The sequence below is a fragment of the Nicotiana tomentosiformis genome, chromosome 6 (genome assembly GCF_000390325.3).
Source record: "Nicotiana tomentosiformis chromosome 6, ASM39032v3, whole genome shotgun sequence".
In the NCBI taxonomy this organism is placed as follows: domain Eukaryota; kingdom Viridiplantae; phylum Streptophyta; class Magnoliopsida; order Solanales; family Solanaceae; genus Nicotiana; species Nicotiana tomentosiformis.
Genome location: NC_090817.1, coordinates 62,684,910 through 62,756,998, shown reverse-complemented (window position 1 = coordinate 62,756,998; position 72,089 = coordinate 62,684,910). Strand labels below are relative to the sequence as shown.

General features: G+C 39.2%; 4 protein-coding genes across 9 annotated transcripts in view; 2 read left to right on the top strand and 2 right to left on the bottom strand.

Moving 5' to 3' along the window:
• Positions 1-5,459, top strand: part of LOC104094846 (plastidial pyruvate kinase 4, chloroplastic) — a 5,864-nt gene extending 405 nt beyond the window's left edge. Inside the window, exons 2-6 of one of the 3 annotated variants that reach the window (XM_018770310.3) lie at positions 701-799; positions 1,040-1,467; positions 1,989-3,638; positions 4,782-4,927; positions 5,148-5,459. In XM_018770310.3, the coding sequence (XP_018625826.1) occupies positions 749-799; positions 1,040-1,467; positions 1,989-3,638; positions 4,782-4,917 (2,265 nt within the window). In that variant the 5' untranslated portion in view covers positions 701-748 and the 3' untranslated portion in view covers positions 4,918-4,927; positions 5,148-5,459. Of the gene's footprint in view, positions 623-700; positions 800-1,039; positions 1,468-1,988; positions 3,639-4,781 lie in introns of all 3 variants that reach the window. The other 2 variants (XM_009600845.4, XM_009600844.4) reach the window with 2 other exon arrangements.
• Positions 5,460-6,945: 1,486 nt separating this feature from the next.
• LOC104094845 (cyclic nucleotide-gated ion channel 1-like) lies at positions 6,946-18,334 on the bottom strand. Its single transcript, XM_009600839.4, has 8 exons — positions 17,826-18,334; positions 17,131-17,282; positions 16,151-16,703; positions 15,654-15,866; positions 15,023-15,306; positions 11,484-11,595; positions 10,782-11,018; positions 6,946-7,847 (listed from the first exon to the last, which is right to left on the bottom strand). Exons 2-8 carry the CDS (start codon positions 17,157-17,159, stop codon positions 7,149-7,151), a joined length of 2,127 nt encoding a protein of 708 aa, XP_009599134.1. The 5' UTR covers positions 17,160-17,282; positions 17,826-18,334; the 3' UTR covers positions 6,946-7,148.
• Positions 18,335-47,807: 29,473 nt separating this feature from the next.
• LOC104107659 (polypyrimidine tract-binding protein homolog 2) lies at positions 47,808-57,915 on the bottom strand. Of its 4 annotated transcripts, none has more exons than XM_009616519.4 (11): positions 57,714-57,912; positions 56,376-56,580; positions 56,071-56,280; positions 53,945-54,007; positions 53,760-53,833; positions 50,161-50,253; positions 49,856-49,913; positions 49,260-49,364; positions 49,076-49,157; positions 48,609-48,721; positions 47,808-48,453 (listed from the first exon to the last, which is right to left on the bottom strand). In XM_009616519.4, the coding sequence occupies exons 2-11, from the start codon at positions 56,559-56,561 to the stop codon at positions 48,103-48,105; spliced, it is 1,335 nt and encodes a 444-aa protein (XP_009614814.1). In that variant the 5' UTR covers positions 56,562-56,580; positions 57,714-57,912; the 3' UTR covers positions 47,808-48,102. The 4 variants fall into 4 exon arrangements, with proteins under 4 accessions (XP_009614814.1, XP_009614815.1, XP_009614816.1 ...); XM_009616522.4 differs by having other exon boundaries at positions 48,311-48,453; positions 48,656-48,721; positions 57,714-57,915; XM_009616520.4 differs by lacking the exons at positions 56,376-56,580; positions 57,714-57,912 and adding an exon at positions 55,868-55,928 and having other exon boundaries at positions 56,071-56,251.
• Positions 57,916-70,165: 12,250 nt separating this feature from the next.
• Positions 70,166-70,720, top strand: LOC138894087 (uncharacterized). Its single transcript, XM_070178765.1, has one exon. It carries the CDS (start codon positions 70,166-70,168, stop codon positions 70,718-70,720), a length of 555 nt encoding a protein of 184 aa, XP_070034866.1.
• The last annotated feature ends 1,369 nt before the right edge of the window (positions 70,721-72,089 follow it).

The window sequence follows — 72,089 nt, the reverse complement described above, 5'->3', positions numbered from 1 at the left end:
TGTGTCTTCATCTAAAGTTTTGGGGTTGTGGGGTGGGTATATGGACTCAAGATTATACTATCTTGGCTATTGAAACTAGAGGAAATTAGGGAAAAGTAATTCTTCTTTTTTACTTCCTCTTTTTGGTTTAACATGTGGGCGGACTTACGTGTAAAGTATTAAGACTTTTATTATTGATTGAGCAGATTTCAAGTTTGTGCTTTTAGAGTGCTATCCTTCATTTCATTTCTTAGAGCCTATTTGGATGAACTAATTTCAAGCCTTTGGAAAGATAGGAAATTATAACAATACAACCCCAGTGACAAAATGTATGATTTTAATTGTAAAAAAATAATTTATAATGCATCTCTAATAGCTGATCGACTAAGAACGGAAGTTTTCAAATGACATCTAAAAATCAAAATTGAAAATGGTCACAAAAATGAGTAGCTGTTGATGTGGAGAGATGCTATTCGTGTTGAGTAGCTGTTGATGTGGAGAGATGCTATTCGTGTTTACTTGAACAGGCTAAATATAATTTGTGTGTGCAAATAGATGGACTTCAATTCATTTGCATTCAAGTGGAGCTTTAAGGCTTTAGTTATTGTGCTATTTTCCGGTTCCTCTATAAGAAAAGAAAAATGTAATGCATTTCTCACATTTAGTTGTTAAATGTACCTGCGAGCTTTCAAGTCTAAAGTGCTCTCCTTGTACTCTGCAGATTCTCATTTGCCTTCTGCCTGTGGACTTTATCGGTGTCTGTCTCTAGATGTTGGGTGGTGTAACTTCTGTTTCCATGTTCACCAATCAAACTGCTAATGTAAGTAATCCTCTTGCGGCAAGGATACTCATATAGCACAATGTTTAGTTCAAGTGTCAGAAATGAACTTGTGTTGGATTTTGTGTACCTTGTGCTAACTACTGCTAGTTAAAGTTTATCACTCTCCTTTGGTATCTGTTAGGCTATGTTCTCCATGGTTCGGTCCCTAATTTTTCATTGTTCTATTCTAGCTTCGCTCTTTTGTAACATTGCTTAACGTTCTTATCTTCTCTTCTGCAGGGCTTTCAAATTGCTTCTTTTTTGTTTGTTAGATCTTCCAACCTGTCCAAGAAGTACTCAATTCCACAACCTTTTTTCAAAATTCCTGGCATTAGGGAACATATTTTCCAATTTGTAGCCAGTAATAATGGAAGCCTTGCCAGAAAGAACATTGTCTTTGCTATTCCAAATGGAAAGGACGATGCTGAAAAAGAAGGTTCAGATTACTATATTGATTATCCAGTTGCCGTTGATCGGAAACAAGATAAGAATTCTTGTGCGCCAGAGATGGAAACAACTTTTTCCTTGTTGCCATGTGGTGAGGGTACTCCTAAAAGTAATGAGATCAATGGTAAGGAAGATGGCTTACTTGCTAAGCTGATTGCTGTTCATTTGCATGTACTGGCAATGGAACAATGGAACGCCTCCAAACTTAAAATGTCCCACAAGTATGTTCTCTTTTAATTTTTTTTATAAATATTTTCCTTTTCAGTGAAGGTGATAAGAAGTATGTCCATTTCTATTGTGAGATAATAAAGGCCTGTTTACCCTCACTTTTTGTCCTCTCTCAGACTCCCAAAGAAGAAATACCAGCAGATAAAGTTATCATTTCTGTGAAATAACAACATAAATTGAAACATGTAGGAAGCGCGTGGTTGAAAGATCTAATGGAAGGCTATTGATATGTGATGAGAACATAGCTAGCATGGAGGATTTAGCCAGTAGAATACAGACACATAATCAATATGTGTTCTTCCTTTTTATTGATGAAGTTTTTTGGTTTACTTAAGTACTTTCATTTACTGTATCTTGAGTGTTTTAAAATAAACTTGAATCATTACGCATAATGATTGAGAGTGGTTACACTGAATACCTGCTCTGTATCAGCTTTTCCACCAGCAATTCTACTGCGATTTTCCCTGCTTGATCATATATTCTTGCAACTAACTTGAGATTCCATGAATGACAGAAATTACTTGGTCAGTGCGACAAACCTAATTCATTATTTGGCATTGAAAAGCCTTGACGTAGAGCAGCTTGAAGAAGAACTTTCTTCCATTGGTCTCCTGAATTTAGACACAATTAATCAACATGTTCTTGCAAGTCTTTCTGCAGGCATCCGGCTGTTAGATAACTTGAAATATGATTCTTCAAGTCGTACTGTCTCATATAGTGAAGGAATCTCTTCAACCAAAAGTCTGGACAAACAAATCAACGGGGAATTTTCTATTAGTACACTAAGGAGGAGGGCATCCCATACTGGAGACCTGTTATTGGGCAGATTGCCAGAGAAGAGAAAAACTCATATCATGGTAACAGTGGGCCAAGAAGCTATAGAAAGTGAAACACTAGTGAAAGATCTTCTAAATGCTGGAACTACAATTGTTCGTATCAACTGTGCCCATGGAAGCCCTGAAATTTGGAGTGAGATCATCAGAAGGGTGAAAAGAAGCTCTCAAATCCTTGAAAAGCCTTGTCTAGTTCTCATGGACTTAGCTGGGCCCAAGCTTCGAACTGGAACGCTGCAGCCCGGTCCATGTGTCTTGAAAATATCTCCCAAGAAGAATGCTTATGGTCAAGTGATATGTCCTGCCCTAGTTTGGCTCTCAAGCCCAGGAGCTGGTTCTCCACCTGCCCATGTATCCCCTGATGCTGTTCTACATGTGGACGGTGAAGAACTTCTTAGTAAGCTGGAGCCGAATGATGTTGTGACATTATCTGATGCTCGTGGAAAACAAAGGACACTGAAGATCTTAAGCAAGTATCCTGTTTTCTCCGGCATTGGATTTATGGCTGAATGCAGCAAGACTGCTTATGTCAAGTCAGGTGCAAAATTGTTTATCAAGGACAAGAGAAAGAAATTTTCAGCTGGACATGTAGTAAACATTCCTCCTCTCAAGCAATTTATCAGATTAAGGGTTGGTGACTTGCTGTCTATATCACGAGATAGTCAAAATGAAGAAAACAAGTTGAAGTATTCTTCCACTGGTGCTCACAGGATAACCTGCTCATCTGGATATGTTTTTGATTCAGTGAAGCCCGGGGAACCAATTTCTTTTGATGATGGGAAGATATGGGGTATTATTAAAGCAACTAGCACTTCCGAAATTGTTGTATCAATCACCCATGCAAGTCCTACAGGTAGTAAACTTGGGTCAGAGAAGTCCATAAATATTCCACGGAGCAATATTCGGTATGAAGGCCTCACTTTAAAGGACCTTATAGATCTCGACTTTGTGGCCGACCATGCAAACATGGTGGGGGTATCATTTGTCCGAGATGTCAGTGACATTCTACTGTTGTGCCAAGAACTTGAGAAGCGGAAAAGAGGGGACTTGGGGGTTGTTTTAAAGATTGAGACAAAAGGAGGATTTGAGAGATTGCCGCTCCTACTACTGGAGGCAATGAAAATGCCAAATCCTTTAGGCATCATGATTGCCAGAGGAGATCTTGCTGTAGAGTGTGGATGGGAAAACATGGCATATATACAGGAGGAGATAATCTCCGTCTGCAAAGCTGCTCATGTTCCTGTCATTTGGGCAACACAGGTCCTGGAGTCGCTCGTCAAGTATGGGGTGCCCACTAGAGCTGAGCTTACTGATGTGGCAGACGGAATGAGGTCAGTAGTCTCTTTGCCTCTGTGTGTGTGTGCGTGTGTGAGTGCATTTTGATTCCCATCTTTCCTTTTTGGGTTTTGAGGAGTTGAGTCGGGAGTCGAGGAGGTTATAGTCTGGCTGCTTCTTTATTTTCTCTATATACTTAAATGGAGTTTAACAAGTGCTGGAACTTCTAACATTAAAACGTGACATAACTTATCAAGTGAAAAACTTGAATGCACTTTTCTTGATCAGTTATTTCTCAAAGAAGTGAAATTCGCTCAGCACATATGCATAAGTTTTAACTAGTTTTGAGGCGTGGAAACTTGTGAATGCGCGGATATACTTGTCAATAGTAGGTGGAGTGTACATGGAGAAAGATAAAACGCATCTTCTACTGGAAATATACTTGAGGCTGAGATTATATACAATATTAAAAGCTATAAAGGAACCAAGTACAGAGAGAAATAGTTGTCCCAATAACTCATGTATAGCCCAAAAATTGTATGCTTATAACTAATCTTTGAAACGGAGTTATTTAGAAATTGATGCCAAATAATCGGCAAAGATCTTGAATGTTTTAAAAATCAACTGTGATCACATTTATTCCTAGTTAATAAGCATCTCTGTGTGTGTGTTGGGGGGGGGGGGGGGGGGGGCTTGAGGTGGGTAACAAGGAGTCCCTTCTTCATTTGAGGAACCATCTATAATATGTCAATTAAAAGTCAAAGAATGAGTATTAATTGGATGATGGAAATAACCATGGAGATATATGGGGCTGGTATGTCTAACTTTGTAAGAGTAAATTTGCTTTTTGTTGATCTTGGACCCCTTTTGCTTAAAACTGGTATTTGGAAGGACCAGTTTGTGGACTGAGATATTGGACTGGTGTTGAGTAGGACTTACTAGCTCATATACAATCAACAAAGAGACTTTTCCCTTAAATCAGTTAACCAATGGTGTTGATAAAGAAATAAATGCCCTTGTCTAACCACTTATCCTCAAACCAACTTTGCCTGCCTAACCCCAAAATCCTCCAAATAATCTCAAATAGGTGCTGTTGTTAACTCGTATTAGAACTGTAGTAGAAACTCGACCTTTCCTCCATTTTACTGTGAATGTTTTTCGATAGCACGACCCATGTTTAATCCGTTTTCTTATTGCAGGACAAGTTGTATCATGTTGAACAAGGGTAAATGCATTGTGGAAGCTGTTGCTTTCTTACACAGAATATTGAGCGATCACTCCATGAAGCCAAATGCGGAATTTAAGCCTCTTGCTTTATCCAGCCATGACTCTTAGTGCTTTGACCGTACGAGTAGCTGCTGATATATTCTCCCCACTCGTATACATCAATATTAAGCGAAACCAAACAATTAGTAGTAGTTTACAATCCTATTATCTTAACAGTTGAAGAACCATGTGAGACCAGTGTTCAAATCTAAACTAAGACAAAAATACGAAGTGATCTCTTTGTTTTCCCAAATCTTTGGAGGTACTGCTAATGTAATTCTTGGTGCTTGTACTTGTAGAAGGTGGCATGTAACTGGTGAAATAGTCGAAGTATGCGCAAGCTGGCCGAACACCGATGTTATCAAGACTTCTTCCTAACGGCACACTGTATATAATCTTGAGATGGCCAATGTGAACAGTAAGTGGTATCTGTTGATGAAATGCCATTGCATGGAACTGAGGAATGGGCGGATGCTTAAACATAGGTGGATGTGGGACACAGAAAGAATAGATTCAGGTGCTCCTGAGTCAAGAGACTCTTCTCCCTAAGTAGCATTTTTGTAAAAAGTGATTTTTTGTTTTTTAGAGATGCCCTTGATGATTCAGATCTACCCCTTGCATCTTCATCCTTTTGAAAGCCAAGACCATTCTTTTAGATCTGCATTAGTCCTATTTCAGGTGCAATGCCTCTTCAGCTTTTTTCAAACTTGATGGTCAAGTTCCCTGCGACTTCCATAAATACGTTGGGAAAGCAAGAGAATGCTTTGCGTTTTCTTATGCATGTACATCACACCTCCTATGGTTGTTACCAAAGCTCCGAGTGAACCCAAAATGGGCCATGGACTTGGATCTACCAAGTGATACATTAAAAAGAAAGCCTGTTGCACATTATGGAGGGACAAAAATCCATAGGTACTACCAATAAAAAAGTAACATCACAATGATAAAAAAAAATATTCTGATCTGGGGCTCAAGATAAATGGCTTATTCCTAGTAATTTCATTGGTAACCCAGTTGAAGTCACACGGGAAGCATTAGGTTGACATCAGGTGTAACTCAGCAGTCAGCAGCAAGCCCGGTCAAAACAGATGATATTGCTTGTTAACTCTTTCTATCTGGTGAAAGACTTCTGGGGTAGATAGTACTTAAAAAACCAATTAGTCATATTCTAAAGAGCAATCGCCATCAGCCTTTTTCCACAGTTAAAAAGAATATGAAAAAGGAACTTTGCATGTGTTAATTTGTTGATGTTGTGCAAAGAATATGAAAAAGGAAATTTGCATGTGCGAATTTGTTGTGCATCCGTAGTTCTGATAAAGAAAGGAGATTTAAGTTAGTTGACGATCAACATAAAATTAATTAATTTATTAGGCAAATCGACAACAGTGAATACATAGAGACATGCACCGGGAATAAAAGAGGTCCAGATGGAGCAAAATGTGAGGGTTTGTATATGATACACCTCAAGGAACACCAAAGTCATTCACAAGATCTCAAGCCAAGGAGCTTCACCAAGCATTGGGATATCTTGGAAGCATTGGCCATTGAAGGTATACAATGTGTTGAGAGTGGAGATCTTGGAGGAGCAGGAGACTTGGATGATGACCACGTGGAAGGCCATGCCTACATGGATGGTGATAGGCGCACATGTGTGCCCCCTTGATGACTTGGATGCAAGTATGTGGGCCTAGGCCATGCTCGCCAATGATTGGAGACTTGGGTTATAAGATTTCCCTTGTGGGCATAGTAATTATTAGTTAGACCCATTAGGGGTACTTATGTCTTTCTTACCTTATTTGGACCTAATATAAATAACATATGATGGGGTTATTTATAGTTTAGCTTATCTTTTAATATTGAAGAATTGTGAGGAGCATGTGTTTCCAACTTATTGATTCAAACTCTTGCAAGGTGTATTCACAAGAGTAATCCTATAGTTTAGGTTTACTAAGTATTATAATTTGTTGGGTAATTGATTATTTCAATTATTTGACAATTACTTCTTTGTTGGGTCTTCTCAATTTCTATCATGTCTTTAATTTCTTCAATTCCGTACTTAGATTCGTATCAGTATAATTGACCATAATTGGCTTGGAATTGAGGTATTTATTGTTGTGGATTCTATAATAATCTGGTAAAATGGTAGACATCATTTCTTTTGTACAAATACAATTGCTTTCTTTCCATCAAGCCTCGAGGCTTGACGAAATTGCCAATATATGTATTATACACAAAAACGTGGCTAAAAATGCACTCAATCATTTACAACAAGACCACGTACTACAATTAACTAATGGCAGTTATTTATCTTCTGCAGTAAAATCTGGCTCTGTTGGCTTCTGAAGCAGAATGGGTGATATCCTGTCTGGCACCCTTGCTTTCTTTGCAGTATTGCGCCGCAAAGCACGGAGTGCATTAGCAGCAAATCTTGATGCATAAAAGGTAGCACCCAAACTTGGTGAACTGCCACCTTCATTTGCCAATGCATCTTGCAACCTGTTTTCTTCTTCACGAAGAGACTCTTCTACCTTCTTCCTGCAATAACTCCGCCATGCTGCTTGTATGAAGCAAGCTGCCCAAGTTCTCCATTGGCCTGAGTAAAACCTGAAAGTGTGGCGGAGCTGCTTACTGTGAAGTCGTCGGAACTGAGAGGCTACAAGCTTTAAATCATCAGCCACTAAAGCAAATGCTTCAACTTCTGAGAGTGCTTGGGCAGTTCTAGTTGAGATTGGTAGGTTAGTTGACGAATTAGGGTCAAGAGCCCAAGTAAGTAGCTCCTCTCCACAAAAATCACCAGCTTTTAGATGCTCAGAGTTAAAAAAACCTGTCCTCCCTCCATTAGTGGTTACAGACAGTAGTTTGCCCCTCATTACAAACAGCATCGCATCAACTGGATCACCTTCACGAACAATGAAGCTGTCCTTGGTGAATAGCACTGGCTTCAGATGGTCGCATAATGCATCTAAGAGTTGTTCATCCATTTTTTCAAACATTGGCACCTTAAAATATTCATGCATAATCAAAATCAAGAACAAATAAACAGATCATAAGAACAGAAAACAGCAATCTTTTGACTATACTACTCTTAGAAAAACTCACTTTTTATATATAAAAAGTCATCTAAGATATGATGCCAACCATTAGAGGGGAATAAATCACATTTGTAATGACCCAACCGGTCATTTTGACTTTTAGAACTCCCTTCCCTAAAATAAAACTTTCCGTATGTGCTTTTAATGATTTATGACTTGCGGGGATGGTTGGTTCGGGATTTGGAAGTGTTTGGGTTGAAATCGGAACACTTGGTTCCTTAAGTTGGCTTTAAAAGGCCAAGTTTGACTTCGGTCAACATTTTGAGAAAACGACCCCGGAATAGAATTTTAACGATTCCAACAGCTCTGTATGGTGATTTTGGACTTAGGAGCGTGTTCGGAATTTTATTTGGAAGTCCGTAGTTAAATTAGGCTTGAAATGGCTAAAATAAGAATTTAAGTTTGGAAGTTTGACCAGGGAGTTGGCTTTTTGATATCGGGGTCGGAATCCAGTTCCGAAAATTTTCATAGCTCTGTTACGTCATTTATGACTTGTGTGCAAAATTTGAGGTCAATCGGACTTGATTTGATAAGTTTCGACATCGAATGTAGAAGTTGAAAATTCTAAGTTTCATTGAGCTTGAATTGGAACATATTTCGCGGTTTTAGCGTCGTTTTAGGTGATTTGAGGTTTCAAATAAGTTCGTATGATGTTTTAGGACTTGTTGGTACCTCGGGTGAGTTTCGGATGGTTAACGAATCAAAAGTTGGACTTAACGACCTGAGGCGAAGCCAGGGACGAGGCTCAGTATCGAAGCCACAATCGAAGGTCCAGCTCGAGGGCCATGATCGAAGGCAATGCTCGAGGGCCAGGATCGAGACCCAAAATCGAGGGTCACAATCGAAGGCTCAGGCTCGATGCCATGATCGAAGGACCAGGCTCGATGCCATAATCGAGGCCATGACCGAGGTCCAGGCTCGAGCCTGTGATCGAAGCCACGATCGAGGCCTAGGCTCGAGGGCCATGATCGAAGCCACGATCGAGGCCCAATTCGATGCCCAGTTCCGAAGGCTGCCTGGGCAGAATTATAAAAGAGGGCATTCATCCCATTCACCATTTTTAACAAATTGGAGCTTGAGCAGAGGCGATTTTGGATAGATTTTCAAGGAAAAGCATTGGGGGTAAGTGATTCTAACTCGGATTTAGTCTATATACATAAATATATCATTGTTTTCACCATTTAATTAGTGTTTTGAGATTGAAATTTGAAATTTTTTTGAAATCTCATAGAAACGAATTTTCAAGATTTCGGTATCGATTCGGAGTCGGATTTGAGTGAAACTAGTGTGGTTGGACTCGTAATTGAATAGGTTGTCGGATTTCGTAACTTTCTCCGGATTTCGAGACGTGGGCCCCACAGACGAAATTTTAATTAATTTCGGATTTTTATTGAAAAATGTAGTATTTTCTTATGAAATTGATTCCTATAATTGTTAGTGATTGTATCGAATTATTCTTGGCTAGATTCAAGCCAGACAGAGTTGGATAATCGTGGAAAAGGCCTTCTGTTGGATTAAATTGGAGCAAGACGAGGTAAGTCTCTTGTCTAATCTTGTGAGGGGGAAATTACCTCATAGGTGATTAAAATTAAATAATTGTTGCTAATTGTGGGGGCTACGTACGCACGAGGTGACGAGAGTCTGTGCGTAGCTACTATTAATGCTAAAGTCTGGGTAGTTTAGAACTCAAAGCATGAATTATTTGTGTAAATTGTATTCTTTGTTTAATTAATATTATTTGATATATATATATTGTGAATTGTTAGATAAAAAATATTAAAGGATGGAAATCTCATATACTTAATTTTTTGTTTAAATTAATTAATCATCTAATTGATAAGAGAAATTGTTCTTCCTCCTGAATTTATCTTTATAATAAATATACTCTCATTCCGGAGGTACATAAAAAAATGTCTTCCTTTCTTGTGGAGCGGGCCGAACGCCTCGGCAGGATAGATGCATCTATGGATCGTGCCGCACGTCCCTCGGCAGTGTACACGAAACTCTGGATCGGGCCGTACGACCTCGGCAAAAATCGTGCTTGATAATAATAATTACACGATACTTGGACAGTTTATTGCAGCTTGTAAAGGTATTTGATAAATTGAAAATTTATTAAAATTGAATTGCAACTTGTATAGCTATTTGATAAATTGAATTTTTTTATTGAAATCGAAAGATTTAATTAATAGATTGAAAATTGTTGCATTTGAAGTATTTTTTTTATTATTATTTTTGCTAATTGAATAAAATTAGTATTAACTCTGTGAGTCATGCTGATTTGAATAATTATAATTTATGTCATTTATTATTGTTGACCTTTAGTGAGTGTCAAAGTCGATCATCTCGTCTCTACCACTTCGAGATTAGGCTTGATACTTACCGGGTACACGTTGTTTACGTACTCATGCTACACTTGCTTCACTTTTTGTGCAGGATCTGAGACAGATACTAGTGGAGGACCTATCATCGCACATCCTCGTTATCCAGGGGCGTAGTGGTGAGCTGCCTTTCTGTGCCGTCCTGCAGCTACCAGTGCCTCTTCTTGTAGTTTTAATTCTGTCTATTTTCATTTCAGACAGTATTTGGAGTTTTGTATAATCTACTAGATGCTCATACACTTGTGACACCAGGTCTTGGCACACACATTGGTAGAATTTGGTGTAATATTATTTTTCTTGGATTTAAATTTTATCGATATATGTTTAATTTATTAGTTGGCTTGCCTAGCTGTAGTGTTGGGCGCCATCACGGCCTATAGGTGAAATTGGGTCGTGACAACATCTGTATTTGCAAAATAAGGGTGAACCACAGTCAAAGAGCAGGAGTGACAAAACTTACTCTCATGAGCAAAGCTAAACAAAGATGACGCTTTATATCTCTCCTGAGGTCTTTCGGAAGGTTGTGAATCAGATTCTCTTCATCAACACCCCTAGTTTCCTGCCACCTGTATTGCTCATAGTGCCTAATCCGCTCTCTGAGGTTCTCAGGGAGCAACCGATGTGACATCCACTGTTCTGCATCTCGTCTTTTCACCCTCATCTCCTCTAATCTTAATGTTGAGGATTGCAGACATGTCTATCACATACAAGTATATTAGTTGATTAGAGCCTGGGATGAAAATTTTCAAGTTTGACGACTGAGTAAAATGACACTGTTTCAAGAAGCCCTAAATCCCTGCACCCATCATTTAATAATGCAACTGATTCACACTTCACAGCCCATGTTTATTCCAAAAAGACGTTTCTACTGGGCATCATGGCCTACCATAAGGTTGACAAAATCGCAGTCCATGAGGTTGTTTATACACATAAGACGTACCAAAAACCTTAGTAAGTCAACGATAATTTTTTTTTTCAATTAAACTAATTTAAATAGGTTGTGACATGACAGAGAAAGGAGGTGCCACCAGAATGAGAACTTTGCCATGTAAGTTTTATTTCTTGAGATAAAATCTTGGATAGCTATTATTTTGAATTGTACTGTCAAATGCCGGCTTTAGAACTTCCAGAACAGTGTGAAAAACTAAGAACCAAAAACTACCTGCATATTGCCAATGAGAAAGGCAAATAGCACCAGGCCAGCGATGGAAATGAAAACTGCAAAGCAAATTTCCCAGATGAAGGTACTTGTTTGGAGGTTTTGACCAAGGGAACTGCAAAATAAAGGAGCAAGGTTTTTGGTTAGAATAACCACAGACAGAAAACTCAATGAAAGTGAACCTTTTAAGACACAACTCAAAATTCTATTAACAGGACATCCACAGCTATCCTAGTCAGGAAAGTAAATTATCACCATTTATTTAAAAAAAAAAAAAAAAAAAAGCTAAACATATCAGAAATGCCTACTGGATATGTCAACAAGGCTGAAAAGAGACACAGTAAAGAAATTAATCCTTTGGCAGTGCATCAAGTTTTCGGAGATTCTTTTAACCTTATCGACCTCAATGGAAGAGCCTTTGCTTAGTTTCTTTTCCAAAGCCAAATTTGGATTAGAGATACACTACTAGGTGTGGGCATTATTTGGTTTTAACCCAAAGAAACAGACTGAACAGAAAAAATTTGATATTTCCAGTTCAATATCTTTTGGGTTATTCTTCAGTTTAACATTAAAAGAGAATTGGGAAAATACATAAGATGCACCCTGAACTTGTCCCCAAAAGTCAGTTTCCAACTCAACCTTTACGGGCGTTCCTTTTCCACCCTATACTTGTCCGAAATGAATTTAATGCCTCCCCGAAAGATGACGTGGCAAAGAGAAAAAAAGAATCTTCTTAAACGCGAATGAAGAGCCAAAAAAAAGGTTTAAAACTCATTAAATTGTACACGTGTCAAATATTTATTGGACATTATGTATCTAATACACTTAATTAGCCGTGACCCTCTTTTCTTTTCTTTTTTCTTTCTTTTTCTTTTTCCATTTCTTTCCCCAACTTTTCTTGTCTCTCCTCCTTTTATTTTTCTATCAGCAAAACCTCCATTGATGTCGATCCCCCTTCCTCTTCCTTACAGAAAATTAAGATGGAAAATTAATCAAAGAGTCACATTTGATTAATGAAAACCCATGAAAGGATTTACATGGAAAAACTCAATTAAACTATAAAATCCGATGTTGGCCGGAAAAATTCCTTCGACGCCGGCGAGCTTCCATTTTCTCTGGTCAAATTCCAATAACGTTCATATCTCTCTTTTCAACCCTTTTCCTCTTGGTATTACAATGCCAAAAATCTTAATTAACCTGAAAATTATTTATCTAAATTAAAAGTTTTTAATTGGGGTGAAGAGATTTTCAGAACAAATATAAGGAAAGAGATGCAAATTTATAAATAAAAAAAATAAGGAAAAGGAGTAAAATTTTAAAAAAAAAGTTAAAATCAAATTGAATCTGGTGTGGTAACATGTGGCCCAGACATAGGGAGAGTGTGCAACACCTTCCACTGTGCGACTGGTTGTATATGTCTCAAGGAGGTATTAAATTCACTTCAAACAAGTATAAGGTGGAAGAAGAACGTCCGTAAAGGTTAAGTTGGAAACTGACTTTTGGGAACAAGTTCAGGGTGCATTTTATGTATTTTCCCAAGAGATTTCAATTTTCAGTTTGGTTTTTCGTTTTCTGGAAAACAAAAATCTGTTTAACTGAAAATATGCGGCCAGAAGAACACGTGATAGGGTAGGTTTAGTCTGCTTTGAATATTAATGTCTACCCAACTGCCAGTAAAAGACTGATACAGAACATTAAAATAAGTATCTGATTGATAACCTTTTTCATTGGAAAGCAACAACAAAGATCTTCGAAAGAGAGCCAGAGATGAAAATGTTGTTTACTTAGTGTCTTTGTCTCTGCTGAGATTTGAACCGTTGTGCTCTTATTTGTTTAATGTTGTAGATATTTCTATTCAATTATTTATTGATTTAGCCTACCTCTTTTTTGTTGGTCCAATTTCTTTCAGAGAAAGAATAGACCAATTTTCTAAGTGTGAAAATTAGACTCAAACAGGAAAACCAAAATGAATCGAGGTTTTTTCTATTCTGTTTCAATTTACTTATAAACTAAGACCGAAAATAACCGAACCGAAAAAATGAAACCAAAACAAACAGTTATAAACCATCATTGTGCATGTCCTAGATGATATTGACATACAAGTTGAAACATCCCCCAACCCCTTGTTTACCAAATCCATCTCTCACTGTGTCTCCCCCCTCACCCCAAGAAAGAACCCCCTGTCCCTCACCTATGATTCCTCTCCTTCTTACCCTTGCTATTTTCCATCACCAGACTGAATTTTCTTGAATGGTATCTGTTGTAAACCTAAATAAATAGATAAAGTATCCTCTCTCTGAGGCTTAAAATTTCAGACAAGCTGGTCACCAAATTCAACATAATATCAACGGACTTGGTTTCAAGTCTCACCGTCATCCATCAACATAAATAGTTTCACGTGCTTAGTCCCAAAAAACAAAAAAAGAATAAGCCAATATGTGACAGGACGTATTGCACACCTAAATTAATAGGAGTAACTAACAATATCCTCCCTCTAATAGTTTGAGCTATTAGATGAGATGGTCACAAAATTCAACATTATAAAACCAATAAAAACCAACCGAGTGATCTAGCATCGCAAAGTCCAAAATGCTCAAGCTACGCATACACTATTCTACAAAGGAGTTTCTTTCTATTGTTGCTTGAACTTTTAATAGATGGTTAGTAGTCACCAGGGGCGGATCTATTAAGGAGGAAAGGGGTGGCACGCACCCCCAAACCTCGGCCGAAATGTTGTAATTATATGTATACATACAGACAAAGTTGCCAAATAGAATTAAGTGGCACCCAGCTCAGCAAAATGGTGTTGGGTGCCGCTGGCAAAGGTTCTGGTTTGTCTCCCAAGCGACGGGAGTTCGATCCTAGCCTTAAGCACATTAATATTTTTTCCATCTCATGCATTTAGGACAAACTGGAGACCATGTTGTTTTTTCTTTCTTTTTCTTTACTATCTATTGACTATTTACATTTAATTAATTCTTCTCTGCTTTTATCTTTTATTAATTCTTGGTAACTTTATCTTTCTTCTTCTATAAGTTATAAAAGTTTCTTCCTTCCAAAAACCTTCTCTTTCCCATCTTGTAGAATCATTTTTCAAGAATAATTCTTCTTAATTTATGCTATCAAAATACATAAAAGTCTATACACTCTATTTCAACTTCACACTATTTTCGCTTCGTATCTACTGTTATCATGTATCAATAGATAGTAGAAAACTGATTTTTTTTCTAGGAGAACACCTTCAATGTAATTATTTTTTCGTTTGATTGGTTTGTCCATATATAAATCCGATAAGACGAATAACCGACCCGAAATAAAAAATAGATCAAACTGACCCAATAAATATCCTATTTGGACCATGTAAATACAACACGTGTACATTAAAATTAGTGTGGCACCTGGAACCTCCAAATCCTAGATCCGCCTCTGGTAATCACTACATAGTACATGCAAATGTGGTTAAACAGAAAAACACTTGGGTATAAAGATCTAACCAACTTGTTTTTTAAAATGCATAAAAGAGGCACAGAGTGCAGGCCTACCTTAAATTTTGTAAACCCCACCAGAAACAATAAAAGAACTTCTGTGGAAAATCCATTGGTCCCACAACACCTGATTGGAGAGCGTCAAGGAATATCCCAAAATCAAATAGCGTTGCATTTGGTGTCTCTATAGGGCAGGAACTGTTCAGCAATGTTTTAAATTTTGTATGATCATCATCACAATACAATGAGGCATGATGACAGGGAGAAGAATTTCCACAAGCTTGTTTCCAACAAGTAGTTTCGCGTTCTATAGAAAACAGATACCAAAAGGCTCCAAGTACCTAAAGAGCACAAAGCCACTCAATTCTCAGTCTAATGAGTCCAAGATAGTATAGAATAGAGAATGATGTCACCGATAAAAAAAATACAATAGAGAATGATATAACTATTTCATAATACTACTGATATCTGCTGGCGTATCATAAGTTTATATGCCAGGAAAATCTAAGATGGCTGAAAATCCATAACTTTTATTTCTAAGATTCCAATTAGTCAAAATAACAAAATTTTAAAGGACACCTTTTAGATAGAATCAACCATAGGTAACTTTGGGTAACACAAATTTGAACAACAGAGTAGATAGTATACCATCCATCAGAATTGTAACTCAAGGTTATTGCAAGCTTACATGGCTGGCAAGCATATAAAGGAAGAGATTGAAAGCAGCTCCAGCCCATGCTGTTTCAGTGAGTATGCCAGATGTTCTTGTGACTTCCTTATATAAAGGATACACTCGAAGGACCCTTGGAATATATTGGAAAAAGACAACAGACTTCAGCAAATTCTTGGTATTCAAAGATCTTGAACCCCGCAACTTAGGAATTATAATTAAAATTACAACCTGAAAATACATAAAAGGATAAGAGTAAGCAACTGAACATAAATTTCTATTTACATAGGAAGTAGGTAAAAGCAAACATGCAATATAATAGGGAGATCTAAAGATACATGGAGCGCGAAAATGCTCCACATCATGAAAATCTATGATCTCCATGAGATACGATACATTGCCTGCTTGAACCAGAATAATCTTTTCACAAAATGTACCAACCATGAGTTATTAAAATGATAAGACTCTCTTCAATAGAAAGCCAAAGTAATGTTTTGAAGGGAAGTCACTTGCACCTGTGGTAGTGGTAGAACTGCAAGAATGTCGATCAAGAAGTAAGTGGATAAGTATCTCTTTGCTATCTCCCAAGCATCCTCAATTAAAACACCTCTTCCAAATACACGTGATGAAGGAGCAATGAAACCAGTTCGAAATTGAAGGGCAATATGAAGAAAGTAAAATATATCAGTAAAAGAACGCAAAACACTAGCTGTGACCTCCAACGTTCTGTCTAACCCCAGGCATTTGTTGTCGTTATCAATCACTGGAATATAAAGGAACAAAGGATCCAAGGAGATAGCAATTACACAGGATAATACAAATATTTTGTTCCACTTTTGAAGAAAAGGTCCTTGAGGATCAAGAATGTTCTTTTTGGATCCCAAGCTTTCTTCCACAAAACCACTTAAACTAGATTTTACAGCTTGTATTATGCCTTTGGCCCTCCATTTACCAGATTCCAAGCCATTATGTAATTCGTTGGAAGCTATTACAACTTTACTTCGGTGGACTCCACCTTTAGCATGAAAATTTCCCTCAGAGCTTTTCTCTGATTTCCAATCCTGAAACCTGCAAGGCGACCAATTTAAGTATTAAAAATACAAGTTGGCATTAAACATGTCAGCAAATTGGTGCAGTTATATAACATCTATACATATAGAAAACGAAAAAAGAGAATAGGCCATGCTAAAATTTACTTCGTTAAGCTTTTTCATAAATATCAAAGTTACCCATTTAAGTAACCAAACATAAATGTGCTTGGACTTCCCTCTTAATTTTCTGTTCTCATCCAATTTCAAATAGGTAAGGCTATGTAGGCTTTCTATTGTTTCCCTCCAGGTCTAGAATTAGTCTATTTTCCACTTATAAACCTCTAAAATCTGTTCATTTGTGTTATTTACATTCAGAGAGAAACTACTAAAAGGTCTAACCTGGAAAAAGCATTTAGTGGATTGAGAGGAAAAAAGGGGATTGCACAGGTTCTCAGAAAACTGACCTCACAAACTCCGCTTGCCGGTGATTCATAACTTTAGCCAATGCATCAACCTGCTCAATGCGGAAGATTGACTTCCAGAATCATTCTAGTGGCAACAAGTTTCTTGATGAGAACTGTCTCGAGTAGCTCCACGAAGAGCTAAATACCATTCCCTGAAAACATTAGTATGCTTGTCTGTCAGATAACTACAGTTACCACCAAACAAACAAACAAAAAAATCCTTTTAAGACAGATTATCAAACAAAAGAAACTAAATGTTTTCGACGAAGTAACCAAATTCTTTAAGATGCATAAAGCTTTGTCACAAAAGTTTTTTAAATTAGGACATACACTAGTATTGTAAAGTCTAACTTATCCTTTTCATGAGAGAGGTAGATAAGTAGTTAAACAGGAAACCAATAACACATGAAATAAATATAGAAAAATAACTGGAAGTTAAAAATGAATTTGAGGTCAAAGGCATTGAATGCTGTAGAAAAAACAACAATAGTCAGTTGAAGACATCGTCGAAAATTTTGCAACCAGCAAATTTCTACATAAGGGCAGTGCCGCACCAAAATGCAATACCTTGATAAAAATAAAACATAATGAACTTGTCAAAGTTGTAACCCTCAATTCTAAATAAATTGGGGTCGACCAGATGAAATATTAATAAAATTGGCATTTGGCGATATTTAAGTTGGCTATCAGCTTACCAAACCTCCTCCTCTGACTGGAGTTGACCGAATTCAGCAAAATCTGAAAGCAGAAATCACTTAATTATCCGTGTGGAATGCTGATCTTAAGTTGAAAAGAAAGCGAAGCATGGGAGTGAAGAAAGCAAACCAAGTAAAGTGAGATTAACTATGTTCACGAAGAATCCACACTCTGTAACAGCAAGAAACAACTAATTTTTTAGAAAGCGAAGCGGATTTATGGTTCTGGTCTGATTTTGAATTGTAATTAAGATACATACTTGCAACTTGTCTGAGATTTCCTTTCTGGTTCATAGGAGAGAGAGAGAGAGAGAGAGAGAGAGAGAGAGAGAGATTAGTCGGGAGAGTCCACGGAAGTAGAGAGGATCCTGACAAAGCCTTTGTGAGTCCTACTCTTATTAGTTTTACCGGGACCCACTCGGTGGCTTTTCAAACCGGTATCAGCTGTCTCTGAAAACCACACAGGGCAACGTCCACCCCGGCGTTTGCCTAGGATTTTTCCTCGTTTCTTCTTTCTTCCTCTACTTATTACGTGTGTCATTTTCTTTAAACTACAGATATGTACCATCAATACTCAAATAATAATTACAAGTAACTATCAGTATTAGGCATAAATTGGTAATTTTTAAATTATGATAATTAATTGGTTATAACTGATAAAAATGAACAGAAAATACAACAACAACAACTCAGTAAGATCTCATAAGTGGGTTTGGGAGGGTAGTGTGTACGCAGACCTTACTCCTACCCGAGAGATAGAGAGTTTGTTTCCGAAAGACCCTCGGCTCAAGACGACAAAAAAAAATACTATATCAGTACCATCAACAGAAAAATCAAGAAATAATGATAGCAACATAAGAACTAGAAAATAGATGAAAAGCAATAACAATAACCAGTAAATAAAATCCGGCACAATGAAAATGGAGAATAGTGTGAACACAACATTAACCAATACCAGTCGGAGACACAACCCCATCAGACTAGCCTCAACTAGCTCCTAACCTACAACCCTAATGTGCGACCTCCACACCTTCCTATCAAGGGTCATGTACTCGAAAATCTGAAGCCACGTCATAGTCTGTCTGATCACCTCTCCCCAATACTTTTTAGGCTGCCATCTACCTCTTCTCGTACCCGCCAAAACCAACCGCTCACACCTCCTAATCGGGGCATCCGAGCTTCTCCTCCGTACGTGCCCGAACCATCTAAGCCTCGCTTCTCGCATCTTGGCATCCATAGGAGCCACACCCACCTTCTCCAGAATATCTTTATTCTGAATCTTATCCATCCTAGTGTGCCCGCACATCCACCTCAATATCCTCATGTCTGCTACTTTCATATTCTGGGTATGTGAGTTCTTAACTGGCCAACACTCAGCCCATACAATGTGGCCGGTCTAACCACCGTTCTATAAAACTTACCTTTGAGTATCGGTGGCACTTTTCTGTCACACAAGACACCAGATGCTAATCTCCATTTCATCCACCCCACCCCTATACGGTGTGTGACATCCTCGTTGATCTCCTCATCTCCCTGGATAACCGGCCCAAGGTACTTGAAACTGTCTCTCTTGGGGATGACCTACGATTCAAGCCTCACATCCATGCATGCTTCCCTCGGCTCCGCGCTGAACTTTCACTCCAGGTATTTCGTCTTAGTCCTGCTTAACTTGAAACCCTTAGACTCAAGGGCTTGTCTCCAAACCTACAGCCTCGCGTCTCATCTATCAGCACTATGTCATCAGCGAATAACATACACCAAGGCACCTCCCCTTGAATATGGCGTGTCAGTCTGTCCATCACCAAGGCAAATAAGAATGGGCTGAGCGTAGATCCTTGATGTAACCCCATAACAACCGGAAAATGCTCTGTGTCGCCCCCCACTGTCATAACCCGAGTCTTAGCTCAATCATACATGTCCTTGATCACCCTTATATAGGTAACCGGCATACCTTTAGCCTTCATGCATCTCCAAAGAACCTCTCTAGGAACCTTGTCATACGTTTTCTCCAGGTCAACAAACACCATGTGTAGGTCCTTCTTCATATCTCTCTACTGTTCTACCAACCTCCTAATAAGGTAGATAGCTTCCGTAGTCAACCGCCCCGGCATGAATCTGAACTGGTTATCAGATATAGACATCGTCCTCCTCACCCTCGCTTCTACCACCCTCTCCTAAACTTTCATCCCGGCGGATACCCGAGTGTTGTCCGGACCGGTTGACGTGGCCAGTTATCTTTGCTGCTTGGTGATTGAAGAGGATCATGTGAAGATGAATGAGGTGAGTGCATCGAGCCTCTTCAACTAGGCACAATAGGCCCTGAACCAAGTATGCTTCTCTTTCTTCGTTTCTTTAGTGTAGCTCATTTAACCTTAGTGTATCTTCATGATCTCATCAATTTGTTTATCAGGCCTCGATGCTTCATCATGAAAGCTTCCATCAGTCTCGGATGGAAGTGAGCCAGCTCGAGTTCGAGCTCAAGGAGCAGATCCGCCAGAAGGACTTGTACAAAGCTCTCAGGAAGCAAAGAGAAGAGGCCCTCAAGGACCTCCCCATTCTCCAACCTGAGATGGAAAAAGTTCAAAAGGAGGCCTCGTCGGTGAAATGAGAGCATGTCGTACTGGTCGAGAAGGTAAGGATATTTGAGATTAATAACGATATGTTAAGAGTAGTAGCTAACGTCGCAACCTTGCAGGTCTACGAGAAGATAGACCTGATCGACCAACTCTGGGCCGAGATGAACGAGCTCAAAGCTTCGGCCGAGACGTTGAGGAGCAGGATTGACCTTCTGGCCTTGAAAAGGGAGGTTACGAAAGAGATGTTGGCATCGGTCAAGGACCAGCTCAGGGTGATGAAGAATAAGGCCGACAAGTGGTCTTGGCTGAATGATGAGCTTCGAGCACAACTGGGTTCGGGCGTTTCGGAACGGGACGACCTCAACCGGGAGTATACCCCGTTGAAATCTAAGTTAGAGGCGGCTTTGACTGATTTCTCCGAGGTCTAGGATATGTTGGCCCAATACAAAAATGACTTGGAAATAGCCGATGCCCGCTTAATAACAAAGGCTGAATTTATAAAATGGCTATCCCGGAGGGAGACCCTCGAGGAGATTCATGCCTGGGGGTTCGATCTATCAGCCGGGATTGAAGAGGCTAAGAGGCTCGAGGCCGAGGCTAAGAGGCTCGAGGCCGAGGCTAAAGAGATATATGAGCTCGAGGGTTCCGACAGTGAATCGGGCTCTGGTGAAGACTAGGCGGGGATGCCTTAGTTTATTTTTCGTTTTCTTTTGTGCATTTTTTTGTTTATTTTGAGGCCATTTTACCGTGCCTTTGTAAATATTTTGGAATATATATTAATATTTCCCTTCGACTATACTGTGTCTTTTACTTTTTAGTATCCGTTTGCAACTCTTTATTTGAAGAATGTCATTAATGCCTTAGCATAAAATTGGACATAATTTAGAGTGTTTGTTCCTCAAAGCCCGAATGAGGCCTGATTTCGATAACAACTCTGAGTTGCATAGGCTTCAGAATATCTGATAAAAATAAAGACTTTAAGATACTTGAATGCTTCAATTGGACATGATGGTGTTTTGTCGGGTGACCTTTTTTAATAGGTTTTAATCATATGTAAGGACCTTACTTTCTATGTACGGACTCGGACATCTCCGAGCCGTTTTAAGTTGGCCGTAGCTTTTCATGTTTGGGCCATGCCTAATAGGCTTGGTGCCTTCGGGACTCGATAGCCCGAGCTATCCGATTTTATTATCGGACAACAGTCCCCGACTCGGGGAGGCCCGTGGGCTCTAGGATTTTGGACCCTTATTTTTTATAAATAACTTAACAAATATATCGATGGTATAAATGGAAAGTGATGAAATATAAAGGGCAAATTTCTTTCATTACTTTGCATGTATAGTACATGATCGAAGGCGCAAAAGCTTTCTGCCATGGCAAGAATGAGCTAAGCGTGTACGATTCGTTTGAACGTTGACCCTTAAATGAATTCTAATATTCAAGCCTTTGATTTTAATATCAAATAAGAATGCCTTCTAAGGATCCTAATTTAGGTCATGATAGCTCCCCCAGTATTCAAGGCTAAGCTCGTGAGGGCTCGAATACTATCTGTCTAGTACGGGTGGTCAACAATTCCGGCCTCAAGCTGGTCTTCAAAACTAAGGTAGCACATTTTACTATTGCCTCGTTAAAAACCTTGTCGTAAAACCCACTTCGAAAAAAATCGGTCCAAGGGAAAAAGAGTACAACACGTGCTTTCATACCTAATTGTCAATTTTATCCTCCACCGAATACATGCATGAGTTAGTCCAAAGCATAACAAATTTCAAAGGAAATTATGTTCGTACCTTAGCAGTAGTACCGCTTTAAGTAATGATAAATTGAAATAAATAATGATAAATTAACCGTAAACCACATGAATTGGATGATTTCAGCTTAGGTAAGCGAGTTGCCCTTGAAATGAGTGCACTTTTGTTGACACAAAGATACAAAAGAGTAAGAACTCAGAGAATGTATTGCTTATCATTGTATGTTATAATGCCCTCAATGAATTGCCAAGTCCCCCTTATATATTAGGGGAGATGTACCTTTTAAGGTATTATTTTATTGTTCTATAAAAGGCAAAAGTCCTTGATTTGTTGACCGTTGGTTCACTTTTTTTGAGTCGTTCCGTGATTTCTTTCATAATGATTGGTTAATGGCGAGAATTACGGACCCCTGTCGGATGAGTTTACAAAGCTTTCTCCGAAACTGTTAGAAACAGGATCGGTTACGACTTCGGTAAACTTGAGGGCAAATCTAATGGTTTCGATGGCTAACTTTGATAATGCTTTGGGTTCGTTGACAATCACCATATGCCGATCTTGGCTAATGGTGTTAGATGTCAGATCGATCTTCGAGCTCGACTTCACCCGATCACAGATATTTCGACCCTGGCCTAATTAGGGAGTTCGGAAGCTCGATCGAATATCGGGCTCGATTTTACCCATATACAGATAGTCCCCTCGTTCTTCGGAGAGTAGATAACGAGGAACGACATGAGCCTCAGATTCTCACTTCGATATATCATGACGTAAGTAACAAAAACATGACGTCAAATCCCCTTATTTTTCGGAGAGTAAATGATGAGAAACGATACGAGCTTCCGATTCTCACTCTGATAAATCATGACGACGAATTCACGACGTAAGTGACAAGAATAGTTGAAATGTCCCGTCGGTTCAGTTTTCAAGGCATTAAATGTATGTCAGTTAACGGTCGGCCGCTACAAGATGTGAACCGCCATTTGAGAAAACTATAAATACCCCCTTTCATCCATTCATTAGAACTTTTACGTTGGGCTCTTGTGCTTTAAGAAAACTTCATCACTCTCATCTTCTGTTTTTCTAAAAACTTAAGTTTAAAACTTTTTCCCTTCTGGTTTTCTGAAAGCTTTCATAAGTTATCTGCTAATTACAATTCCTCTTTTATCAGCACCTTCTCTTCTCCTCTATTTAGAAGCAATGGCAAAGACTTCAAAGTTCATTCCTCAAAAAAGAAAACCCCTCTTCCTTGAGACCGTCTGAGAACGTTTCGCCTGCTGTCACTGAAGAACCAACACCAGAACCCCCTCTAAAGATGTTCGTCCATGCAAGGTGTTCAACCGGAACCGATTTCAAGATTGAGAAACCCTCCTTGGTACCAGGTCGGTGCGAGCCTATCTCAAGGTATATATATTTGATCACCGACAGTGTCCTCGAGAAGGTAAAAGAGGACTGCAACTGGGCCGATAAGCTTGTAGTGGTCCCTGCCCCCGAGGAATCGATTTGTAAGGCCCCGTAACAAATTTTTAATGATTTAAGATTTTAAAGTGTGCCAACGGTATTTGGGAATAATGTATTTGAGTATTAAAGGAGATCTATGTGATAGAGCCACATCATGTTGAATTGATAATGTATGTTTAGGGTGTGTTTGAACATACTAAGGTATTTTGGGAATGGCAAGAACTTGTGTGGAACAAGTTAGGCACATTAAGTGGAAAGGGTGTTTCAATTGGCACAAGACCCAATTTCAAATGAATAGAACTCACTCAATATAATGACTTAGGTGGTGATCTACCTATCACATTAAAGCCCTTTGAGTCTAGTTTCCAACTCATCAAACCGTTTGTCACTTGGAAATTTCTAAAGAAAGTTATGGCCATCTTACTGGACTTGTGTCATATGCGAGCCCAGACGCACGACCGCGCATATTTGAGAGTTTCTGCCTCAAATGCGCGGCCAATGCGCGGACGCGCATATAGGAACTCATTAAATAACCCCAAGGCCGGGTATAGAGAGGGGTTAAGTCATTTTGGCCAAAAGTCTGATATTTTTAGAGTGAGAGAGAATGTACTAGAGTGAGAATATGTTCTTCAATAATTGTTCTTCAATTCTTGCTCATTTTTTGGAAGATTAAGGAGGAAAACTCACTAGGTCTTCATCCTAGAGGTAAGATTCTACACCCCTAACCCTCAATTTCGAATTTTGTCTAGAAATGGGTAATTTGCAAGATAAGGTTTGGGCATGAGAGTTGTTTATTTTACATGCATGTGTTATCAAATAGTGTAGGAAGATTGTTGAGCTAAAAATGGTAAAATTGGGTTGTGGGTTGATGGAATCCTCCATAAAAGGACCTTGAAACCTTAATGCACACTTAGTGTTTGATAAAATGCTCAAATGAGCTAGAAGCATGAGCACCTTCCTAATTTTGGTTCAATTTGTTATATTTCTACAATAGATTGAAGTTGCTAAGAATTTCAAAATATTTTAGAGTTTAAGGAAGCTAGAGTGAGGTATATTGGCTAAACTCTTCTCTTAGAATTGAATCTCACGATATTCATGTAATTTGTGTAAGACCCGAGTGGTTTGTGTTGAAAGATATATATTCCAAATAAGTTCTGTTGAAAGATATATGTTCAATAAGTACCTTAAATGCTTTATTCATGTTATGTTGCCAATTGAGGATGTGTTCAAGTATGGGCTGTGCATTAATAAAGTGTCGACTTCAAGTCGAGTTTAAACGAAGGCTATTATGCCAAATTTTATGAAATATCTCTATGTGCCTTAGACTTTTAATTACTCACATGTGTACTACACACCTTGATTTGAACTGTTGTTGTTGGTGATGATGATGTTGTTGTTTGAAAGTAAAAAGGTGAGCATGAGATACTAAATATGGCCAAAGTGCCAAGAATAATTTTTATATTTATGGCCATTAGTGCCAATGAAATGAAAGGATGTGAAAGGAGTATGAAATGTGATGATTAATATAAAAAGGTTGATGTCTCGAATAAGACAACCTAGCTGATCGGATCGTGATCGGACACCATGTCGCACACATGGTGGTGATTGTGCTAGAAATTGTAATTGAAATTGTGATTGTGGTCGATGTCCCTAATGGATATCCTAGCCGATCGGGTCGTGATCGGACTTCGTGTTAAAGATGGTGGTATTGATATTGAGAGTAATTGTGGTTGATGTCTCTAATGAGATAGCCTAGACGATCGGGTCGTGATCGGACTCCGTGCTAAGAGTACGGTGGTATTGATATTGTGAATAATGGTATTGTGGACAAGGGTATATGAATACTAAAAATATCCCAACGAGAGATATGGAAACTAATTAGAACAGTCTTGATCCTAAATTGAGGTTTAATGTTAATTAAGGCTTCCATTGATATTATGATATTCTTATTTGTATTATTTATCATTCTATTGAGAGGGTGTTTAGTTATACATACTAGTGCTATTCAACAGTACTAACGTCCCTTTTGCCGGGGGCGCTACATCTTTAAATGGATGCAGGTGGTTCCACAGCAGGAGATATTGATCAGTGATAGCGATGCACCTTCTTTCCAGCTGACTTGGTGATCCCAACTTCATTCCGGGGTCATGTATCTTTTGTACTTTGTGTATCCTATTTGAGGTATAGCCGTGGCCTTGTTGCCGATATTATCATTATACTCCTCTTTATCCATAGAGGCTCCGTAGACATAGTGTGGGTTGTGTATTGGTACTAGGAAAATTAAACTATGCTATGTTGTGGTTGTATTACTTGTCCATTTGAGACTTTAAAAATGATAAAACTTATGGCAACAAATTGGTAATTTCAGACATGACCGCTTTATTTTTCAATTAATGAAAACATATATTCTCTTTATTCATGAATGAGTTGGGTAGAAGGAAATCTAATAGGCTTGATCGGCCGGGTTCACTCGGTTGAGTGCCGGTCGTGCTCCTCGGTTTTGGGGCGTGACAAATTTGGTATCAGAGTCTAAGGTTTTAAAGTGTCTTAGGATGTCTCGGAGCCATGCCTAGTAGAGTCCTTCTTATCGGTGTGTTGTCGACCACATCTATAATGAGGGGACTACTTGGGCATTTAGGAATAATACCCTTCTTTGATATTCTGAATCATGCGATGAAACTGATTGTGGAACTGTTCTTCCTCTAACTCGTGCGTTGAGGTTCAAGGTAAATTTAAATGCTCTTTTGGTTTATTCCAAGTAATGTTGTCATGTAACATGACAAATGGGTAAAGGTCTGAATATTAAACAGATGGCACGTATATCATGTTGAATGAATAGTATGGCCATATGAGACAAGTATATAATACCATGAGCATACTTTATATGAGAAGAGTGCTAGAAGTGATTACCCACCTCCAAAGAGGCATTAACGATAAATGAGACCTAAGCTTAACTAGTACATGTGGATAGTGTGGGAACCATGTGTTTGATTCTAAGATGTAAATTTGTTACATAGGCACCTGATATATGAAAGGCATGGCCTAGTGAGTAATGATAAATGTGTAGGTCTCTCACGGGAGACAAGAAGTTATGAAAGGAGAGTTAAATGAACCCACAATGATAAGACCCTAGCACAATGAATATTATAAAAATCCCAGGAATGTGCGAAGTGGTGATACACTCCAAAAAGGATATTCACACGTGGGATTTGGATCCCAACCCTATGTGGCTGAATAAGAGTATAGGACTTATAAGGTTAATACCATGAGGACTTAAATCTCCCTAATAGTCAATCATATACAGGAGGACTAGAGATGTGAAACATGTGTCCCTCAAATTGCTAAATTCAAGACTTGTGTCGAAATGTGAAACATTCACCCCAAGTGGGAAGGGAAGGGCCATGGTGAGGCTACTTAAGTTCAATAAAACGAGAGTATGGTCGTGTAGCTATGATGTTTGGATATTTTGTTGAAGACATATGTAGTCTAGAAAAGTGGTAAGGGGTAACGTGATTCTCTGAGAGGATATGCAAATGATAAACCACTAGTACAAAAATAATATGGAAGGTTAAGAAATGTAAATTCTTCGTACGTGACAATATACATGATAGGGTCGACGATACTAGAAACTAAGAGTAAGGTTTGTAAAAGGGTCTTATACTTGTTAGAAAGCCAGGGACAATGGAAACCACGGAAGTGCTACAAATCAATTGTGAAAGGCTTGTGAGTTCTTAGAATGAGTTAATCACGAATTTGCGATTTAGCTAAAGTTCCAAGGCTTTAAGAAAGACAGAACGAGTAGGAGAGATAAATGTGATGTTATAATAACCCAAGAGTGCATCGGGACTTGATGGAGAGTTTCTTAAGAATCTTACAAGCAAAGAAGTGTTAAGTGATACACGGATGAACACACTTTCCCACGGATATCCCAACAAGTGTCGAGAGGCGAGCAGAATGAATTCCCAACTAAGGGAAAAGACCATGTAATATATGGAAGAACGCATGGCTATTCACTAACTAGGAAAAATGAGGCAAGAAGAATTGGAAGAAAAATCTATAAATTTAGATGGCCATGGTTATCTCAAAATAGTTTGTATCAGAATGGTGGACTCGCCTAGAGCACAAGTGTTAATAGAAGATATAAAGGATCAACTGTAATGCAGCCGACTTGAATGACACTGAATATCAACTAAAAGATTTAGAGGGAGTTCATGTCTACATATTACATTGGAAAGTGAGACTACTGGTGATGAAGTGGTGGTGTGATAAACTCAACAAACCAGGCACAATGATACTACGAGCCCATGGGAGGCAAACAAATGTGTGGCATAATAAGGTTGTCAACTATGAATTAAGGGCAAAATGGGATGGGAGTAAATGCTCCAGTCACAAGGGAAATATAGTACCAACATATCGTCTAGACCAAAGAGGAAATGTTTGAAACAGACTGAGAGAGGATGAACACTTGTTACAAACCAAACATGTTTAACATGATAGCTCTTAGGCTGCAATACCAGGAAATACTATTGGTGACTACAAATACTGGGAATAAGGTGAGTTACTCATCGAGGATGGAATCAGGTGGACTAAGTCCTACACTTATAAGGAAAACAAGAAGGCGTCGTTGAAGAATTTAGGAGGATCTCAAGTTTCAGAAAAGGCCATGTTCGTGCCAATGACTTTTGTTGAAGTGAATATATGTGAAGAGTGTTGATATGTGTTTTGGGAAGTGTTTAGTAGTAAAGAGGGATAGTGAGAATGTTCACGAGGGAAGTAGAGTGGTTTCTTAAAATCCTATAAGACTTATAAGGAGGAAAGAGGGTGGCTAAGAAAGGTATGAGCACAATGTTACTTCACATTTGAGGCAATGCCATGCAGGTTGATGTTATCAGGGTATGCGCACAAGATAGTAGATGTTATTCATTTGAAACAGATGGTCCTATAAGAAAACTGACCTAGTAATGTCTTTTGTTGAGAAATTTGGGAAAAGCAAGTTGCAAATACTAATAAGACTGTAACCGTATCAAGGAAATTTTTGTAGAACTCAGTTCTTAGGAGGTCATATGAAAGGGAAATGTGATATAGATGTGCCACTGATAATGCAATGTGGCAAGATGATCATTTATGCATCTAGGCAACTCAAGAAACATGAAAAGAATTATCCAACACTTGACTTAGAACTTGTGGCGGTGGTTTCTGCATTAAAGATTTGGCATCATTATTTGTATGGGGTCCACATAGATGTATTCACGAACTACAAGAATCTTCAATATATTTTCAAACAAAAGGAATTGAATCTGAGGCAGAGAAGATGGCTTGAGTTACTCAAGGATTACGATATCGATATTTTATATCACCCGGGGAAGGCCAATATTGTGGCAAATGCTCTTAGCCGGAAATCCATGGGTAGTTTGGCTCACTTGGAGGCATATAAAAAGCCATTGGCAAAAGAAGTCCACCGATTGGCTAGTTTGGGAGTTCATCTTGCGGACTCTAGTAAAGGAGAGGTAATTTTGCAAAATAGGGCTGAATCATCACTTGTTGTGGAAGTCAAAGAGAAACAATACAACGATCCATTGTTGGTGCAATTGAAATAGGGGATTCATAAATATAAGACCATGGCTTTTTCTCTTGACATGGATGATGGTACACTAAGGTACCTAGGGCAATTATGTGTTCCAAATGTAGATGGTTTCGGTGAAAGAATAATGACCGAAGCTCACACTTCTAGGTATTTCGTACACCCAGGTTCTAAAAAAATGTATCATGATATTAAGTAAGTCTATTGGTTGAATAATATGAAGAGGAATGTGGCAGATGTCCGAATTATCAGCAAGTGAAGGCCGAACACCAAAGGCCTGGTGGGTTGGCACAGAACATAGAAATTCCAATGTGGAAGTGGGAAATGATCAATATGGACTTTGTGGTAGGATTACCTCGTACTCCTCGTAAGTTTGACTCGATTTGGGTGATTGTGGATAGACTCACGAAGTCAGCACACTTTTTACCGGTTAAGTCTACCGACACGGCGGAGCAATATGCTTAGTTGTATATCAAATAAATAGTCAGGTTGTATGGGACCCCAGTTTCCATCATTTCTAATCGGGAGGGGCACAATTCACTGCTAATGTTTGGAAGAAATTTCAGTAAGGCTTGGGTACTCAGGTGAATCTTAGTACAGCCTTTCACCCGCAGACTGACGGGCAGGCAAAACGGACTATTCAAACGCTTGAGGATATGTTGCGTGCTTGTGTTCTAGACTTCAAAGGTAGTTGGGATGATTATTTACCACTCGTAGAATTTTCCTACAATAATAGTTATCATGCTAGCATTAAAATGGCACCGTTCGAGGCTTTATATGGAAGGATATGTAGATCTCCCATTGGGTGGTTTGAAATTGGGGAAGCAGAGTTGAAATGGCCAGAACTCGTACATCATGCTATGGAAAAAGTTAAAATGATTAAGGAGCAGTTGAAGACTACTCAGAGTCGTCAGTCCTATTCGGATGTTCGTCGTAGGGATTTGGGGTTCAAAGAAGATGATTGGGTATTCTTGAAAGTTTCCCTCATGAAAGGTGTAATGTGATTTGGTAAGAAAGGAAAATTGAGTCCGAGGTATGTCGGACCGTACATAATCATTTAGAGGATCGGTGAGGTGGCGTACAAGCTTGAACTACCACCTGAGATGTCATTAGTACACCTAGTGTTTCATGTGTCTATGTTGAAGAAAGTAGTTTGATACCCGACATTCATTGTTCCGATTGAGACTGTTGAGGTTAATGAAGAATTGACTTATGAAGAGATTCCAGTTTCTATTATTGATCGGCAAGTCCAAAAGTTGAGAAATAAGGAAATTGCCTCCGTGAAAGTGTTATGGCGAAACCAACGGGTTGAAGAGGCAACTTGGGAGGCCGATGAAGATATGATGAAAAGGTACCCTTATTTGTTTGAATAGCTATGTAATAATTCTATGAAATTGTTCCCTATGAATTACGTATCCTTTGTACAGCTTATGTTAAAGGTATTCCTTTTTGGTAGTATACTGCCCGTGAGGCCATGATTGGCATTGTTTTAATATTATGTTGCATCATTGGTTCATGTATATGTTGTTAGGACTGGTTTTGGTGATTCTCTAGTAGGTGGTTAGGCCCAATTACAGGGGAGACTCTGCCAAAATTTCTGAAAAGTTTTGGAGTTAGTCAAATTTGGGGGATTGAAATGTTTGAAAGAAGAGTCGAGTTATGTTAAGTGTTTGGGGCCGGACTCTACTCCTCATTCGAGGACGAATGATCTTAAGTGGGGGAGAATGTAAGGCCCCGTAACAAATTTCTAATGATTTAAGATTTTAAAGTGCGCCAACGGTATTTGGGAATAACGTATTTGAGTATTAAAGGAGATCTATGGGATAGAGCCACATCATGTTGAATTGATAATGTATGTTTAGGGTGTGTTTGAACATACTAAGATGTTTTGGGAATGGCAAGAACTTGTGTGGAACAAGTTGGGCACATTAAGTGGAAAGAATGTTTCAATTGGCAATAGACCCAACTTCAAATGAATAGAACTCCCTCAATATAATGACTTAGGTGGTTATCTACCTATCACCCAACGCATAAATCCGTTCATCATTTAGATATTTCTATAGAAAGTTATGGCCATTTTACTGGACTTGTGTCATATGCGCACCCAGATGCGCGACCGCACATATTTGAGAGTTTTTGCCTCAGGTGCGCGGCCGCGCACGTAGGAACTCATTAAATAACCCTAAGGCCGGGTATACAGAGGGGTTAAGTCATTTTGGCCAAAAATCAGATATTCTTAGAGTGAGAAAGAGTGTCCTAGAGTGAGAAGGTATTTTTCAATAATTGTTCTTCAATTCTTGCTCAATTTTTGGAAGATTAAGAAGGGAAACTCACTAGGTCTTCATCCTAGAGATAAGTTTCTACACCCCTAACCCTCAATTTCGAATTTTGTCTACAAATGGGTAATTTGCAAGATAAGGTTTGGGCATGAGAGTTATTTATTTTACATGCATGTGTTATCAAATGGTGTATGAAGATTGTTGAGCTAAAAATGGTAAAAATTGGGTTGTGGGTTGATGGAATCCTCCATAAAAGGACATTGAAACCTTAATGCACATCTAGTGTTTGATAAAATGCTCAAATGAGATAGAACCATGAGCATCTTCCTAATTTTGGTTCAATTTATTATATTTCTACAATAGATTGAAATGCTAAGAATTCCGAAATATTTTAGAGTTTAAGGAAGCTCGAGTGAGGTATGTTGGCTAAACTCTTCTCCTAGAATTGAATTCCACGATATTCATGTAATCTGTGTAAGACCCGAGTGGTTTGTATAGAAAGATATATGTTCCAAATAAGTTTGTGTTGAAAGACATATGTTCAATAAGTACCTTAAATGCTTTATTCATGTTATGTTGCCAATTGAGGATGTGTTCAAGTATGGGATGTGCATTAATAAAGTGTCGACTTCAAGTCGGGTTTAAACGAAGGTTATTATGCCAAATTTTATGAAATATCTCTATGTGCCTTAGACTTTTAATTGCTCACATGTGTACTACACACCTTGATTTGAACTGTTGTTGTTGGTGATGATGATGTTGTTGTTTGAAAGTAAAAAGGTGAGCATGAGATACTAAATACGGTCAAAGTGCCAAGAATAATTTTTATATTTATGGCCATTAGTGCCAATGAAATGAAAGGATGTGAAAGGAGTATGAAATGTGATGATTGATATAAAAAGGTTGATGTCTCGAATAAGACAGCCTAGCCGATCGGGTCGTGATTGGACACCATGCCGCATATATGGTGGTGATTGTGCTGGAAATTATAATTGAAATTGTGATTATGGTCGATGTCCCTAATAGATAGCCTAGCCTATTGGGTCGTGATCGGACTTCGTGTTAAAGAAGTTGGTATTGATATTGAGAGTAATTTTTGTTGATGTCTCTAATGAGATAGCCTAGCCGATCGGGTCGTGATCGGACTCTGTGCTGAGAGTACGATGGTACTGATATTGTGAATAATGGTATTGTGGACAAGGGTATATGAATACTAAAAATATCCCAACGAGAGATATGGAAATTAATTTGAACACTGTCTTGATCCTAAATTGAGGTTTGATGTTGATTAAGGCTTCCATTGATAATATGATAATCTTGTTTGTATTATTTATCATTCTATTGAGAGGGTGTTTAGTTATACATAATAGTGCTATTCGACAGTACTAACGTCCCTTTTGCCGGGGGAACTGCATCTTTAAATGGATGCAGGTGGTTCCACAGCAGGAGATATTGATCAGTAATAGCGATGCACCTTCTTCCCAGCTGACTTGGTGAGCCCCACTTCATTCCGGGGTCATGTATCTTTTGTACTTTGTGTATCCAGTTTGAGGTATAGCCGGAGCCTTGTTGCCAGCATTATCATTGTACTCTTATTTATCCATAGAGGCTCCGTAGACATAGTGTGGGTTGTGTATTGGTGCTGGAAAAATTATACTATGTTATGTTGTGGTTGTATTACTTGTCCATTTGAGACTTTAAAAATGATGAAACTTATGGCAAGAAATTGGTAATTTCAGGCATGACCGCTTTATTTTGCAATTAATGAAAACATATATTCTCTTTATTCATGAATGAGTTGGGTAGAAGGAAATCTAATAGGCTTGCTCGGCTGGGTTTACTCGGTTGAGCGTCGGTCGCGCTTCTCGATTTTTGGGCGTGACATGATCATCACCCACGTGGAGGGTTTTTTAAGTGTTTACACTTACCCTTTCATGCCGGGTCCTTTAGATCCAGTTATGATAGCCTTTTGCAAAAGGTATGAGGTGTCTTTCGGCCAGATTCATTATTCATTTTGGAGGATTGTAATTCTTCTTCGATTCTTCGTGAGCAAACTCGAGGGGTGTATAGCCCCCGACTCTATCGAGGGGGATTAATCAAGCTTGCACATCGGACCAGTAAGGCCCTATTCTCAAGCATCGATGAGGATCGAGACCGAGGCTGGTTGGGCGAATTTGTTCGAGTGAAGACCTAGGATTTAATCACGGCCGAGGATATGCCATTTCCTGAGAAATAGAACATGAAACGTAAGTATAACTTTTCCTTTAAGATTTATTTTATTACTTTTCTTTTTCCTCATTTCTCATCGATATTTTGTAATGGTGCAGCTGTTGCTCAAATGCCGGATGTAGTTCCTCAACTCAAGGAGTGGGTCGAGGGTATCGCCACATAGAGATCTTATTCCGAGCGCTCATGGCGTGAGCTTTCGAAGGGCCGATAGGAGTTCTGTTGTCATGGTGAGATTTTTTCTTTTTAAGTTACATTCGACCTTACTTTTACGCCCTCAATTTTTGAATTATTTTACTTTCCTTTTGCAGGTTTACCAAAAGATGTCAAAATGAGGCCTCTGTCCGGCGATGATGACATATTCACCGATCCCCCCTGCTCTGAAGCAGGATAAAGAGAAGAAAAGAAGAAAAGCTCCGAGCTCTTTCAGCCCCGAAAAGAAGAAATCGAGGAAGCGGTTGGCGCGCAAACCTAAAGAAAATACCAGCGCCCGAGGACTCTCATCGAACTCAGTCCACCGGTTGAGGGATAAGTCCTAAGAATAAGAAGAAGAATCCGAATAGGTCGCCCGCGTGAGAAGCAGTTCCGAACTGCCTCAAACCAGGGAGGCCGAAGAAGAAGCAATGGCTGAGGCCCCCGAACTAGGGAGGGTTGAGGCCGTTTTGCTCCGAGCTGGGGAGGCCGACAAAGAAACCGTGGCCGGTACTTCTCGGTCAGAATATAATGTTCCGAAGGATGCACTCGGGGTGATAGATCTCTCCGGGTTGCCTTCGTTTATTAATTCTATTATAAACGAGGCTTAGACGTTGAAAGGTCACCTCACCGAGGGGCCCCAAGGAGCAGCAGATTCTTTTCACAACTTCTTAGATGACTTAGATTCTACCACCTCAGAGGATGTTACCGGGTTAGGTGATCAACCGGTACCAAAGAAGATACCGTCTCCGGGAGTTGGCGGGTCTTCTTCGAGCCCAAATTTAGTGAATCGGTTCCCAGCTCCGAGTGTTGATCCTACCCGGAAGCGAGCAATATTTATGTCCATTCCGGAGGATGCCCGAGTTCTCTCTTCCCCCATGGGGACTGCCAGTTACCTTCGGTGCTTGGTGACTGAAGAGGATCATGCCAAAATGAATGAGGTGGAAATGCCCTGCATGTTCAACGAAGCTCAACAGGCATTGAATCAGGTAACTTCGAATGTCCTTTTATTATGTACATAGATTTATTCGTAAATAATCGTGACATTTTCCTTTGTGCTTTCAGGTCTCGGTACTTCATCACGAGGATTTTCTTCGATACTGGGAAGATTTCAAATGTTAAGAGGTCGAGACTCGGGATCTTATTGAGAAGAAGGATGCTAAAAAGCTTCTTAGTGAGAAATCCCAAGCTGAGCTAGAAGCCGCTCGGAAGGAGCATGCCGACCTGGTCGAGCAGGTAAGAAGAGTTTTTGAAGTTAGTCATGATGAGTCAGACATAGTGGCTAACGATCCGAACCCGCAGGTTCAAAAGAAGCTTGACCAGATCGAGCAGCTCCAGGGGGAGGTGGATACGGTCAAAGCCGAGGCCGAAGAATGGAAGAAGAACATGGATCGCCTGGTCTCAGAGAAGGAGATTGCCCGGGCTTAGTTGGCTTCGGCTGAGGTTCAGCTTCGGGCTGAAAAGGAGGAAAAACTTGGTGCAGGCCAAAAAAATCGAGAGGCTTCAGTCTCAACTGAACTCGGCTGTCTCTGGTCAAGAGATTTTGGCCAAGAAGCTTGAGGCGGCCAAGTCAGAGGTTGTCGTGGTCAGGGCGGAGACCGATGATATGGTGGCCCAGCACAAGGCCAATGCCGAGGCGATTCAGGACCAAGCGAGACACATGGTGAAGCATGCATAGTGGCAATCCCGAAGGGAGGCCCTCGAGGGAGTCCATGCTCTGAATTTTGACTTATTGGCTGAAATCGAGACAGCCAAGATATACGAAGCCAAGGCCAGGAAGTTGGCTTATTCCAAGGAAGATTCCGAGGGGTCTAAAGAGTCGGGTGAGTCCGATGGTAGCGAAGACCCCGTAGATGATGACGCGGCCCCTGATGAAGATTAGGCTGTTTAGGATCTTTTTAGGCGTTTTTGCCTTTTGTTTTTTGTACTATATTTTTGTCGAGGCCGTTCGGCCTTTGTAAAAATATGTATCGGTGCTATTCAGCTATTGTAAAAAGAAATTTTGATATATATCTAAGGTTTTTCCCTTTCACAACTTTTGAATTTTTCCTTTGCTTTTTTATTTGTATTCGCAAAGGTCGACATGCCTTAGCATGAAATAATTAGGTTGTGTTATAAGGTTCGAACAAACCTTGATTTTAACATTATTTTGTGTTTAGGCATCAGAGGGATTCAGTGTTACCGAAACCTTTCCCCAAAATAGTTTAGGTTTATGGTTTGCCGAGGGTAGCCTTTAGAACCGGTTATAAAAAATAATTTTTTGAAGGCCTTATTTTTGTTATGAGTCTCGGACATCTCCGAGTCGTGTTAATATGGCCGTAGCCTTTTTAGTCCGGGCCATGTCAAATAAGCTTCATGCCCTCGGGTTTTGTTCGCCCGAGAATGGCTTGGCCTTTTAATTCGGGCAATGCCAAGTAAGTTTCATGCCCTAGGGTTTTGTTAACCCGGGAAAGGCCTTGGCCTTTTAATACAGGCGATGCCTAAGTGGCAGTCCCCGAGTGAGAGTGAATGTTCGAACTCGGATTAAGGTGGCCCTTGGGCTCGGCAATGCCAAATAAGCCTTTGTGCCCTCGGGCTTTGTTAACACGGGAATGGCCTTGGCCTTTTAATTCGGGCAATGCCAAATAAGCTTTTGTTCCCTCGAGATCTGATAGCTTAGCTCGGACCGCCCGAGATTATTTTTGGTCGGAAGTCCCCTAGTGAGAGTGAATGTTCGAACTCGGATTAAGGTGGCCTTTGGGCTCGATTGCTTTAGGAAATTCCTTGAAAACTGCAAGAAACGTTTTAAAGGACTAGATGTTTATGTGCAAGGAAGAGTCTTCTTTTTTATTCTTGTGCACAATAGTTGTATATGTATACATGTTTTGTGCTAGGGCTCGAGCGGTCTGTGTGGGCACGGTTCATTTGACCGTTTGGCCCTTACAATAAATCCTATTGATCGAGACCGTTCAATCACGAAGTTTCTTTCCTTGTTAAAGTCGATATCCGAGGGTATTGCCCCCACTGTTCGGGGCTGACCGAAGAGTGACCTCGAATGCTGTTGTGATCATTGTCATCGGTTCATAGCCGGCCTTCAGTTCTAAGTTAGCACAATTTAATTATTGCCTCGTTAAAAACCTTGCTGGAAAACCCATTTGGGACAAAGTCGGTTTAAGGGAAAAAGAGTGCAACGCGTACTTTCAGACCTAGGATCTCGTATCATCCCTTGTTGGTTACCTGCTAGTGTTAGTTTTAAATGTAAAAATAAAAGAAAGAATAGGGGTCGTACTTTAGCAGTAATATCGCTTTAAGTGAGTTATATTCCAATTGTTCGGTAATTGCTCATCGTTCATTGTTTCGAGCTTGTAGGACCCTTTTTTGGTTATCTCGATAATTTGGTACGGTCCTTCTCAGTTCGGCCTTAATTTCTCTTTGTTTGGTTTTCAGGTGCTCAGTGTAAATTTTCTTAGTACCAAGTCCCATGTATTGAAATGTCGAAGGTTGGCCCTTCGATTGTAATATCTTTCGATCTGCTATTTTTGGGGGGCCAGTCGGACGAGGGCGGCTTCGTGCCTTTCATCTAATAGCTCTAGGCCCGTACTCATAGCCTCATCGTTCGATTCCTTTGTTGCATATCAGAATTTCATGCTTGGTTCTCCGGCCTCGATTGGTATTAAAGCTTCGGTGCCATAAACCAAAGAAATCGGGGTGGCCCCGGTACTGGACTTCGAGGTTGTACGGTACGCCCATAGGACCTCAGGTAGCATTTCTTTCCGTTTTTCTTTGGCATCGATCAACCTGTTTTTGAGGTTTTGGATTATGGATTTATTGGTGGATTCTGCTTATCCATTCCCACTAGGGTGGTAGGGAGTGGATAAGATCTTTTTGATCTTATGGTCTTCGAGAAACTTGCTTACTTTGCTGCCAATAAACTGTTTCCTGTTCTCGCACACAATCTCGGCCGGTATTCCGAATCGATATATGATGTGGTCCCAGATAAAATCAGTGACTTTTTTTCTCTGACCTTCTCATATGCATGTGCTTCCACCCATTTAGAAAAATAGTCAGTCATAAATAAAATAAATTGTGCCTTACCGGGTGCCCGTGGAAGGGGGCCGGCGATGTTCATTTCCCACTTCATGAACGGCCATGGTGACAAAACTGAATGCAGCAACTCCCCAGGTTGATGAATCATCGGAGCATGTCTTTGGCATTCATTACATTTTCGAACAAACTCATTTGCGTCCTTTTCCATGCCTATCCAATAGTAACCGGCTGTGATTATTTTTTGAATCAGTGATTCGGCCCCCGAATGATTTCCACAGGTACCTTTGTGGATTTCCCTCAAAACGTACTCACCATCCCCCGGCCCTAGACATATTGCAAGTGGGCCATCGAATGTCCTTCTGAATAGGGTTCCATCTTCGGACAGGCTAAATCGGGTTGCCTTCACACGTAGGGCCCTCGATTCTTTTAGGTCCGAGAAAGTTTTCCAACCCTGAGATATTCCGCGTACTTATTCCTCCAGTCCCAAGTTAGGCTCGTTAAGTTGATCTCGGTGTGGCTTTCTTCCACCACCGATCTCATAAGTTGTATGACTTCTCCCGATTTGATCTCGTTATCTTCGATCGACGATCCCAGGTTAGCGAGGGCATCGACCACGTTATTTTGATCCCGAGGTACATTTTGCAAGGACCACTCTTTGAACCGATGTAATGTCACCTGTAACTTGTCTAAGTATCTCTGCATTTGTTCTTCCCTGACCTCGAATGTCCCATTAACTTGGTTTACCACAAGGAGTGAGTCGCACTTGACTTCGATTACCTCTGCCCCCAAGATTTTGGCTAATTCAAGGCCTGCAATCATGGCCTTATATTAAACCTCGTTGTTAGTCAATTTCACAGTATGGGTGTTTAACGGGCGGGCTGGGACGGGCTGGACACAAAAAAAATTATCCCGTCCATTTAACGTTGCGGGCTGTTAGCGAGCTGTACTTTTTCAGGTTTTTTTTATCCGTCCGGGTTCGGGCTTAGCGGGTTGTTAGCGGGCTGTTAGCGGGTTGTTAGCAGGCCATGGAATTTATTTTTTTTTAAGTAAATTTTTTTTTTCTTATTCAATGTTATTGATACTTAAGTGTTTGCAAACTTTTAAGGCTTAGAATTAAACTTTGAAATTTAAAATTTTAAAATTAAAATTTGAAAGTAAGTGGCTATAAAAAATTATTTAATAAGACCAATAGGCAATATGTAAGGATCAAGCTTCGAAGACTTTCATTTGATATTTTTATTGAATAATATATAATACTTCAAATTAAGTTGCAAGTTCTTTTTTGATTTTGTTATTTTTGAACTTGCAAATTAAAAGTTTACAACAATTATAAAAAAAAATAGTACATCACATGCTTTGCATTATTTTTGTAAGTTCATCCATGTCAATATGAGGTTCTTGGTTTCCGGCATTGGTTGAATCAGAACCATAAACTATTATATCTCTAATTTCTTGGTCCTCCGCTTCATCTACCTCGTCATGCCCTTGATTTCGTCGTTCTGATCTTATCCAATCTCTGAAGCACACTAGAATTTCCAAAGCGTTACTATCCAATGAATGACGGGTATCTCCTAGTTGTTGCCTTGCTTGGCTAAATGCGCTCTCTGATGCGACTGTTGAAATCGGTACATTTAGCACGTCTCGAGCCATGGCCGAAAGAACAGGAAATTGATTTGAGTTGCTCCTCCACTAACCCAGTGGTAGAAATTCCTTTGTGCGGGGTTCTGCTGACTTTTGCAAGTAGAATTGAAGTTCATCCATATTCCTGCTACTGGTTTGTTGATGCTCCCCTATTGTAGACCAAATCAAATAATCTTCAACACCATCATTATCATCCAAAGCACTGGTCCCAGATGTTGAAACTGAACTTGAAGGAATATTTGCATCTACAGCAGAAGAAGCATCAACAATGTTAGCATAATAATTATATAATATTTCTAAATGTTTGTGTAGATCAAAAATACAAGTGTCAATATCAGGAGTTTCAGTTGGTCCAATATCCATATAAGAATATAAAGCAGTAATTAATTGGTGACAAGTGGACATTTTGATAGAAGGGTTTAAAATAGCACCAATTAGGTAAATATGGGGAATTGGGTAAAAATATTTTTAAAACTTATCTAGCATAGATTCAACAACAGAAGTATATCCTTCTTTCTTCTTCAAATTATGTAGTAAAAGAGAAATTTTAGCAATATGAACTAAACCATTTGCAATAGTAGGATAATAAGCTCCAGAAAACTCAAGTGTAGCCACATAAAATTTTTGTAAAAACTTTACAACATCTTCAATGACATACCAAGTTCTAGATGTTAACAAACGGCTAGGATCGGTACAATGAGAATTAGCAACTTCAGTTATAGGCATTCTATATTTATAACAACATTTTAAGAATAAATAAGTATAATTCCACCTAGTAACTATTTCTGAGCATGAGTCTTGGTTTTAGTCCATAGTGTACATATTTTTCTCTAAATGCATTTAATCTAGCACTTCTATTATTTCCTTGAATTACATCAACAGTTCTTCTAACTAAAGTGATATCATCTCTAAATAATTCAAGGTCACTCTTCACAATCAAATTTTAAATATGACATGCACATCTAACGTGAAATATTTCAGGAAGTGGTGGGTGTAGATACAATTTTAATATTGTAATAGCAGTATTGTTGTTAGAAGCATTATCAAATGACACACACAAAACTTTTTCTGCAAGATTATAAAATATAGCAACTTCATGGATAGTATTACTTATAAATGCACCAGTATGACTTTGATCTTCATCATATTTAAAAGCAATAATACATTTTTGCATACAAAAATTACCATCTATCCAATGGCATGTAACAGTCAAATAATCATTACCATTTACAACACGACCAATATCAGAAGTAAGAGAAATTCTACAAGAAAGACTGGCGAACAAATAACGTATATATGTCTGATATTGTCCAAAACGCCTAAAGATATCAGCTCTACAAGTACTTCTAGGAATACCTTTAAATAAAGGGTTATAAATTCTTTAAATATAAGTAACAAGATATGGTGAAGCAGCAAAACTAAAAGATAAACAACCTAAAACAATCATTTTAGCTAATTCTTCCTTATCTTTCTTAATATCGTATTTACCCATTAACCCTACAGTACTCGGGTTAAGTTTTTGTTGCCCATCTTCCTCATCTACTCCCCAATCAAGAGGGTGGTTGTCTACCATGTGCCTACGAAGTTGACCCGTTCCCCCTCCCTTACCGGTCTCGTGTTTATAAATATCCTTACAAATTCTACATCTTACATAATTTTTATCTTCTTCTAGTCTGTCAAAAAAATTCCAACACTTACTTCTTAATCTTCGATTCTTCTTAATAGGGAGGGGAGGCCTACTTGTATTACCACGACTTCCACCCCTAATATTTTGAGTTTGACTAGCATTACCAGGTGTAGCTGGTGGTGTTTCAAGATTATCAGGTGATGGAAATGGAATATCATCTAAATTATCATCTAAATCATCATCTATACCATAATTTTCTTGAAGACCCTCATAATCTACATTTAAATTTTCACGTGAACTTTCAGAAATATGTGTAAAGCTGCTAGAAGAACAAGCACCACCTCTTGATCTTTTGAAAGTTTTCTTACTACCACCTCTACTAGTGCACGCTTTTTTGGCTGCTCTAAATATATCCATTATGTAAATTAAATTAATAATTGTAAATAATAAAATAAATGTACACCAAAGAAGAGAAAGATATAGAACGAGTGTACCAGGATCCCGGATGCCGCACTAAATTTGATATCAAAAATCAAACTTCAATTGATAGATCGATACTTGATAGTTGATACCACACTTCACTTGAATACTTGATATTTGATAATAATAATTTTGTAATGGCTAAACTAAATATTTGATGAAACTTGAAATAATAAGTAAATTGAGAATTTAAGAACAATAATCAATAATATCAAGAGAGAATTAGAGTAGTAAGAGAGTGAATTGTGAGGAAAAATGAAGAAGAAGGGTGGCTATTTATAGTTTTTAAAAGGTTAAAATTATAATTTATCAAATACTAGGGGTGTCAGGGCTATTTTCTTAAGGGGGTAGGCCGAAATGGCCATTTCTGCAAAAAAGGGCCGTTGGCCAATGGTCATATTTGAATTTGACCGTTGGCAACGGTCAAATTTTTTTTATAAAAAAAACGTTAAAAATCGGGCTGTAGCCCGTTAACAACCCGTTAACGGGCTTAGCGGGTTCCGGTGCACCGGTATCAAAAAACTATTCGTTTGAAACCCGCTCCCCGCCCAACCCGTCCCATCCCCTCCCCCCACGCTACAGTACCGGGCTGACCCGAGCTGACCCGGGCTGAACCGGGTTGTAAACCTCAGTAATTAGGGTCGGCATAAAGTCGGCCACGAAGTCTGCCAAAATTTGGGACTTAATGGCGGTCCGGGGTCGGTACTCAATATCGTAACCACTTACTTCCACGTCCCATTTGGCCAATCGGCCTGAGAGTTCGGGTTTATGCATAACGTTCCTTAACAGGTAAGTTATTACGACACATATGGGGTGACATTGGAAGTATGGTTTTAGCTTCCTGGAGGCGCTTAGCAAGGCGAGCGCCAGTTTTTCTAGGTGAGGGTACCTAGTTTCGGCCTCACCTAAGGTCCTACTAATATAATAAATCGGAAATTGCGTACCTCGTTCTTCCCGAACTAGGACTCCACTTACCGCTATCTCCGAGATCGCCAAGTACAAGTACAATTGTTCGTCTATCTTTGGTGTGTGAAGTAGCAGTGGGCTCGATAAGTACCTCTTTAGCTTCTCCGAATCTCGTTGGCATTCCGGAGTCCATGAAAAGTTATTCTTCTTTTTCAATAGTGCGAAGAATCAGTGGCTTTTATCGAACGACCTCGAAATAAATCGCCCCAAGGCGGCTATGCGCCCGATTAGCCTTTGCACGGCCTTTACGTTGTTCACGATCATGATATCTTCGATGGCTTTGATCTTGTCAGGGTTGATCTCGATTCCTTGGTTGGATACCATGAACCCGAGGAATTTACCTGATCCAACTCCGAACGCACATTTTTTCGGGTTCAGCTTCATATTGTACTTCTTCAATATGCTGAAGGTTTCTTGCAAATGTTTTAAATGGTCCTCTGCTCGCAGGAACTTAACCAACATATCGTTAATGTAAACCTCCATCGATTTTCCTATTTTTTCCTCAAACATCCGGTTTACCAGGCATTGATAACTGGCACAGGCATTTTTTAATCCGAATGGCATCATGTTATAGCAGTACGTGTCGTACTTAGTGATGAAGGAGGTTTTTTCCTGATCATCCGGGTCCATCCGTATCTGGTTGTACCCGAAATAGGCATCGAGAAAACTTAGGTCTCGTGGCTGGTCGTGGCATCGATCATGCGATCAATATTGGGCAGAGGGAAAGAGTTCTTGGGACATGCTTTGTTCATATCCTTATAATCTACACACATTCTTAATTTGTCTCCCTTTTTAGGGACTACCACTACGTTTGCTAACCAATCCGGGTATTTAACCTCCTGAATGGACCTTATTTTAAGGAGTTTAGATACCTCGTCCTTGATGAAAGCAGGTTTGACCTCGAACTGGGGCCTCTTCTTCTGCTTGATCGAATTGATTTTTAGGTTTATGCTTAGCTTGTGAATGGTTATCTCCGGTGGGATCCATGTCATATCAAGATGGGACCAAGCGAAATAATCTATATTAGCTACAAGAAATTGAATAAGTTTTTTCCTAAGCTCGGGAGTTAACCCCGTGCCTAGGTATAACTTCCGATCGGGTAGATGTTCGATCAATATAACCTATTTCAGCTCTTCGACCGTCGATTTGGTTGCGTCGGACTCGTCGGAGATTATAAAAGATCGGGGAACCCCGTAATCATCGTCTTCATAAGTCTTCTGCTTATCCGGTAGGATCGCAGCCGGTATCGGTGACTGTAATTTGGCCTCTTGGTTTGCGCCCGAATTCGGTTCCTTCGATGTTACGAGCGTTGATATTGGAATCACTTCTTCGACTGCAAACATCTCTTTTGCGGCCGGTTGTTTCCCGTAGATTGTCTTAATCCCCCTCCCCCCTCCCGAAGTTAGGAATTTTAACACTTGGTGAAGAGTTGAGGGCACTGCCCTCATGTTGTGGATCCATGGCCTTCCGAGAAGGGAGTTGTACCTCATGTCTCATTCAATCACATAAAACTTGGCCTCTCGTATGGTTCCGGTGGTATTGACCGGTAATGTTATCTCCCCCTTGGTGGTTTCACATGCCATGTTGAACTCGTTTAGAACTCGGATTGCAGGCACGATTCTGTCTTGTAGACCGAGCTGCTCCACGATCCTCGACCGAATGATGTTGGTCGATCTACCCGGATCAATCAACACACGTTTAATTCGAGTTTTATTTACGAGTACAGATATTACTAGTGCATCATTGTAAGGTTGTACGATCCCTTTCGCATCCTCGTCGCTGAAAGATAAAATTCCTTCTGGTATGTAGTCTCGAGTTCGTTTCTCCCTAGTGATGGATACTTTGGTGCGTTTCAACATCGGCCCACGTGGGATATCGACTCCACTGATGATCATATTAATGACGTGTTTAGGTTCGGTATCTTCTTGTTCTGTCTGCTTGTTAGAATCCCTGTTTCTGAAATGATTCTTGGCCCAGTCACTCAAGAATTCTCGAAGGTGCCCATTGTTGAATAGTCGGGCTACTTCTTCTCTCAGTTGCCCACAATCTTTCGTTCTATGGCTGTGTGTTCCATGATATTTGTACATCTGGTTAGGATCCCTTTGAGCTGGATCGGATTGTAGAGGTCGAGGCCATTTGGTATCCTTGATGCACCCGATAGCTGATACGATGGCGGCAACATCGACATTAAAGTTGTATTCCGATAGCCTCGGTGCTCTTTTAGCCCCGATGGACCTGTCGAAGCTGTTTTTGGTCATGAGCCCCCGGTTGCTTCGACCTTGGTCATTTCTCCTTTCGTTTCTTATGGGGTTCTGCCCGGACCCACTGCTCCTCCGATCTCTATTATATGGTAGATATCGATCCCTGTTTGATCTTGGTTCATGATCGATGTCTCTCTTGACTCTGTCGAGGGTTATGACGTGTTAAACAGACTTTGAAGGGGCCCCGAGTTGGTCATATTCGACTCTAATTTTCTATTGATACCGGTTATGTACATCGGCCCAGGTAACGACAGGGTATTCAATCAGATTCTGCTTCAGTTGATGTGAAGCCATAGAGCTTCGAATATTGAGTCCCTGACTGAAAGCTTGAACAACCCAATCATCAGCGATTGGCGGCAGATCCATTCGTTCCATTTGAAAACGGGACACGAATTCCCTGAGCATCTCGTTATCCTTCTATTTGACTTTGAAAAGGTCTAATTTCCTGGTTTCGACCTTGATGGCACCAGCATGTGCTTTTACGAAAGAGTCTGCAAGCATACCAAATGAGTCAATAGAATTAGGAGGTAAGTTGTGATACCATATCATAGCTCCCTTTGACAGGGCCTCCCCAAATTTTTTCAGTAGAACAGACTCGATCTCGTCGTCTTCCAAGTCGTTCCCTTTGATGGCACATGTGTAAGAGGTTACATGCTCATTTGGATCGGTCGTTCCGTTATACTTAGGTATTTCGGGCATACGAAATTTCTTGGGGATCGGCTTCGGTGCCGCGCTCGGAGGAAAAGGTTTTTGCACGAACTTCCTGGAATCCAGTCCTTTCAATATCGGAGGTGCTCCTAGGATTTGATCTACCCTAGAATTGTAGGTTTCGAATTTTTTGTTGTTCGCTTCAATTTTCTTTTTCCATGATTCTATCCGCTTTGTCAACTCCTCGAGCATCTTTATAATCTCGGGGTTAGTACCCGATTCTTGTTCATTTGACCTTACTACGACCAGTTCATTTCTGTAGGTGACTTCATGGGGCGGATCGGGTTCAACCCTGCTCGGCGCCTGGCTTTGGCTCTGCAACTGAGCTATCGCCACCTATTGAGCTTGCAGCATTTCGAAGATCATCTGTAGGTTGATCCCGTCTTCTTTATTATTTTGTGTGTTTCGAGCTGCCAATCGACCCTCACCACGGATGCTATTTTTGGGGTCGGTAGGCAAGTTTGTGTCGATAGCCACATGTGAATTAACATCAATCGGATCTGCGAGCGAAATTCCAACGGGATCAGTAGGTGGCCCTACGTTATCGGGCGCCATGTTGTTATTCTCACCCTGATGACCGGACTCGTTGTCGATATGTATGGGTGCTAATTGAGAGTTTGGCAGTTTTAGCCAGAAATCAAAGACACTTCAAAGAGCAAGCGTAAAGTAGTGTGTGTTATGGAGATTTATATCAAATAACCACTATTATCCTTAGCCCCACGGTGGGCGCCAAACTGTTTACCCTCAAAATTGGAAAACAATTGAATTTGTTAGTGGTTTAAAGGATATGCGGATTAACTTGATACAAAATGATAAATTAAATTGCAATTGAAATAAATAATGATAAATTAACCGTAAACCACATGAATTGGATGATTTCAGCTTAGGTAAGCGAGCTGCCCTTGAAATGAATGCACTTTTGTTGATACAAAGATACCAAAGAGTAAGAACTCAGAGAATGTATTGCTTATCAGCGTATGTTACAATGCCCTCAATGAATTGTCAAGTTCCCCTTATATATTAGGGGAGATCTACCTTTTAAGGTATTATTTTATTGTTCTATAAAAGGCAGAAGTCCTTGATTTGCTAACCGTTGGTTCACTTTTTTGAGTCGTTCCGTGATTTCTGCCATAATGATTGGTTAATGGCGAGAATTACGGACCCCTTATCGGATGAGTTGGCAAAGCTTTCTTTGAGACCGTTAGAAACATGACCGGTTACGACTTCGGTAAACTCGAGGGCAAATCTGATGATTTCGATGGCTAACTTTGACAATGCTTTGGGTCCGATCACAATCACCATATGCCGATCTTGGCTGATGGTGTTAGACGTCAGATCAATCTTCGAGCTCGACTTCACTCGATCACAGATATTTCGACCCTGACCTAATCAGGGAGTTCGGAAGCTCGATCGAATATCGAGCTCGGTTTTACCCGTATACAAAAACCACGTGGGAATCCTAATAAATCTGAAGAAACCAATAAAGAACTTCGCCGTAGTTTGATTAGAAAATATACTTTCCAACATTTGTGGTCTACGAGGAGCAACACTCAACAATTGTGGACACCACTTACGAAATATGTCATTAGTTCACCTTCTTGTTCTTGTTTCAAGCAGCAACGACGAGTAGTAGCTGCGAATTTCTCTTTAAAATGGCTTGATTCCGACTTTGGCGGAAATTCCATCAATAACTACTTTACTTGAACTCCAACAGTTGACTTTTGACCATTATTTTTATTATCTCACATATTATAAAACTTACTTAAATTTACTCAGGTGAGAGGGGCTAGGGTGGGGCGAGTTATTAGGTTGGGCCGGCTGGATAAAATAAAGAATGGGACGGGTTATTTTTTGTTCAACAAGGGGGTGCAATGTGTGTTTTCTAAGTTACAAAGAGGGATTTAATGGCTGAGGGTAATTTGAATCCCAAAGTGCAACGGAAAGTCAATTTTAATAAATACAGTAACTTAAACGAGGGTAAATATAACTTATTGTTTATAGTAGAGGGAGGGGGGTACATATGATATGACCCCTTTCCATAAAATAAAACATAAGGAATTTTTGCAGAATCATTTTCTTCTATTCGTAAGAGAAAATTTGTCTTTACGAGGATCATTTTCGTTTCACATAATTAAGCCTCAACTCCTCCGAAAGCAATCACAACAATTATTTCCAATCAATCAATCAAGCCACAGTATAAATATCTCAAAGCACACTGAAACCAACTGCTACGACCATAATATAATTGATATATGGCACCCAATGAAAAGACAATTAAAAACGATTTGCACTACAGGTCAATGAAGTCTCTCATAGCCAGTGCATGCCTACAAGTAGTTTAGAAACCTTCCAATGACACCCAAAAGAAAAAGGGAACAAGATATAGAGAGGGAGACAGAAAAAGAAGAACAAAGAAATGCAGTCTGGACCAAAATATGCAACATTTTGGCTTAGATCTCGCTGCAACAAAATGTAATCCTGGTCTAGATAAGTTTGCGGTTCTCACTAGTGCTATTGTGGATGATATGGAGGCATTCCGGCAGAATGTGGTAGGCTGTTCTGTCCATGCAATGAAAGCATCCCATGACCCATCTGAGGCGGCCCACTTGCAGGCATAGAGTAAGGGTGATTCTGCATCTGCATCGGTATTTGTTGAGGTGCAGCCCCAACAGGTGAGTTCCAGCCAGCTGTATGCTGAGGTGCAGCATGATCTTGTGGAGCTGGGGCATATTGTGTAGGCCCATTGTATGGATGAACACCTGGACCTCCTACTGGATGTGGTTGCTGCCCCAAAACCGAGGGTTGAGAGTTCAGCATAGGGGCATTCGGGATTGTATAATCTCTGCTCCGATCATTATTTACCTGATATCAAACCAGGAAAACACGTGATTTTGTAGACAACTTGTTCCAAATAGGCAAAAAACATAAAGAGATGGCTGACGCTAAAACTGTAGTAGCTGTTATAAATTACTCCTAGTATCGTTAGCAAATAAAGCGCTTTATGACCCTTTTTTTACCTTAATACTGAGATCAGTGTGGCGAGAGTAGGAGATATGAAGCTTACAAAATCCTCCTTCATATATGGAATGTCCTTCCAAAGCTTCCTTTGCAACAACTGATGTCTGCACATCTGCAAACACATTGCGTTTATTCTATCGTTCAGCATACAAGCACTCTTAGTACTGAGGAACCAGATTAGTTCCAGTTATACAAAACCAGTACAAGGTGACCAATTTCAAGAGGGTAACAATCCACGGTTTAGGTCAGATACAAGTACAATAACCACTAAGTTTCTTCAATCAATATATCTAGACACTAATAAAAACAAAAGACTATAACTTCATTGCCAAATTCCCTATGCAAATACAGCTGAGAACCATCCTTGGCCTCTTTGCTAGAAATATTTTGAATCATCAAAACAAGCAACTACTGACTTTTTAGTGGAAAAACACACTGAAGAAGAAAATGGAAATTTTCATCTGACCTGGATATTGTATTAGAGCCTGAACCCCACCATTCTTATCAAACATTGCAATCTTTAGCACAGGGCCGAAAGCTGAAAAAACCTGAACCCCACACATGAAGGGAAACAGATAAAGCAATAAGTAACTCGGGATTAAGGCTGAAAGAGAATGTACAGAAACTATCTTGTAACTGAAGTAGGGTACCATGTGTAGGACATCCAAGGTTACAGCATACTGCATGTTCTCAATGGAAGCTAGAAGAACATTACTCTCAGGCTCCAGCTTCTTCCCATCTAAACCCACACTGATCTGAAACGTGAATGGGAGAAATTTCAAAGAAAGGAAAGAAACCAGCATTTCATCAACCAACTGCAAATGCACCCTAAGCACAGAAACATACGTCGTGCACCAACCATACAAAGATAAGCACACAAACTGCTATACTCTACCAGTTAAATCATAATCTCCAGGAAAGATGCATTATCTTAAAGCAGCCCCCAAATTTGCAAAATACGACATGAAAGGGTATTCTTTTCTGAAACACTTGTACCTTTTGTGTAGAGGGAGTATATCTTGCTATACATACGTGGCAAATTTGATAGATGAAGATGATTAAGCCACACGCTTACTTCGTACATAATTTTTAATACTGATTCCGTGTTAGTTAATGAAGCTTTTGACATATCAAAAAGGAAAATCCAGAATACACAAACAAGAAAGTAGGAAGACACAAATTAGAATCCTAACACATCCCCCCATGCAACTAATGACCACACTAAGAGTTGTGACAAATTGATTACCTGACCACTTGCATCAATGGCTGAGGGTGCAACAGGAAGGAGAGGATTGGTGTAATCCCTAAATCAAAACCATATGAAATGATGATTAAAGAAAGGAGAAAAGTAATCATTAGACTCCCAAAGAATAGGAAATAAAATGAGTATTAGTGATGAAGGCCAACAAAATGCAATATGTACACCTAATTTTCCCAAAATAGAACAAGCCATTTATCAGGAATGTTTGTTTAGCAAAAAAGGGTGTGTGTGTGTGTGTGAAAGAGAGAGAGGGGGAGAGAGAGTGAGAGTGAGCGAGAGATCAGTTCTACCTGCTACGATGACTCTGAAACTTCACACTAAGATCAGTATGTGCAGAATATGTTATTTTGAGGGAGCAAGGTCCCAGTTCTGGAATCAAATACCTAAGGCAGAAGAGAACAACAATATAGGTCAATAGCCACTCTCAAATACCCAAAAAAAAAAAAAAAAAAACTAGCATGTAGTGATACTGAACAGCCGATGATGGGTATAAAGACAGCAGTATTTTTTTTTAAAAATAATATCATAGTAGTGTAACGACCCGGCCGGTCGTTTTGAGAGTTGTAGCCATGTTCCCCCATTTACTGCTCATTTTGTACTTTATAACTGCTATGTGACTTACAAGAGTAGTTGGTTCCGGTCCGGTAAGGTTTCGGAATGAATTGAGACACTTAGTCTCAAGGATGAAAACTTAAGTTGAAAAGGTTGACCGGAGGTGGACTCATGTGTAGACGACTCCGGAATGGAGTTTTGATGGTTCCGTTAGCTCCATTGGGTGATTTTGGAATTAGAAGCATGTCCGAATTGTGATTTGGAGGTCCGCGGTTGAATTAGGCTTGAAATGGCGAAAGTTGAAAATTTAGAAGTTTGACCGAGAGTGGACTTTGTGGTTACCGGACTCGGATTGGAGTTCCGAGAGTTGGGGTAGGTCCGTGGTAAAATTTGTGACTTGTGTGCAAAATTTGGGGTCAATCGGACGTGATTTGATGGGTTTCGGTGTCGTTTATAGAAGTTCGAATTCCTTAGTTTCAATAGGCTTGAATTGGGGTGCGATTAGTGTTTTTGATGTTGTTTGAGGTGATTTGGGGGCTCGACTAAGTTCGTATCGTGTTTTAGGACTTGGTATAATTGGTTGAGGTCCCGGGGAACTCGGGTTGATTTCGGATGGTTAACGGATCGAAAATGGGACTTAGTGCACTACTGAAGCAGGAGTCTACTGGTATAATCGCACCTGTGGAGCATTGATCGCAGGTGCAAGCTGGGAAGCGCATAAGTGGAGGTTGGACGGGGGACTGTGGAGCGCAGATGCGGAAGGAATTCCCCAGGTGCGGACTCGCACCTGCGCGTGGAGGATCGCAGAAGCGGTTGGTCGGCTTGGTGGCTTCCGCAGATGCAGATGATGGACCGCAAAAGCAGTGCCGCAGAAGCGGCTAAATTGGCCGCAGAAGCGAGAATGCTGGGCAGATTATTTAAAACGAGGGTTCCGAGATTTTCACCATTTTTAACATTTCAAGCTCGGGATTTGGCGATTCTTGAGAGGATTTTCGGGGGATTTCTTGAGGTAAGTCACTTGTAGTCTAATTTATTCAATAATTGTGTCTCCCCATTGATTTTTCCACCTAGTTTGTGTGTAATTAAGGTGGAATTTGGGAGTTTGAGGCTAGGGATTTGGAGATTTGGGTGGCGATTTGGTGTCGGATTTTGGTAAATTTGGTATGGTTGGACTCGTGGTTGAATGGGCTTTCGGGTTTTGTGACTTTAATCGGATTTCGAGACGTGAGCCCGGCTTTTGAGTCGACTTTTGACTTTTTGATTAAGAGTTTAGTATTTTCTTACGGAATTGATTCCTTTGGCCCGTGTTGATTGTATCGCATTGTTTGTGGCTAGATTCGAGGCATTCGGGGGCCGTTTCGCGAGGCAAAGGTGTGTTGGAGTAGAGATTTGCTCGGATTGAGGTAAGTAACAGTTCTAAATTTGGTTCTGAGGGTATGAAACCCCGTATTATGTGTCATGTGATTGATTTTGAGGTGACGCACATGCTAAGTGACGGGCGTGTGGGCGTGCACCGTAGGAATTATGACTTGGTCAATTCCATGGAACCGAATAGTTGAAAAATCTGTTGTTATCCATATATTCTCCTTGTGTTATAGGAATTGAACTGCAAATTATGTTAGAAACCATGTTTAGACTATGCACTGTAGGGACCCACAGAGGTCGCGTACATGTTGAATTATCTGCTAAATTGTTGTTTTGTACTCAGTCACAATTTTTACTTGCATATTACATCTCGGCCTTCATTATTGATACATTATATCATTGTTGTTTGGGCCGATTATCATGATTACTGAGAGCCCGAGAGACGGGAGAGATTGATGATTGAGTGAGGCCGAGGACTTGATTGTGAGTATATTTATGGAATCGGGTTGCACGCCGCAACATGTTTTCTTGATTTATGCCATGATTGATTTGTTATAGCGCTTGAACTGAAGGAACCCCTCCGGAGTCTGTACACACCCCACTGAGCACCGGTACCTACTGAGTGCGAGTGCCGGGCGATTGAGAGGAATGAGAGACTGTGAGGAATGAGTGACTGTGAGGTTGGAGTGCATGGGAGGACTGGGTGATTGCTGCTCTGAGATTTTGCACTTGATTTCATTTCTGTTGTACTTCAGCTGGCATATATCATTGTCATGAAATTTTTGAGAGATATTATATCCTGTTTCAATTGAACTTGACATGAATTAACTGTTTTGGCCTTAATTATCGAATTTGAAAGCATGCCTACCTTTCTATGTTGTAATTTCTGTAATGTTGCTATATCTGTGAAGCTCATCATGACTTTCAGTCCATTATTTAGTCTTGTTACTTACTGAGTTGGTTGTACTCACGCTACACCCTGCACTTCGTGTGCAGATCCAGGCGCTTCTGGTCACGGTGGGTGTTGATTTCTTTGCGCAGCTTGATCGTTGGAGATTCCAAAGTAGCTGCCCGGCGTTCGCAAACCTTGTCTCTCCTTCCCTATCTTTCCGTTTTATGTACTTAGTTTTAGTCTTTTATAGACAGTATTTCCAGACTTGTATTGTATAGACGCTCATGTACTCCGTGACACCCCGATGTTGGAAATTACTGTATTGGGTTTTGGCCTTCTATCCAGTTTTTGAGAGTGTGATGATTTAAACCTGTGTTATTCCTATTTTTCATTTAAAAGTGTTAGTATGTGCGAGGTGTCGGCTTGCTTAGTACTATGATACGCGCCATCACGATTCACGACAGATCGAGTTTTGGGTCGTGACAAGTAGTCTGAGCAATGCACATCAAAACAGCTAGCTGACAGCAAGTCTAAGCAGAAGTCTCTTCTGGCAACACCTTTTAACCAGGATCGGCTAATATTTCTTAAGCTAGAAGATGCAAGCTCACGGGTCCTAATTATGAATAGGTTCTACAACAACATTTAAAACTACATTCTTTAGCAGTACAACAGCAATAAAAAAAAGCAACCCGGTACACAAAGTATCCCACATTCACGCAGGATCCGGGGAAGGGTCATACCCCAACGATGCTATGTAGACAACCTACCCTAATACAAATATTAGTGGCTGATTCTACAGCTCGAACCTGTAACCTATAGATCACACGAAAACAACTTTAACGTTGCTCCAGGCTCCCTTCAACACAGGCCATATCACTAAAATTACAATGAACCTGAGGAGCATTATGCGAACATAAAATGAGATATGGAATGGTCAAGGAACATGCGTGTACCCCTTCGGTAGATTCTTAAAAAAGCTCTTCAAAGATGTCGAGCCCCAATGTATGTGCACCACATCTACAGTAAATGATCCATAACAGTTGGGCTACATTCCAATCTGAAATATAAATCCGCAATCACCTGGGAATGCTTCTTCCATCAAGGGCATCCTTTGCAGAAGTGGCCGTTTCTGCATCAGAAAATTGCACTAGAGCCTGAAAAGGGTTCCAAGTAAGAGCGGTGGACTTGTCAGCTGAATCAGTGGTCTAGAGACATAAATAAGACCAATCAAAGTTGATAGAATCCAACTTCAGTAACATACTGACCTGGAATCCAGCAGTTTTCTCAAATGTAGTAATCTTATGGACAAATCCAAAAGCTGAGAACACCTGAAAAAATAGGATTTTAAGTAGAAAAATCAATTGAAGGTAAAAACAAAATAAAAATTTGGGAACTTCTTAGATGTTATTTTGCAATTTCAATCATTGTTCTTGAATAAAGAAGTACAAGATAACAGAAAAACCACCTAGTTTCTAATGATTATCAATTATATCTTCTCTCTTAAAGATATCAGTGAAGAATCTCCCTTTCGGGGATGAAACCTATATGTTCACCTAAAGAAAATCTCAAAAGCAAAAAATACTCTTTCAAAAAGGTTAAAAAGAATACCGCTCCTCTCATCTACTGCATCTGATGCAACCAAAACTACCAGACCACAGGAGACTGCATGATCAAATTAACATAATAACTTCAGCCATTCAGATATTCAGAACATTCATCAATCTTTCACTAGCAATGGAGTTGATTTAGGCCTCATTTGTTTTTTTAAGATTAAGACATGAATCTGAATACACATATGAATATTAAGATGTGTTTTAAGATTTGTATACTAAATGATTAAGACGGTTTGTTTTTAAACATATGAGTATATAGAATTTATCTTTATTTAAAATTAATAAACATAAATTCAAATAAAATACTAATTAATCTAATATTCTATATATATATATATATATATGGTAGTCGGTGGTGATGGCTAACGAAGGTGGTTCTGGGTAGTAGCTAGTGGTGATTGGTAGCGATAGCAATTATGGTTGAGGATGGTGGTGGTAGATGGTGATAGTTAATAATGGTGGGTGGTAGTGGTGGTTGTGGTTTTGATTGCGAAATGTGATGGTGGGGGTGGTAGTTTATAATGGTGGGCGGTGCCGGCTATCGTTATTGATGGTGATGGGGTGGTTGGTGGTGGTAGTTGAGGTGGGTGAGTGTGGTTATGGTTGAGGATGATGGTGGTGGGGGTGGTGGGTAGGGGTAGTAGTGGCGGCTATGGTTGAGGATGGTGGTGGGGGTGGTAGTTGATAATGGTTGGCGGTGGCGACAATTATTAATGAATGTGGATGATAGCATCTTAATGAAATTAAGTCTTTGTTATAGATCTTAACCATACAGACCTATTCAGACCCATTAAGTGATTGTGAAGTTAAAAAACACACACACTTAATGATTAAGATCTGAATGATCAAGATTCAGACATTAAAAACAAACACACTTAGTGTGTGAGATCTGAATGATTAAGATTCACACCTCCATTAAGTGCAAACAAATGAGGCCTTAGTGTCTCTATTCAATAAAGCCTACGGCTTGACTTAGTGAGAATAAATGCATCATAGTCAACTGGCGATCATCATTGCTGGGGTCTTCGGCAGTGATAAGTGACCTGAACTTCATCTATCCCATTCCATGAAGATGTCTTTTTAAAACAAAAAATCTTCTCTTTGAACATTCCAATAATACCAAACAAGAAGCGATGGGATGGAGACATTTAAAGTATTTAATAAGCTATTTACATAAAAAGATAGATTTAGGAAAAGATCAACACAAACAAGTAACGGAGAAAGAGGGTTTAGGCAACTAAATAACCAAGGACAGAGCATTGAGGTTATCTCTTAGATTTAAGTGTAGCTCAACACTAAAGTTTGAGTTATTTTAAACTAAAAGAGACAAAGACACTATAACAGAACACTGAAATGCTGCATCCACTAACAAATGCCAGACGCACAAGTAACAATTTTGCCTCAGGTGACAAGATGTAGCAGCAAACATTATGCACATACCAAAGAGAGTGCCAATTTTCAAAAGAAAAAGAAAAGAGAAACATCTGACACTCCAAGGGAAGTCCAGATAATAAAATTAAGAAAAGGGGTGAGAAAGAGCCAGTGTTAAGCAAAGGAGAAAGGAAACAAACACACATGCGCTCTTTCTCCCGATGCAATAAGCTGCCATTGCAGATATATCCTTGACATTGGCCTGCTGATCCATTCATATTCATGTCAAAGAGCACTCAACAAAGCAAGACATACTATAACCTATTACTAAAACGTAGAAAACCTTTCTATGAAGAAGGTTTGCCATCCACCAAACAAATATGTGGGGAAGTAATATAATTACTTACCAAGTGTAGAACATCAATACTGACAAGACGTGCGTCATTTCCCTCAATTGTTACCAACAATACATTTCCAGCTACATCGGCAATAGTTTTGTTGTTCACTATCTCTTGTCTGTTGGAATACTGTAGGTAGACGGTTTTCCCTCGTACCTGAGCTGGTTCTGAGGAAGACGCATAGTACGATATCATTGCAATAGCTTGATTCAGTTCTGCCTACAAACATTAATAGGTAAAAAACGAGACATAAAGTTAAGTATAGTTTCACTAGAAAGAAACAAAGATTTGAAGAAAAAAGAAGTACGACTTACAAACTCTATAAATGCTTGATTTCTATTTGCTCCAACATTACACTTGGTGTTGACAACTTTACCAAATGGCTTCCCCAATTCGATAAGTTCCTCCTCTGTGCACTCCCATGGTAAGTTTCTTAAATGTAGAACCTTAGAGGGAGGCTGTGTGTATCGGAACTGAGGCTGGCTAGATACAGATGACATTCCGGACCACAAACCCAAACTTCAACAAAAGCAACACAGATTAAAGCCCAACATGTAACACTCCTAAACAACTAAAGACCATATTTGTCACATATACAAGATATTTACAAAATGCAATTTCATGTTCTAAATGTTCCTACCTCATCACTCAAGAACCAAATCTAGCTAAAAGATACGAGTACATCAATCTAAACATCATGCATGTTTATGAACACACTGCGATCTCCAGCAAATGAACCAAAATTTTAGAATAAGTTCAACTACTATCATATACTTTCTTGTCCTTTTTCAGTTCTCATCTCCGAATCTCTTTCCTTGAATGCTATGATATAATGCTTTTCCCAGTAGGTACGACGCAACCATAAATTATTCACCCCTTGTGTATTTTCTAACTATACACAGAGGGAAAACAACAAACAAAGAATAAAAGAATGGAACATACACTTGTTATCCTCTTTCATTGTGTAACAAAGTAATCCTTCAATTTTATAATAATAATAATGATAAAACTATACTAGACAGTTCTTCCCCCATCCCAAACCCAAAAAAACCTATAAAGTAACACACCTCAATGAAAGAAAAAGAAAAGAAAGAATTAGGATTGAATACCCCCGGGGTGGGGGTGGGGGGGAGTAGTAATAGCATAGCTTGGCACATTACACGGGTTAGAACCGTGCCATTAACAAAGGCTTGGTATTTAGGTAGAGGAGTGGACCCATTATCCTCTGAGTTTCAAACCGTGCACCAGTAGCTCTCTGGAATTGCTCGGTTATAAAAAAATTAGGATTTAATAGCAAAACTACCAAACAGGAAAAGAAATACAAGCAATACAGCATTTCACAATAAGAAATTAATGTAATCAGCAAAAAGACACCAACTTTATCATCAACCGTCCACAAATCCGACAAAATTGCAGCGGTAAAAACTCAAAAGCGTACAATCCCTTAAGTCAAAACCCAGCCAACAGATAGAACAAAGGAATAAAAAGGGCTCTGGAATTTTTCGTTTCATGGCCAAAAACGGTTATAAATAACCGAAAGCACAGTCGTTCAGAAAAAATCAAGATTGAACAATAACAGCTAAAAATAAAGAATATGGATTAGGGCACAAAGCAAACGAACAAAAAATGAGACTTTTCTCAATGAGGCGTACCTAGCAAGGCGGTTACGAGAACAGGACAGGATTTTCTTCTGCTATCAACGGAGACGAAAGGACAGCTTTGGCACGGAAAGAGCAATAGATCTTGATAGCTGACTGTTGAAGGGGCAGAGACCTGAAGGCATCAAATATAGGATGAGGTACAAAGCCAAGGGCGAGGTCGGAAAAACACAAAAATGAATGTACCCAGGTTGTAAAAGGAAATAAAACTGAAAAAGAGTTATTAAAGGAAATGAAAAAGTGGAGCAACATATCATAAAAATGTGCTATTTGTTATAAAAATAATTATAATGTGGATGTCCATTTATTACTCTGCTATAAATAATCTTCATTCATTTGGTACTCTATTAAAGTTTATCTACAAGCAGTTGATGCAAGCAACTCAATAAAATGATTTGCAACAGCTTCTTATTAAACAGGTAGGTTGCAAGCAGCTCATGCAGACAGCTTACAAGCAGTTCAAGAAAAGTCTCGCAGCTGCTTCCTGAAAAGCCTCACAACTGCTTCCTTTCTTCTATAAATAGAGGAGATTTCAGTTCATTATGTACATGAGTTTGAAGTTGAATAATATATCAGTTTCTCTCTAAAAAAAAATATATGTTCAAGTGATAATCTAGCAGATTTGTCCACTAAATCTTTGCCAACTTTAACTTTTGAGAAGATGGTATACAAGATTGGAATGCGGAGACTCAAATATTTGGAACAAGATTTTTATCAGGGGGGAGTGAAATACGCGTTGTACTCTTTTTTCCTTACTAAGATTTTTCCCATAGGGTTTTTCTTGTAAGGTTTTTTAATGAGGCACCTAGAATTGCGTATTACTAAATATGTGTACTCTTTTTCCTTCACTAGGATTTTTTTCACTGGGTTTTCCCTAGTAAAGTTTTAACGAGGCACAATATCTTTTAATGAACATCCAAGGGGGAGTGTTATGAAAATAATTATAATGTGGATGTCCATTTATTACTCCGCTATAGATAATCTTCCTGAAGAAGATTATCTGTTTGGTACTCTATTAAATTTTATCTATAAGCAGCTGATGCAGGCAGGTTGCAAGCAACTCAATGAAATGATTTGCAGCAACTTATTATTAAACATGCAGGTTCCAAACAGCTCATGCAGACAACTTACAAGCAACTCAAGAAAAGTCTCGCAGCTGCTTCCTGAAAAGCCTCACAACTGCTTCATTTCTTCTATAAATAGAGGAGATTTCAGTTCATTATGTACATGAGTTTGAAGTTGAATAATATATCAATCTCTCTCTATACTTGTCTTCGATTTATCTACTTTACAGTTTTTATTTTATAACACTATTTTCTTTTTAAAAAGACCTAATTATAAATATGTTTTCTTTCGTAAATTGTTAGGTGTATAACTTGATTAGAGCACTATACCGTATTCTCACATAGGGTATGTTTGGTACGAAGGAAAATATTCTCCTGGAAAATATTTTTATGGAAAATAAGTGGTTTTATAACTTATTTTCCCTTATTTAGTTGGTGAGTGGAATACTTTTTCCGAAAAATATTTTTTAGTGTTTGGTTAGAGAGTAGAAAATATTTTTTAGAAAAATAATTTTTTATGCTACTCTCCTCACTCACCCCCTTCCCCCAAGTCCTTATGTTTCATATGCTCTCCTCCTCCCCTCCAAATACCCAACGTTTTCAAGACTCTATTTTCTTCAAAAATTTAATTATTCTTCTAAAAATTCACACAAACTCAAATGAACTAATATGTTGCATTACTTTTTTTTACGTAAAAATAACGTTGAAATTTGTGTCCCATAACTAAAATGAAAATACTCTTTTTTGGGTTCAAAAAGAAAGTACTATTTCTACAACATGAAAATAAAGTACTTATTTTGTTGAAATGAAAGAAAATTATTTTTCTACATCATAAAAAGAAAATATTCATTTTGTTGAAATGAAAGAAAATAATTTTTCTAAATCATGAAAAGAAAATACTTTTTTTATTGAAATGAAAGAAAGTACTTTTTATAAATCATGAAAAGAAAATACTTTTTTTGTTAAAATGAAAAAAAAAATTATATCAAGAAAAGAAAAATACTCATTTGTTGAAATGACAAAAAAATACTCTATCTATAATATGAAAAGAAAGTATCATTAATAATATTTCTATTTAGGGTGGGGGTTGGGGTTGGGGTGGGTGAGGGTGTAGGGGTGGGTTGCTAGGAGTTGGTGGGGATGGGAAATGCGGGAAGGTTAGGTGGAGATGGAAAATAGGGTGGGGAAGGTTAAAAAAGAGTTTTGGAAAATATTTTACCTTCTCTTGATAGGGAAAATATTTTTCTCCAAGAAAAATGAGTTCATGAGGAAAATGTTTTCCAAAACATTTAAACCAACCAAACATGAAAAAATTAAAAAATATTTTCCTTCATACCAAACACACCCATAGTTGCATGATTTTGTATAGTCAGTCCTCTAAATTTATTATTTCTTAATTAAACACCTCTAGTTGATTAGAATCAGGGACATATCCACTTGCGACTTACGGATTCACATGAACCCACTCTATTGATTGACCATGCCTATGTGGACTTATGTGGCTTGAATAGGATCCACTCAACTTAACTAGAGTTTTTGATTCGAGTCTTAAGAAATAAAAAGCTAAGCTTATAAATCCACATTAGCTAAGTAAGTAAATTTCTAAAATTGGATGCACATAGCAAAATATGTATTGTTAATACACGATTCTTATTTTGTATTCTATGATACATTCAATAATATGTAGATTCTCTATGTAGCTTACCATGTATTAGCAATACTGATCGTTAGTCAATCAAACACCACATAAGTAATTATGCGGGAATCACTTTTTTATGTGACAAATCAAATATTGTATTACTTATGCGAAATTTTAGGTATGAATTAATTTTAATAAATGTGGCTAATCAAATTGCCTCTCATTTTATTATTTTTGTTGCAAAATTCTACCGATAACAACCAATCTCTCTCTCTCTCTATATATATATATATATATACTGGTGACATGGCATGTCTCTTTTTTTGCTATTTTCTTTATTTTACATTTACTTTATTGAAGAAAAAGTTCAAAAATTGCCATTTCTTACTATCATTTGTTTATTGGTATAATAAAATAAGCAAATGAAAGGTTGTGTTAGTAAGGAAGAGTTGTAACAGATAACGAAAGGCACATTATAGTAGGGTGGGCATAATACTAACCGAATCGAAAAAATTGACCGAACCAAAAATTTTAAATTTTCTGTTTCGATTTTTCGGTTTATTCGGTCGGTGTGCGATTTTATATTTTTTGAAAGTTTGGTGTTCGGTTCGGTTATCGATTTTGATGATTCAGTTTTCGATTAAACTGAAAAATCGAAGTTTTTCACCATAGATTTCATTTACTATATTTCACTCAATTTCTCTACAGGTTGCTGACACTTCAATTTCAATCAACTTTGCCTTAGTAATTAATGTGATGTTTATATTCACTCAAGTAACTTAAACATTTGATCTTAAGTTGCTGGCACTTTCTTAAGTGGTTAGACAGGTCAACTTGTTCACAAAATTTTAATAATAAAATTAGATGATTCGTTAACTTTAGAACACGTAATTAGGTGTGCTATATATCGTTACGTGGAATCCTTCTTTATCAATGCATATAATATAACTATGCAACAACTTCTTTTCTAATGGAAAAATACTAAGTTTTAGTGTGAAGCTTAAGGAGAAATTTTATCAATATTGATTAGCCAAACTAGACGTGCAAGAATATAATTTACAGAGGTAATACTTTGAAAAAAAGTTATATCTAACGATCTATTTTCTGTAGACGAAAGCCCAAATATGATAGGTCTAAACCGACCGAATTGAGCCAAAAATCGGCCTAACCGATCTTTGAGAAACCGATAAAACCGTATTAATTTTGGTTCGATTTTTGGTTTACCTAATACAAAATTGAAAATCGAACAAACCGAACTGACCGACGCTCACCCCTACATTATGGGAGTTAATATTTCAGGAGAAAGTGATTTGAAGATATATATACACCACAAAAATGGCAGTCAAACAACTACGATATCTATATGGATTCTCCCATGGTTTTTATCTCTTCCGGAACCTATAATTCATATTTCACCTGGGGACTCTCTTACGCCCTCTTTCCTTTCAGCCACCAATACGTCGTCGGCAAATCCTCTGTCGGTATATCCCCTTATCAATTCTTATTATACTATTGATTGAACAACTTTTCTTAATTGTCGTTCTCCAAAAAATAAGTTACTAACTTTCGAATTCACAAGCATATGCAAATTAGGTAAAGTTTTCTCCTCCTAATATTAAGCAATCATTAGAAGAAAATGTAAGAGTTATGGACTTGCACATATATTTTGTATTAAGAATAATTATATGTCGGTTGCTATCGTTAAAATGTTACCCAAATTAAAAGTGATCTGCTAAAGTTTAAAGTTAAATGGGTTTATAAGACACCTCCTAAATTATGGAATCTTATGTGTAGATACCCGGTAACTTCTAATTTAATGATGTGCTAAATTAGAAATAAATAAACTTGTGCACCTATTAATAGGGTTATGATCCCCAAATCAAATGTATGGGTTTCTTTTCTGATCCCATCGTTGAAAAAGTTGAGGTCCACCCACGTCTTGGTTTGGAAGACTAACAACTTGCAAGACGAAGGACTTCATCGTCTCTCATGGATTCAGGTACGCTTGCGCTTCTAGTATTTATTCTTGATGATTTGACATGATACTTTTGGGTAAAAGATGACGGTGTTCGTCTTTAAAGTTTTGGTTCTAACAATTGGTATCGGAGCCAATATCATGTTAATTCATTAAGAATTAAATTTGTGCAATTTTAGATTTCATAAATTAAACAGAACCTGGATTCGGTTTAAGTTATTTTTAGCTTTCGAAAAGCATACATGACGTAGTCTAAGTTGAAATAATTTTTTATTTTTTTAACCCAAGACTATAGTCAAAAGAATTTTAGTTTATGCTATGTGTGCCGCTAATTTGGTTCAAAGTGAAGGTTTATCCTCCTTTAGGTTTCAACCGCCAAAGAAGAACTTTTTAATGTTTTAGATGTTGTTACAGAAAGAAAGAAAGAAAAATTAGGACAAGGCAGTAAAAAATTTTGGATGTTGCTTCGGCAATAGGGGTGTTGCCTGAAAGTATCTTTTGTTCAAATTAAATTATGTCAAAGTTTGTTTTCAGCAAATCAATTTTTTTATACTTAAGAAAAGGCTTTCAGCATCTCCACCTCCATGGTTAGCCGCCCCACTTTTTATTTGCTGAGATAGTAAGGTAATATGTAAAATAAATAATTTTTTGGGTTAACGTTGCCACTACAGAGGCACATGTGAAATTGAGGAAGTGGAGGTTTTACCTTCTTTAAAGTCTAGGTTTTGCCGTCTCACTGCCTACTCTTTGGGCTATTTAAGTGCATTATAAGTTATTTTTATATTTTTAGGTTGCCTATTATTAAAAAAATAATAAATAAAGAAGAAGGTTGGCCAATTCTACGACATAACTGTCACGACCCAAAATCCAACCAGCTGTGATGGCACCTAACCCAACCCGCTAGGTAAACCAATTAACAATAAACTAATTCAAATGAGATTCATTAAGAGAAGAAATAATAATACAACTGAACTTTTATACAAAGAATTCCTAAGGACTGGTAGTACAAATCATGAGCTTCTAAGATTTAGAGTTTATAAAGTTGGTATGAAATAAATACATCATCTGTTTGAAATATACATGAACATATAAAAAATTCTAAAGCTACCAAGAACAAGAGGCAGCTATGACCGGAACGCAGGTACATTTTCAAATCCAGCTCTTGCCAAACATAACAACATCAACATCCAACATCTGCACGCAAGGTGTATAAGTGTAATATGAGTACAACTGACCCCATATACTCAATAAGTAACAAACCTAACCTTGGTTGAAAGCAGTGACGAACTGGGACAAAGGTGTGAGTCCAACACCAATATCCAACAATATCTCATAACAATATAATAAAAGTGGTAAAAGAATTAACTCGGAGATATAATGTTCAGCTCGTTCATAGTTCCGAAGAATAGGCATGCTTTTCAAGTATATTAGTGAAAACCCAAATCTTTTACTAAAATTACCAAAATATGAGTAAATGTAAAAAACTATGATTTTTTTCAAAAACTTTCAACAACAGGTAAGATGTTTCATTATCAAATGGCATGAGAAAAGTACATCTCTATGCCTACATGTCAATGTGTATGTGAAGTCATGAATGACACGTACAACATGAGAAAAATGCATCTCTATACCTGTATGTCAAGTGTGCATGTCGAATACAATGCAACACAGGCCCTCGGCCTCACTCAGTCATCAATGTCTCCATCTCTCGGCCTCACAAATCTCATGCCAATCGGCCCAAACAATGATAATATGGTGTAAGACAAATGATAACAGAGACTGAGATATGATATACAATGAATGAGTATGACTGATTATGTAATTGCAATTTAAGCTAATAACTCGATAGCAGAAATGACCTCGGTGGATCCCAACAAGATAAACATATAGCCTAAACATGGTTTCTAACATGGATCATAACTCAATTACACTAGCACGTAGAAATCTCATGGATAAAGACAAGATTAGCTAACTACACAATACCTCAGAAACAACCGAGTCATAATTCACACGGTGCACACCCATACGCCTGTCACCTAGCATGTGCGTCACCTCAACACCAAACACATAATACGTATATTCGGGGTTCATACACTCAACAACAAGTTTAGAATTGTTACTTACCTCGAACAAGCCAAATCCAATACCGAGCAAGTCAAACGATGCTCCAAAAAATCCATCCCGCGCGTACCTACCTCCGAACGGCTCGAAACTAGCCAAAATCAACTCAAAAACATCAAATAATGCCAAAGGAAATAAACCTAATCGATAAAGGTCGAATCTTTAATCAAAATTCCAAAGTCAACCAAAAAGTCAAACCCGGGCCTGCACCTCAGAACCCGACAAAACTCACAAAATCCGACAACCCATTCAATTACGAGTCCAATCATACTAGTTTCACTCAAATCCGACTCTGAATCGACGTTCAAAACTCAAAACTTCACTTTATGAAACTTTAGACAAAACCCCTAATTTCTCTCTTGCAATCCTCAATCAAATGCCAAAAACGAAGATAAATTCATGAAATAAAATCAAATCTAAGTAGAGAACACTTACCCCAATCCATATGGTAAAATTCGCTTAAAAATCATCTCAATCCGAGCTCCATAGCTCCAAATATGCAAATATGGCCGAAACCCCCGAAAATAGAGTACTTATAATCACTGGGCGAATCAATAAATCGTGATCGCGGAAATACCATCGCGATCACGAAGAAGAAAATGCACTGCTCCTAAAAATGCACTACGCGATCGCATCAATAGACTCACGATCGCGATACATAAGGCTGACAGAACTACGCGTTCGCGGAAGCAACATTGCGAATGCAAAGAGATAACCAGTACTCAACCCAAATTTCCTCTACGCGATCGCATAGAAGCAGATGCGAACGCGATGAAGACCAGTCCCAACTCTACCTGAACGCAGCCATCCAATCGCGACCGCGATGAAGAAAGTGCCCAGCTCCAGATTTCCTCTACGCGATCGCATACCCTTCTTCGCGATTGCGAAGGACAATCGAGGCATCATAAACCAGCAGCAACCAGTAATGAAAACATGAAGAAAAATCATCCGAAATCAATCCGAAATACGCCCGAGCCCCTCAGGACCCCGTGCGAACATACCAACAAGTCCCATAACATAACAAATACCTACTCGAGGCCTCAATTCACGCATAACAACATCGAAACGAATCGCACCTCAAATCAAACTTAATGAACTTTTGAACTTCCAAAACTCGCGCCGAAACATATCAAATCAGCTCGGAATGAACTCAAATTTTGCACACAAGTCCCAAATGACATAACAAAGCTATTCCACTTCCAGAACCACAATCCGAATCTGATATCCTCAAAGTCAACTCTCGGTGAAACTTATAAACTTTTCAAACCTTCAAATATTCAACTTTCGCCAATTAGCACTGAAACCTTCTAGAAATATCCAAATGCAAATACGGGCATACGCCCTAGTCTAAAATCACCATCCGGACCTAACAGAACCATCAAAACTCTGAACCGAGGTCAAATACTAAAAAATCAAACTTGGTCAACTCTTCCGACTTTAAAGCTTCAATCATGAAATTCATTTTTCCAAATCAATTTCGAATAACCTGAAAACCAAAGCCGACAATTCACACAAGTCATAATACATCATATGATGCTGCTCAAGACTTCAAATAGCAGAACGGAAATGTAAATGCTCAAAATGACTAGCTGGGTTGTTACATTCTCCCCCACTTAAATATACGTTCGTCCTCGAACGTGCCTAGAGTAGTTCCAAAGCCATAAAATTGCCGTGTAACCTTACCATGCACATACCCGGGGGTGATCCCACATCACCCTATACCATGTAAGCCTGATAACACAACATAACTAGAGATCATTACTTCAACCAATTTCCAACATCCAAAATTTCTTATAAGACCCGAATCTCGCATCTACACACTGTATAAGTCTGAACAAGCTGTATCAAGCCATAGCCATAACCCAAGATGTAATAACATGATATACCGCAAAACTCACATACTCGTAGTAATAATTTCCGACCACAATAACTGCTCAAAACAAACCCAATACCGGTAGCAAATCTCATATCAAGTAAAACCTCATTCGAAACCTTCGTACATTGCCGATGATGAAAGAAACACGCAGAAACTCATAACCACTCATCAGATCAACAAGTCATGGAGTCCTCTCTCGCCCGACAAGAACCAAAGACAAATCCTAAGCTGATTTCCGATATTATTCCTCCATACATACTGTAATCAAATTCGATAGCAACCACCTCAGGTCCGAAGACTTCATCTTATCAAATACAAGCTACTCTACTGACATGTCACACCAACACTACCTAGAGCCACAAAACCATGCAATCTGTGCACCAATACGCAACAATTCAAATGCACTCAAAAATGACTTAAATGAGAGAACCGTTCCGCAAGCTCAACAAGTACCATTACTGTAACACCCCAAAAAATTTTGAAGTACTTAAGTGTAAAGCCCGGTAAAGTTTGCAAAGGAAATAATATTTCATGGTGCCGGAATAGGCTTACGTGTTTGAGGATTGTATGCTCGGACCTTTTGGGTTGAACAATGCACCGGAAAGTAAAGGAAAATTTTCGGTAGAAAAGTGCATTTCTGCGGTCCATTATGCGACCGCAGAACCACTCTACGGACCGCATAATGGCCGCAGAGTGAGGGAGTTGATTGGGTCAGTTGGAAGCAACTTTGCGGTCGACTATGCGCCCGCATAACTTTTATGCGGTGCATTATGCGACCACATAACAGTTATGCGGATTGCATAGTGACCGCATACACATGCAGTTCTTTTGGCTATTTTGTAACCAATTATACGACCGATATGCGGTCCGCATATCGGTTATGCAATCGCACACCTTATTTCAGAGCTCCATTTTTGGGTTTTTAAAACTCGACCCTATTTCGTTAAATACACTCTTTGGGCCATTTTTGAGACATAATGTGATATTTTAGAGTGAGAGAGAGTGCCCTAGAATGAGAAGGTGTTCTTCCATAATTTTTCTTCAATTCTTGCTTAAGTTTTGGAAGATTAAGAAGGGAAGCTTACTAGGTCTTCATCTTAGAGGTAAGATTCTACACTCTAAACCCTAATTTCGAAATTTTCAGAAAATGGGTAACTAGCAAGATAAATTTCTGGGCATGAGAGTTGTTTATTTTACATGCATGTGTTATTAAAGGGTGTAGGAAGATTGTTGAGCTAAAAATGGTAAAGATTGGGTTGTGGGATGATGAAGTCCTTCATAAAAAGGACATTGAAACCTTATGCACACCTAGTGTTTGATAAAATGCTCAAGTGAGCTAGAACCATGATCATCTTCCAAATTTTGATTCAATTTGTTATATTTCTACAATAGATTGAAGTTGCTAAGAATTTCGGAACGTTTTAGAGTTTAAGGAAGCTCAATTGAGGTATGTTGGCTAAACTCTTCTCTTAGAATTGAATCCCACAATATTCATGTAAATTATGTAAGCCCCGAGTGATTCATTATGAAATTGGCTATTCCGAGTACGATTGGGTTGAACGATATATGTTCAACAAGCATCACAAATGCTCTATTCATGTTATGTTACCAATTGAGGAAGTGTTAAAATATGGGCTGTGCATTAATAATGTTTCGACTTTAAGTCAAGTTCAAATGAAGGCTATTATGCCAAATTTTTGTGAAATATCTCTATGTGCATTAGACTCTAAATTGCTCACATGTGTACTACACACTTTGATTTGAATTGTGTTTGTTGTTGATAATGAGGATGATATTTGAAATTGATAACGTGAGCATGAAATACTGAATATGGCCAACATGCCAAGAATGATCTTATAATTATGGCCGCTAGTGCCAATGAAATGAAAAGATGTGAAAGTATTATGAAATGCGATGATTAATATAAAAAGGTTGATGTCTCAAATAAGACGTCCTAGCTGATCGGGTCGTGATCGGACACCATGCCGCACACATGGTGGTCATTGTGTTGGAAATTGTAATTGAAATAGTAATTATGGTTGATGTCCCTAATGGATAGCCTAGTCATTCGGGTCGTGATAGGACTCCGTGTTAAAGACGGTGGTATTGATATTAAGAGAAATTGTGGTTGATGTCTCTACTGAGATAGCCTAGCCGATCGGGTCGTGATCGGACTCCGTGCTAAGAGTGCGGTGGTACTGGTTTTATGAATAATGGTATTGTGAATAATGGTATTGTGAATAGTGGTATTGGTATGGTGAATAATGGTACTGGTATTGTGGACAATGGTATATCGATACTAAAAATCTCCCAATGTGAGATATGGAAATTAATTTGAATATTGTCTTGATCCTAAATTGAGGTTTGATGTTAATTAAGGCTTTCATTGATATTATAATAATCTTATTTGTATTATTTGTCATTCTATTTATAGGGTGATTAGTTATACATAATAGTGCTATTCGACAGTACTAACGTCCCTTTTGCCGGGGGTGCTGCATCTTTCAATGGATGCAGGTGGTTCCATAGCAGGAGATATTGGTCAGTGATAGTGGTGCACCTTCTTCCCAGCTGACTTGGTGAGCCCCACTTTATTCCGGGGTCATGAATCTTTTGTACTTTGTATATTTTGTTTGAGGTATAGCCGGGGCCTTGTTGCCGGCATTATCATTGTACTCTTCTTTATCTATAGAGGCTCTATAGACATAGTGTGGGTTGTGTATTGGTGCTGGGAAAGACAAACTATGCTATGTTGTGGTTGTATTAGTTGTCCATTTGAGACTTTAAAAATGGTGAAAATTATGGTAAGAAATTGGTAATTGCAGACATGACCACTTTATTGTTTAATTAAGGAAAACATATATTCTCTTTATTCATGAATGATTTTGGGTAGAAGGAATCTAACAGGCTTGCTCGGTCAGGTTCACTCGGTTGAGCGCCGGTCGCGCTCCTCGGTTTTAGGGCGTGACAAACTTGGTATCAGAGCCTAAGGTTTTAAAGTGTCATAGGATATCTCGGAGCCGTGTCTAGTAGAGTCCTTATTATCAGTGTGTTGTCGACCACATCTATAATTAGGATGCTACATGGGCATTTAGGAATAATACCCTTCTTTCATGTTCTTGATCGTGAGATAAAGCTTGTTGTAAGATTGTTCCTCCTTTAACTCCTGAGTTGCTCTAATTTTCAGTACATGGCACATAAGAAGAAGGCAAGAACTGGCCAAAGAGCCAATGTCACCCCAGGAGTGACAGTTGATCGTATAATTGATGACGCGGGTGAGCACCCGATGAGTGAGAATATTCCTCCAGTTACTACACTGCCTGACTCTACTACAACTGATCAGACCGCACCTGTCCCTACACCTTCTGAAGGTGCAACAGTTCCTCCAACTGATATACCAGTTCCACCTCCAGTTCCAGCTTCCGATTCTGGTGTTTCTGATGTTGATCTTAGGGGTTCCATACAGATGTTGGTTCAAATAGTGGCTTCCTAGACCCAGAGGTCAAATAATGCACCCACTTCTTCCAGTCAGCCAGGGGATTCTACTGGTTCCAGGGTGAACAGGTTTCTCCAGTTGGATCCTCCAGTGTTCACGGGTACTAACCTAGAGGAAGATCCCCAAGATTTCATTGATGAGATGCACAAGACTCTCAGAGTTATGCGTGCTACTGAAATAGAGGCAGTGGAATGGGCCTCCTACCGCCTGAAAGAGGTGGCATATTCTTGGTTTGAACTTGGGAGGAGTCCCATGAAGAATGGAGCTCTCCGGCGATGTGGAGTGAGTTTTTCGATGCCTTCATTGATCATTTCTTGCCTGCCGAGAGTAAGGCAGCCCGTGATGCAGAGTTTGAGAACTTGAGGCAAGGTAGCCTGAGTGTGTGGGATTACCATATGAGATTCGCGTACCTGTCTAAATATGCTATTTACATGCTGCCCACTATGGAGGCTACAGTTTGCCGATTTGTACAGGGCCTTAGTCCCTTGGTAATTAATGAGGCCGCTACAACAACCTTGAATTCTGATATGAACTATGGAAAGATGGTGGCATTCGCTCAAGCCACAGAGACCCGCAAATTAAGGAACAAAATGGAGCGAGATGGTAGTAATAAGGCCAGGTCTACGGGTAACTTTGGTGGTTCTTCAGGTGGTGGCAAGTCAACATTCAGTGGAGGGTCGTCAGGGCCATCACAGTCCTTTGCTCAGTCTTCGGCTAGTGCACCACCATCATGGCCTAGTCAGCAGCAGCAGTGGAGCCATTTCAGGCCCAGTCAGGGAAACAGGGGATCCAATCAGCAGGGTCGTCATGGTTGTAGATTCCAGCAGTAGAGGAAGCCCTCATGCCCTAGGTGTGGAAAGTTGCACCTAGAAATATGCTACACAGACTTACCCATATGCTACAGATGCGGATTGAGGGGTCACATTCAGAGGGATTGTCGTTTGTCCCGCCAGGGTGCGGGCAGAGGCATGGCACAACCAGCCAGTTCTGCAGCTACTACATCGGCAACACCTCATCCAGCTCGAGGCACTCCAACACCTGCAGGGCATGGTGCAGCTAGGGGTGGAGCACAGAGTTCGGGAGGATCCAGCCGTTTCTATGCTATGAGGGGTAGCTAGAATTCAGAGGCTTCTCTAGATGTTGTCACAGGTATATTGACTGTCCAATCTCATGATGTATATGCTCTTATTGATCCCGGTTTCACTTTGTCATATGTCACACCTTATGTTGCTATGGAATTTGGGATAGAACCAGAACAACTTCTTGAGCCGTTCTTTTTATCTACTCCGGTTGGTGAGTCTATTTTGGCCGCGCGGGTTTATAGGGATTGTGTTGTCACGTTGCGTAGTCAGGATGGCCGATCTTATTGAATTGAGAATGGTCGATTTTGATGTGATAATGGGGATGGATTGGCTTTATTCTTGTTTTGCCAAGCTTGATTGCCGAACTAGAACTGTTACATTCAAATTTCCAAATTAGCCAGTTATTGAGTGGAAGGGTGATGATGTAGTGCCAAAGGGTAGGTTTATTTCTTACCTAAAAGCCACAAAAATGATCAACAAGGGATGCATTTACCATTTGGTCTGGGTTACGGACACCGATGCTGAGGCACCTACACTTGAGTCTGTGCCTGTTGTGAATGAATATTTGGGAGTCTTTCTAGATGAACTCCCTGGGATCCCACCAGACAAGGAGATTGATTTTGGTATTGATGTGATGCCAGACACGCATCCTATATCTATTCCACCCTATAGAATGGCAGCGGCAGAACTGAGGGAGCTAAAGGAACAATTGAGAGATTTGTTAGAAAAGGGTTTTATCCGTCCATGTGTGTCGCCTTAGGGCGCACCGACCCTTTTTGTAAGAAAGAAAGATGGGTCACTGAGAATGTGTATTGACTATCAGCAACTTAATAAGGTAACAATAAAAAATAAGTGCTCACTGCCAAGGATAAATGACTTGTTTGATCAACTGCAAGGTGCCAGGTACTTCTCCAAAATCAATTTACGATCCGGGTATCACCAATTGAAGATCAGGGAGCGGGATATTCCGAAAACAGCTTTTAGAACCCGGTATGGGCATTTTGAGTTTCTAGTAATGTCTTTTGGGCTAACAAATGCTCCAGCAGCCTTCATGGATCTTATGAATCGTGTTTTAAGCCATTTCTTGACTCCTTTGTGATAGTGTTCATTGGCGATA

Excerpts from the sequence above, each read along its gene's own strand:
- LOC104094845 (XM_009600839.4), bottom strand. The coding sequence starts at position 17,159 with ATGAATCACCGGCAAGCGGAGTTTGTGAG. Across the intron at positions 16,704-17,130 it reads CGGCAAGCGGAGTTTGTGAG|GTTTCAGGATTGGAAATCAG; the intron begins GTCAGTTTTCTG and ends GTCGCCTTGCAG. Across the intron at positions 15,867-16,150 it reads CAGTTCTACCACTACCACAG|GTTGTAATTTTAATTATAAT; the intron begins GTGCAAGTGACT and ends ATGTATTTTCAG.
- LOC104107659 (XM_009616519.4), bottom strand. The coding sequence starts at position 56,561 with ATGTCATCTGTATCTAGCCAGCCTCAGTTCCGATACACACAGCCTCCC. Across the intron at positions 48,722-49,075 it reads GGCTCTAATACAATATCCAG|ATGTGCAGACATCAGTTGTT; the intron begins GTCAGATGAAAA and ends ATGTGTTTGCAG. Across the intron at positions 48,454-48,608 it reads ACACTGATCTCAGTATTAAG|GTAAATAATGATCGGAGCAG; the intron begins GTAAAAAAAGGG and ends GTTTGATATCAG.
- LOC138894087 (XM_070178765.1), top strand. The coding sequence starts at position 70,166 with ATGTGGAGTGAGTTTTTCGATGCCTTCATTGATCATTTCTTGCCTGCC.